The sequence below is a fragment of the Pan troglodytes genome, chromosome 2 (assembly GCF_028858775.2).
Source record: "Pan troglodytes isolate AG18354 chromosome 2, NHGRI_mPanTro3-v2.0_pri, whole genome shotgun sequence".
Taxonomy (NCBI): Eukaryota; Metazoa; Chordata; class Mammalia; order Primates; family Hominidae; genus Pan; species Pan troglodytes.
Genome location: NC_086015.1, coordinates 55,840,089 through 55,911,605, shown reverse-complemented (window position 1 = coordinate 55,911,605; position 71,517 = coordinate 55,840,089). Strand labels below are relative to the sequence as shown.

At 42.0% G+C, this 71,517-nt stretch overlaps 2 protein-coding genes and 2 long non-coding RNA genes across 5 annotated transcripts; 1 reads left to right on the top strand and 3 right to left on the bottom strand.

Moving 5' to 3' along the window:
• Window positions 1-7,867: 7,867 nt before the first annotated feature.
• Window positions 7,868-9,710, bottom strand: IQCF2 (IQ motif containing F2). 2 transcript variants are annotated; one of them, XM_526205.6, is made up of 3 exons: window positions 9,625-9,710; window positions 9,359-9,451; window positions 7,868-8,304 (listed from the first exon to the last, which is right to left on the bottom strand). In XM_526205.6, the coding sequence occupies exons 1-3, from the start codon at window positions 9,640-9,642 to the stop codon at window positions 7,921-7,923; spliced, it is 495 nt and encodes a 164-aa protein (XP_526205.2). In that variant the 5' UTR covers window positions 9,643-9,710; the 3' UTR covers window positions 7,868-7,920. The 2 variants fall into 2 exon arrangements, 1 of the variants encoding a protein (XP_526205.2); XR_678957.3 differs by lacking the exon at window positions 7,868-8,304 and having other exon boundaries at window positions 9,358-9,451; window positions 9,584-9,710.
• A 28,481-nt stretch (window positions 9,711-38,191) lies between these two features.
• On the bottom strand, window positions 38,192-41,355 carry IQCF3 (IQ motif containing F3). The gene is made up of 6 exons (XM_016941202.4): window positions 41,025-41,355; window positions 40,241-40,890; window positions 39,742-39,774; window positions 39,555-39,625; window positions 39,336-39,383; window positions 38,192-38,645 (listed from the first exon to the last, which is right to left on the bottom strand). Exons 4-6 carry the CDS (start codon window positions 39,570-39,572, stop codon window positions 38,247-38,249), a joined length of 465 nt encoding a protein of 154 aa, XP_016796691.3. The 5' UTR covers window positions 39,573-39,625; window positions 39,742-39,774; window positions 40,241-40,890; window positions 41,025-41,355; the 3' UTR covers window positions 38,192-38,246.
• An 8,037-nt stretch (window positions 41,356-49,392) lies between these two features.
• LOC100612705 (uncharacterized) lies at window positions 49,393-51,476 on the bottom strand. The gene is made up of 4 exons (XR_678958.3): window positions 51,298-51,476; window positions 50,947-51,048; window positions 50,547-50,809; window positions 49,393-49,824 (listed from the first exon to the last, which is right to left on the bottom strand). It is a non-coding gene; the product is annotated as an uncharacterized LOC100612705 (long non-coding RNA).
• On the top strand, window positions 51,390-59,825 carry LOC134809445 (uncharacterized). The gene is made up of 3 exons (XR_010155233.1): window positions 51,390-51,624; window positions 53,090-53,277; window positions 59,152-59,825. It is a non-coding gene; the product is annotated as an uncharacterized LOC134809445 (long non-coding RNA).
• Window positions 59,826-71,517: the final 11,692 nt, after the last annotated feature.

Sequence of the window (71,517 nt, the reverse complement as noted above, 5' to 3'; positions counted from 1 at the left end):
TAGATTGCAAAAATTTTGTCCCATTCTGTAGATTGCCTGTTCACTCTGATGGTAGTTTCTTTTGCCATGCAGAAGCTCTTTAGTTTAATTAGATCCCATTTTACTATTTTGGCTTTTGTTGCCATTGCTTTTGGTGTTTTAGTCATGAAGTCCTTGCCCATGCCTATGTCCTAAATGGTATTGCCTAGGTTTTCTTCTAGGGTTTTTATGGTTTTAGGTCTAACATTTAAATCTTTAATCCATCTTGAGTTAATGTTTGTATAAGGTGTAAGGAAGGGATCCAGTTTCAGCTTTCAATATATGGCTAGCCAGTTTTCCCAGCACCATTTATTAAATAGGGAATCCTTTCCCCATTTCTTGTTTTTGTGAGGTTTGTCAAAGATCAGATGGTTGTAGATGTGTGGTGTGATTTATGAGGCCTCTGTTCTGTTCCATTGGTCTGTGTATCTGTTTTGGTACCAGTAGCATGCTCTTTTGGTTACTGTAGTCTTGTAGTACAGTTTGAAATCAGGTAGTGCGATGCCTCCAGCTTTGTTTTTTTTTTGCTTAGGATTGTCTTGGCTATGTGGGCTCTTTTTTGGTTCCATATGAACTTTAAGTAGTTTTTTTCCAATTCTGTGAAGAAAGCAAATTAATACTTTAAGAAAACCTTGTTATTGTAACATTGGGAACCATATTCTTTAGTTTTGTGTTAGTATACTTTTAAAAGCTTGATGAGGATGGTATTGAATCTATAAATTACCTTGAACAGTATGGTCATTTTCACAATATTGATTCTTCCTATCCATGAGTATGGAATGTTCTTCCATTTGTTTGTGTCCTCTTTTATTTCATTGAGCAGTGGTTTGTAGTTCTCCTTGAAGAGGTCCTTCACATCTCTTGGTAATTGCTTTTCTTTACAGGAAGCCCATTTAGATAGGCTGGAATTCAACCTGATAAAAGGGTACTTGAATTTATTCAGACATAGGAAGAGGGTGTTCAGGGTTATGAGTTTACACTGTTATAGGGGAATATAAACAAGGGAAACTACTACCTTGAGCAGGAAAATACATGGCTCTTAGTAACAGTATGAGAAGTGTCCTGGTTACATAGAAAAATTCAGACACATGAAGAAAAGACAAGAGTAGAGAATGAAGCTATACTCAAGGAAAACACTGCTTTTCTAGACCTTCAAGATAAACATTTCAGCATCAGGCCATAACAATAGAGTTAGAACAGGAGGAAAAATAGAGTTAGAACTGGAGTTGGTAAAAAGATTGAAGAAGAGAGTTATCACCCCATCCAAGCAAAAAGATATACCTTTTCAGGGGGAGGAGACTGAAAGGCAATGGTGTATGACCTGTAAAACATGTACATTGAAGAACAGCAAAAGTTGAACTTCTGAGATATAAATTTGAGAAGCTTCAAAAAGGAAAATTTTACCTCAAGAAACGAAATTACCATTTTGTATGAAAAAATGGTATACAGCATTTCCAACCTGAAAGCAGGGAATTTAAATACATATCAGGAAGAAATAGAAACTGTAGTTTAGGAGATGACTGTTAAAGACACATTTCAGTATTAAAAATGAAAATATCACACCAGGTCCAGTGCCTTATGCCGATAATCTCAGCATTTTGAGAGGCTGAGGTGGGAGGACTGCTTGAGCCCAAGAGTTTGGGACCAGCCTGGGCAACATTTGTAGAGCCCATCTCTACAAAAAATACAAAAATTAACTGGGTGTGGGGGTATGTGCCTGTAGTCCCAGCTACTTGGGAGGCTGAGATAGGAGGATCACTTGAGTCCAGGAGTTTGAGGCTGCAGTGAGACAAAGTCACATCTCTGCAATACAGCCTGGGGTCTTTCTTGCAATTTTACTAAGAGCAAATTAATACTTTAAGAAAACCTTGTTATTGTAACATTGGGAACCATATTTTTTAGTTTTGTGTTAGTACACTTTTAATATTGAAGCTTAATCTTTAGAAGGACTTAAATAATTCCCTTCTAATTATAGCCAACTTAATTACATACAAAATTCCTTTAATAAACTCTTTCATTAACCTTTTTATGACTTACTGAGACCATTGATGACATACTTGAACTGTCTGCTCTGTGCTATATGTCCTCTTTTCTTTTCTTTTCTTTTTTTGGAGTCTTGTTCTGTTGCCCAGGCTGAAGTGTAGTGTAGTGGCATGTAACCTCTGCCTCCTGGGTTCAAGCGATTATCCTGCCTCAGCCTCCTGAGTAGCTGGGATTACAAGTGCCCACCATGCCCAGCTAATTTTTTGTATTTTTAGTAGAGATGGGGTTTTGCCATGCTGGCCAGGTTGGTATCAAATTCCTGACCTCAAGTGATCTGCCTACCTTGGCTTCCCAAAGTGCTGAGATTACAGGCATGAGCCACCATGCCCAGCCTATACTTCCTCTTTCTTAAATGTTCGGTGATTTTACTTTAGGACAAAAACGTGTCACACAAGATTTTTTTTTTTTTTTTTTTTTTTGAGATGGAGTCTTGCTCTGTCACCCAGGCTGGAGTGCAGTGGTGAGATCTTGGCTCACTGCAAGCTCCGCCTCCCGGGTTCACGCCATTCTCCTGCCTCAGCCTCCCAAGTAGCTGGGACTACAGGCACCCACCACCACGCCTGGATAATTTTTGTATTTTTAGTAGAGACGGGGTTTCACTGTGTTAGCCAGGATGGTCTCTATCTCCTGACCTCATGATCCGCCCGCCTCAGTCTCCCAAAGTGCTGGGATTACAGGCATGAGCCACCGCACCAGGCCACATAAGATTTTTATACAAAAATATTATCTTTTCTTTTTAACCTTCATTACCAAAAATACATCTTCATATCCATAACTTTCTTTACTGCTTCCTTTCTATCTTGTTTCATATTTTCAAATAATCTTTAAATAGCTTCAAAATTAGGTGATTTAGTTTAAAATAAAGAACATATTTTAATGTTTTTCTTATATATTTTTTCTGATCAAAAGCACATCTTACTTTTTTTTCCCATTTTTAAAAAGTCAATGGTTTTTTATTTATTTCTTTCTTTTTTTTTTATTATACTTTAAGTTTTAGGGTACATGAAGCACATCTTACTTTTTTGGCACATTTTACATGCCAATTATATATCAATTAGAATTTTTAACTCTTAGTAAACTTAAATTGTAGTGAAAACCTTGGAAACAAGAAACCTTGAATTGTCTGTCACATATCAGTATTTTATAAATGAGAACCATTTTATAATTTTTGGAAACATGTTTCCCCATAGTTTAAAAATGTATATTAAGAGTCTAAAATATATTTAGGCTTTCTATAGAATTTAAGAAGCCAAGAACAAACTCATATTTATGTTCAGCAATTTGTTTTAGTATTTTTTAGTCTTATTTGGAAATAACCCAAACCTTTAGTGGGTATCTATTATTTAATTTAACATAACTTTAAGACATCAAATTACATAAAAAGTTCATTTATATGCATTTATCTAGCTTATATTTGCATTACTTATTTATTTTTAGTGCTTACCTGTATTACTTACAAGAAATGGAATATTAGACAAACTAGTCATTATTTCACATTATTTTCTTGTTAACCATTTTTATAGCCTGTGAATATCAAGTGTTCACCTAAGTAGGAATCTTAAAGTTAAATATATGGCTATTTTGCTGGTAATTCAGAAGATACAGCTATTTTCACTAAACCAACAATATTAAATTGATTTTATTTATAAAAAATTACACAAACAAAGAAAATTCTGTTTTAGGCTGGGTTTATGGTTCTGTAACTTTTGTGTCAAACTCTGACACCTTAAACATCTTTTAGAGACAAATATAAAACTGACCAGTAAATCCAGGCAAAAATGTATACTGACAATTTTGAACACATTTTACAATTTTACAAACAATTTTAAAATTAGTTTATTTATTAAATATTTACTTAAGTCACAGGAACTAAAAATCATGTGGGTTAATTCCTATATATTTTATATACAGTCCCGTTTGCCTAATTCAATCTAAATAAAACAAATTTAAGGGATTTCTGAATGACTATGTCAGATTTTACCATGTTGACAAAACATATAATACATATATACTTACATAAACACATCCAAACACACACACACACACACACACAGAGACAGAGAGAGAGAGAGAGAGAAGGAGACAGAGAGAGAGATCTACAGCTTTCATTTTAGAATTTTTTTCATGAGACAATAACACAAGCTCACTAGTTTATAAAAGACAGTTGGATCTAAATTACATTTTGGAGAAAATAGGAACCTACTCATATGGCTTAACTTTGTTTTCCCTATAGGTATTCTAATGAAGCCTGTGAACTAAAATTTTGGGGAAAGCAGTTTCCATGGCAGATTGATTTTTAAAAGCTTCTTTCACCCCTACCTTCTTTTTGTCCTTTTTAAATTTCAAAGTTTAGGGTTAAATTTTCCATGTTTACATTTTAGCTAAGACTGGCTGAATTGTATAAGGAAAACAAAATCTCCAAGTAGTCTTAAACTAGTAACAAATCTATCTTTTGTTTGCTGGTCTGGTTTCCTGATTAGCATATGCAGGAGGGGAAAGATTTTAGCAATTTTTTTCCAGCTTTTTCTCTTTGGCCTCTGTGTGGCCGAAAAAGTAAAATTTTTATGCTGGACAGAGATGCCTTATAGCATGGCTGTGAACTCAAGATTTTGACCTGTTTGATGTGAGAGCCTAACTTTTATAAACATTTATCTAGTATATTTTCCTTGAGATTACTAAATTTTCAATTAAGCATTCCATTACCATATGCAATTATTAGTCAGGCAAACCTAAATTTATAGTTTTGTTTTTTTTTTTAAAGATGGAGTCTTACTCTGTTGCCCAGGCTGGAGTGCAGTAGTGTGATCTTGGCTCACTGCAACCTCCACCTCCTGGGTTCAAGTGATTCTCCTGTTTTAGCCTCTCCAGTAGCTGGGATTACAGGCGCCTGCTACCACTCCCGGCTAATTTTTGTATTTTTAGTAGAGACAGGGTTTCGCCACTTTGGCCAGGCTGGTCACAAACTCCTGACCTCAGGTGATCTGCCCACCTTGGCCTCTCAAAGTGCTGGGATTGCAGGCATGAGCCACCACGGCCGGCCCTAAATTTATAGTTCTACAAGGTGTCTAAGTTTTGGTTACTATGAAACGGTTATAATTTGTAAAGTCATTAATTTGAAAGCCTTTTAACGCTTAAAAAAACTTGGCCAGAACGCCATAAGGAGTAGGTTTTATCTCAACACTAGTAGAAAAGTCAGCAGGTTCAAAGTAGGCAGAAAAAAATGGACAGAGAACTTAGAAGACTCTATATGTTAACTTTACAATTGCAGGTTTTTAGAATATTGATCATTTCAGTTCTGAATTTTTGCTGATTTAATTTTGCTCATCAGGTGCCAGGTGTGGTGGCTCCTGCCTGTAATTCTAGCACTTTGGGAGGCTGTGGCAGGAGGATCACTTGAGGCCAGGAGTTCGAGAGCAGCCTGGCCAACATGGTGAAACCCCATTTCTACAAAAATACAAAAATTAGTCAGGTGCAGTGGCACGTGCCTGTAGTCCCAGCTACTTGGGAGGCTGAGGGGGGAGGATCACTTGAGCCCAAGAGGTGGAGGTTGCAGTCAGCTGAGATGGTGCCGCAGCACTCCAGCCTGGGTGACAGAGCAAAACTGTCTCAAAAATAAAAAGTAAAAATAAAAATAAATAATTTTGCTCATCAATTTTAAAATGTTCACAAGAGTGGGCTGTAATATGCGGCCAGCTGGAGTCCCAGAAAACCTGGTATGCCTTAATGTTTGAGAATTCCACTCTGTTTCTTATTAATCTCTCAAGAGCAAAGAAAATTCTATAAATCCTGTTAGGGAACTTCAGGAGTTTAGGCTGGTGCTTTAGATGGTGGGGACTGCCCTAGTGGCTTTTAATTAGCCATCCTGCACCCACCATCCAGAATGTTTGTTTTTGCTTTCAGAAGATTTTCAGAAACTAAAGAGTCAAGCCAAATCAAAAGAAACCAGTATAAGAGTGTTTGCAAAAATTGTAACCTATGCATGCTGATCAAAATATTAAATGAGTTCCACAAACCAGAAAAGACATGCCTCACAGGCTGACTGTAAATTCTGTAGAAACTAAGAGTGCTCAATTCAGAAAGACACACATCTTTATACAAGAAAGAACTTGCCAGAAAAGGCAAAAAGTCTTTTTATCATTCAAGGAGAGATGTATGGTCTTTATTAAGGTTGCGTGATCCAAACCAGATCCCAAATAATATCAAATAATACCAAAAAGAGAGAGGCTCAGCCTGAGAGAAGACTCACCAGGGAAGAACAGGCAAGCCTTGGAAGCAGAGAGCTCAAAGGGCTCTAGTGGGTCCTGCACACCAGTTCTAAGAATTGCCAATCCCTTCCAATAGTGTTCTTTTTCAGGTTTCATTTCTGACACCATTTATTCCAACCGAAATAACAAACATTTGGAGAGGAGGTGGTGTAAATTATTCAACTCGGAAAATATAAATGCAAACATACTAAATAAATTCATTGAGAAATTAGTCCAGTTGATATATGTGGTCATGAATATAAATGAAGACCATGCCTCATGGTTGTTGGTTTTGTCCCAGCCATGTTCCCTTATTCTGTAGGCATGGAACAGGGAGACGGTTGCCTTCATCTCATACATGTTTGCAGAAAGAAAGTGGGCCAAGGGAGTGAGGTAGTGCAGGGGAGAGATGATAATTAACCACGGAATCTGCACTAGGTAAAGAAACATGCAAGAGCATGTCAGGGGTGGTGGCTGTAAAAAAATGATAGCGTCAATAAACTGGAAGACCTTATCATATCTGAAGAAATATTGGGGTTATTGAGAAGGTGAACTGAAAGAAGAAAGTAATCAAAGAATGGAAAATTAGAAAAAGCAATTTGAGCAATAGTACAATTATTGGTGATGATGAGGTCTAGAGCATCATTGTCCAATGATTATTTAAATTTAAATTAAAGAAAATAAAAAATTCAACTCCTCAGTTGCACTAGGCACATTTCAGGTGCACCACAACTATATGTGGCTAGTGGCTACTATATTGGACAGCATAGAGAGAGATTTCCATCATCACAGAAGTTCCATAGAATAGCATTGTTTTGGTATGACTGTGGGAATGAATAGCTGAGGAGAAGAGCAGAAAAGGTTTATTTGAGGTTAGAATGGAGGAGATTGTAGGGTCATCTTGACCAATGATAAAATCACCAATAATTGAGATAAGAGTAGGGGTGGGGGTAATATCAGAGGGAGCCCTGTTTGTCACCTGGCCCTTGGGGAGACGAGTTCTAGTGAGGAAATTGTAGAGAAAAGATGAACTTCTGTAAACTTCTGTTTTCCACTAGTCCTTAAGGTCACCACCTAATCATTAGCATGCCTAGCCCCAGCCCCACCTACCAGTAAGGCCAGCCTCTTATCCTTCACCTGGGGCTGCACTGCATTGCTCCCAGGAGAATCAGCCAAATATTGCCTTTCCATCTAGGTGCTTGCCAAAGAGGAAACTGAGGCATCCCAAACCCCAGCCGACCTTGATTCTAGGTTGACAGAGCAGAGCCCAATAGTCCATCCATATGTGCAGAGGTGCCCAGAATCTTCAGGAAGATGGAGCCCAACTGCCTCCCAGATCCCCCGGTGAGAAGAAAATAAGGCTGGGGTTGGGAACTGGGATTTCTGGCTCTGTCATATATCAGAGCAGACTGGGGCTTCCTATGGCCATTGTCAGTCCAAAACAGGGTCCTTGGACACAGGGGGCAAACCTCACTGAAATTCTTTCTCAGGGAGAAGAGGAAGCAGCAAGGTCCAACTCTCAAGAATCCCATTAGCTGGGGGAGCCCATGAGACACACCAGACCAGGTTAGACCTTTAATAGGGACAGTAGACACAGTGCCCTTCTTGCCAGCCCTTAGGAGTTGACGATCTCAATGTGGAACTGCAGGTGAGTGGCTGTGACCACACAGTGGCCCTGGAGGAGAGCGCAGGTCTGGCAGTTGTGGCATTGCCAGTGGCCCTGGATGATGTAGATGGCATTGAGCACCTGGCAGTATCGCCAGCGGACACGCCACATACGGACCAAAGACTGGAGCTTGATCACTGCCCTCTCTCTGGTTGCGTAGGCGATCAGAGCTGCCTGCCGTTTCTTCTCCAGCACCCTCGACAGCGTCATCCGCCACCAGCACTGAATTATCCAGGCCCTGAGGGCTGCATGCAGCAGTGTCCTGCGCACCAGGGTGCCCCGCCACCAGGCCTGGATCTTTACAGCTGCTTTTGTTCTTATTCTAAGTTTTTCCTAGGCAGAGACAAGAGCGATCGATCAGTCAGAAAACTTCCTGCCACCAACTTCTAGGATCTTCCTGGAAGGAGCCTGGATTTTCTCTCTCAACACACAGCCCTTCCTCAGAGTTCAGGGAAGTTAGCAGGACACTGACTAGGAGCCATCAGACCTGGTGGTGACCTTCCTCTGCCACTGTGGGCACATCACTTCAATCTTAGAGTCACAGAGTTCTTCTGCAGACTATTTCTGCAGTGCATGGATCAAGGGAAAAACCATTAGTAACTAGAAGGGTGCAATAGGGATGTGTGGGACCTTGTTAGTCACACTCACCTCTTTGGTGCTCACTGGGTTTGGAAAGGCCTCGTAACCTTCTGTCTGGTAATTATCTGCTAATTCCAGCCCCAAACCACCACTGGCTGATTTCTGTCTGCTATGACCATATTTTGATACTATGGTAGGTTTTCAATACCCTGACCACATATTCTACTCCAAGTCTTTCCATATTTTGAACAGTCTACTCTCTAATTCCAAGTTCTCACATTCTCACCTCTCAGCCTCATGCTCATGCATTTCTTGATGGCTTTCATTCTTTTTTTTTTTTTTTTTTTTTTTTTTTTGAGAAGGAGTCTCGCTCTGTTGCCCAGGCTGGAGTGCAGTGGCGTGATCTTGGCTCACTGCAAGCTCCGCTTCTCGGGTTCACCCATTCTCCTGCCTCAGCCTCCTGAGTAGCATAGCTGGGACTACAGGCACTCACCACCACACCCGGCTAATTTTTTGTATTTTTAGTAGAGATGGGGTTTCACCGTGTTAGCCAGGATGGTCTCAATCTCCTGACCTCGTGATCTGCCTGTCTCGGCCTCCCAAGGCTTTCATTCTTTCCAATCACTGTCAATGTCTCAGTCAGGCCCAGATCCAGACAGCCCAGACTGAGAAGAGAATGGAGGAAAAATGAGCCAACATTGAGTTGACTCCTAATTAGACCCTGGATCGATAAGAGGCAAAGTCCTACACCTTATGATGTAGTTATAAATGTTCTGGATTTCTCTTAAGTACATGGAATTCTTCTCACCTTGATTTTCTGCTGTTTCTTCTTCTGCAATGTCTTCCATTCAATGCTTTCTTCAACATCCTCAATTATAACCAAAATTAAATTGCCTTTGGTCTGTCATCAGAATTAAATGGGAAATACATAAATGAGTTAAGACTGTTTCTCTCTATGGCTCTATACAAAGACAATTACTACTTTAACATCCTCTCTTTTCTCAAGTCCTGTAAAGCCCAGGGAGATACCCACCCATTCCTGGTCCACCTAATAGATCTGGCCATGTCTCTTACACAAAATCGAACCCTCATGGCCTGTCCTTAGATGGTTCATTAGCCCTGATTTCTCTGCTTCCCAAGGTCTGGCATGAGTAACATGAGTGAGGAGAGAGCTCTGAATTCACAATTGCATTATGACATAGGGATTGGGACATCTGCCACAGAGATGTGTCTCTGTCAGAAACAAACTCCAGGGGAACTTGTACTGTAGCAGGATGAGCTGCAGACAAAACCCCTCAGACACTGGGTTAAAGAAGGAAGAGGCTTTATTCGCCCGGGAGCATTGGCCGACTTGCATCTCAAGAACCGAGCTCCCTGAAGAAAGAGTTCCTGGCCCTTTTAAGGGCTTTCAACTCTAAGGGGTCCATGTGAAACCTAGCCCTTTTTAGGGCTTTCAACTCTAAGGGGTCCATGTGAAAGTGTTGTGATAGATTGAGAGCACATGTGGTTAGAGTCGGGGGTGGGGAGGGTTAAACTTTCAATCTCAGGTCTGGTCAGTGGCACCAGTTGGTCTTGCCACTGACTTCATTCCTGTTATTCTTCAGCTTTTACTTCCTCATTCTCTTCAGAGACAGGAGACAGTAAGAGAAATGGCCTCTCTCCTCAGTACCATGTGTCTACTTGCCTCCTGTCAGAGATGTGTCAGAGCTGAGGGTGGAAAAATAGAGCACTTGAGTGCCATTCCATAGCAGGGCTCTCCTCATGTGAAGTCCATCCACAGTCCCTTCTCATTATCATCAGCATGGCAAAGCAGGGAGGACCATGACGGTGCATCCCCATATCACTCTCCAGTGTCTGGTGAGATTTAGCACTTCCTCTCTTCCCTTGACTCGGTGCCTCACAAAGCCTTAGGAAACTAGAAAAAGATACACCAGATGAATCCGGAAAGCAGTCAAATAAAGATCAAAACTTAAATTAATGCATAGAAAACAAAGATGGGTAGTGGAAAATACATTTAAAAGGCAGTATTCTGACAAGACCAGTTTTAAAGATACACAGTTTACCAACCTGGGTAATCAAGAGAATGAAGTGGAATGAAAAAGGTGAAATAGCCACAGGGAAATTTAAATAAATACAAGGAAATATTGATGGTGACAAATTTGAACACTAAGAGAAAATGATTTTCTTTCTTTCTTTTTCTTTTTTGGAGATAGGGTGTCACTCTGTTGTCCAGGCTGGAGTGCAGTGGTGCAACTTTGGCTCACTGCAGGCTTGACCTTCCTGGACTCAGGTGATCCTCCCACCTCAGCCTCCTGAGTAGCTGGGACTACAGGCACACATCACCATGCCTGGCTATTTATTTTTTTCTTTTTTTTGTTCTTTTATTTTTTTAAGTATGTATTTATTAAGATATGGGGTCTCACTATGTTGATTGGGCTGGTCTCAAACTCCTGGGCTCAAGAGATTCTCCCACCTCAGCTTCCCAAAGTGCTGGGATTACAGGTGTGAACCACCATACCTGGCCGATTTAAAATTCTAAGAGTTTTATAGCTTTAGCTCTTACATTTAGATCTTTGATCCATTTTAAGTTTTGTGTATGGAGTGAGGCTAGGTTCAAATTCATTCTTTTACATGTGGATGTCGAGTTGTTCTGGCATAATTTGTCAAAAAGACAATTGTTTTCCCATTGAATGGACTTGGCACCCTTGTCAAAACTAAATTGACCATAGATATATGGGTTTCTTTCAGACTCTCTCTTCTATTTCACTGACCTATATGTCTGTCTTTGTGCCAGTACCAAACCAGTTTGATTACTGTAGCTTCGTAGTAAGTTTTGAAATCAGGAAGTGTGAGCCCTCCCACTTTGTTTTTCTTTTTCAAGATTGCTTTGGCTATTCTGAATCCCTTGACTTTCCATATGAATTTTAGAACCAGCTTGTCAATTTCTGCAAAAGAAGTCAGCTGAATTCTGATAGGGATTATGCTAAATCTGTAGATCAATTTGGGGAATATTGTCATTTTAGCAATATTAAGTCTTCTAACCTACAGACACAGATGTCTTTATTTAGGTCTTCTTAAACTTCTTTCAACAATGTTTTGGAGTTTTCAGTGTACAGATCTTGCTCTTTTTGTGTAAAATTTATTCCTAAGTATTGTACTTTTTTGATGCTGTTGTAAATGAAATTGTTTTCTTAATTTCATTTTTGGCTTTTTCATTGCTGATATACAAATACAACCATTATTTGTTATTGATCTTACATCCTGCAACCTTGAATCATGTAATCTGCAAATAGTGAGTTTTACTTCTTCTCTCCTAATCTGTATGTCTTTATTAATTTTCTCAATTAAGTGTTCTGGCTGGAATCTCCAGTACAATGTTGAATACAAGTGGTGAGTAGACATTTTTGTCTTGCTCCTGTTCTTAGGGAGGAAGCTTTCAGTACTTCACCAGTAAGTATGATGTTGTGTCCAGAATTGGTTCCTTCTGGTTGGTTCTTGGTCTCACTCACTTCAAGAATGAAGCTGCAGACCCTCGCGGCGAGTGTTACAGTTCCCAAAGATGGTGTGTCTGGAGTTTGTTCCTTCAGATGTTCAGATGTGTCCAGAGTTTCTTCCTTCCAGTGGGTTCGTGGTCTCACTTGACTTCAGGAGTGAAGCCGCAGACCTTCGCAGTGAGTGTTGCAGCTCTTAAAGGTGGCGTGTCCAGAGTTGTTTGTTCCTCCCAGTGGGTTTGTGGTCTTGCTGACTTCAGGAGTGAAGCTGCAGACCTTTGCAGTGAGTGTTACAGCTCATAAAGGTAGCGTGGACCCAAAGAGTGAGCAGCAGCAAGATTTATTGTAAAGAGCAAAAGAACAAAGCTTCCACAGCATGGAAGGGGACCCGAGCAGGTTGCCGCTGCTGGCTTGGGTGGCCAGCTTTTATTCCCTTATTTGGCCCTGCCCATGTCTTGCTGATTAGTCCTTTTTACAGAGCACTGATTGGTCCATTTTACAGAGTGCTGATTGGTCCCTTTTTACAGAGTGCTGATTGATGTGTTTACAAACTTTAGCTAGACACAGAGCACTGATTGGTGCGTTTTTACAGAGTACTGATTGGTGCATTTACAAACCTTTAGGTAGACACAGAGTGCTGATTGGTGCGTTTTTACAGAGTGCTGATTGGTGCGTTTACAAACCTTTAGCTAGACACAGAGTGCTGATTGGTGTGTTTACAATCCTTTAGCTAGACAGAAAAGTTCTCCGAGTCCCCGCCTGACCCAGAAGCCCAGCCGGCTTCACTTCTCAATCCCCCCTCTAAACAGGACAACCCAACTGCTGTTGGGAATTGGGCAATGACCATTCTAGCAGCTTCCTGCTGGATAGGGGTGAAGAAGGGGCCCTGCAGTTTTAATGTCCTCCAGAGGGGAACTCTTTAGGCCAGTGAAAGGGCCAGCAAGTTGGTCCAGGGGTCCTTGGTAGAAGTTGTTAGTTGAGCTCATTTGGGGTTCCATTTGTAAGACCGTCTGTAGCTCGATGGCCTCGATCCTAGAGGAAACAAATTTGACAAAGAGGTTAAAAATACAGGGCCCAAAGGCGAGTAATAGCAAGATGGCTGCCATGGGACCTAGAAAGGGAAGAGGTCATGTTGCCCAACTCTAGAGGTTGGTATAAGAGTTTGAAAGGCATTGTCTGATTTCAGAAGCCTTTTCCTGTAAATGCCGGGTGGCATCTTGTACTCTCCCTGACTGGTTAGTGTAAAAACAACACTCTTCTCCTAAGAAGGTGGAGAGTCCTTCTTTCTCAGCAGTGAGGAGGTCTAGGCCTTGGCAGTTTGGAGAGTCACTGCTGCCAAAGAGTCTATTTGGGATTTTAGAGTAAGGATAGATTTCATTATTTCTTACAAACTGTCTGAGAAATCCTTTGAGAATGTGTGGTAGTAGGATTATGAAATAGATAAACTGGCTCTTCCGGTTCCTGTAGCAGTAGCCATTCCTAACCTTATAAGTAGGGGTATTAGTTGTATGGCTCTGTGCTGATGGACTTGAGCTTTGAGGGGTACTGATAGGGTCTTATTTCCACAAGATTAGAAGTTAGGATAATATATGTTTACACTGTTAACTTTTAGCAAACTTTACTTTTGTTGAAAACCTTGTAAGTTTGGGATTTCAATTATTCTTTGCTATTAATAAGACTTTGTTCAGTCCATATTAACTTAGAATTGGTATAGATGGCTCCTTCCTGATTCTGTAAGTTCTTTGAGGTTTGGCTGAGTGCAAAGAGCTCACACATTTGAGCAGACCAATTATTAGGCAATTTTCCTAACTCTGCTTCTACAAGAGTTTCCTTATCATTTACTGAATACCCATTGTGTCTTTTTTCCTTAATTGCCTGGGAGGAACCATCTATCGTCCTGTCCTGAAGGGAGTTCCTCCTAGATCTGGTCTGACCTTTGTATGGTAATTAATTAAGATTTAGATCCCCTGTTAGGAAACCTGCTGGGTTAAGGATTTTTGATAGGAAGCCTACGTGTTGTCAGTGGCCTCAGTGCTTTCGGGCTATACCTTTGTTTACACTGACAACAAGGTGGTATTGGAGTGTTATAGGGTTACAGAGAAGACCTTCAATGATCAATTATAGGTTTTAAATTTACCCTGGCTTCTAAAGGAATAGGGTACACTGTTTTTTCTTTACTACTTCTATCTCTCTTTCTCTTTGACTTCTTCTTTGTCTCTCTCTTCCTGACTCCGTCTTTGTCTGTCTCTTCCTCTCTCTCTTTGACTTTCTGTGTCTCTCTCTCTCTCCCTGACTCCCTCTTTGTCTCTCTCTTCCTCTCTCTCTCTCTCTGACTTTCTGTCTCTTTCTCTCTTTCCTTTCTGCTGGTCTTTCCCTGCCTCTGCCAGCCACTTATGCTGCTGTTCTCCCCTCTCCTTCCCCTTTTGATGGCTTTGGCAGTGTAAGACTGTCACCTCCTTGGGTTTTTGCACTGCATGCAATAATTCCATGGTTTCCTTGTGGTATTTAATGGGGGTTCCCCCAGAGGTTAGGAACCCCCTTTCTTTCCATATTGCAGCATGGGCATGTAGGATTAGATAAGCATACTTGCTATCTGTATACACATTTATTCTTTTTCCCCTTCCCAGTTCTAAGTCTTGGGTAAGTGCCACTAGTTCTCCTAACTGGGTGCTGGTCCCTGGGGGAGGAGGCTTACTTTCAAGTATGGTTACATCACTAACTATGGTATAACCTGCCCTTCATATCCCATTCTTCATAAATAAACTTCCATTGGTATATAGGTTAAGGTCAGGATTAGCTAAGGGGACTTCTAAGAGATCATCTTGGGCGGCATAAGTCTGGACTATAATTTGTTGGCAGTCATGCTTGATTGGTTTCCCCATTCTCTGGGGAAAAAGTGGCAGAGTTGAGGGCCATGCATGTGCGTATTTGAAGCACCGGTCCCTCAAGGAGTAGCGCCTGGTATCTAAGCAGGCGGCTGTCTGATAGCCATAAACTTCCTTTGGCATCTAGTAAACCATTTACATCATAAGTAGTCCAGACAGTGAGATCCTTTCCTTGTATTATTTTGATAGCCTCTGACACTAAGATTCCCACCATCACAACTACCTGTAAACAGTGAGGCCAGCCTTTTGCTACTACATCAATTTCCTTACTTAGGTATGCCACTGATGTGGGTTGTCCCAAGAATCTGAGTAAGGACTCCAAGAGCTATTCCTGCTCTCCCTGTGATGTATAAAGAGAAGTTTTTTCCTGTGGGAAGGCTTAAGGCTGGAGCTTGAGTTTGTTCCTTCCAATGCCCAGACTTCAGGGTTGATTCCCTCATCAAGCAGGGGACAACAAATGGGTAACTTGCTCCCCATATTCATGTAAATAATAGCTCCAAGTTTGGCTAATATATCCCTCCTTAATAAGGGTGTGGGACTTTCAGGCATAATAAGAAAGGCATGTGAAAAGAGCAAAGTCTCCCAATTACAACTGAGAAGGTGGGAGAAATACCTGCTTACAGGCTGTTCAAGGATTCTTCGGATGGTAATGGATCTTGAGGACAGTTGTCCAGGACAGGAGATTAACACTGAGAAGGCTGCACCAGTGTCCAGGAGGAAGTCAATTTCATGGCCATCAATGGTTAAACATACCTGGGGCTCCATGAGGGTGATGACATGAGCTGGCGCTTGCCCCAGGTACCCTCAGTCCTGTTATTGGATCATCTGGTTGGGGGCTTCCAGTCCAGAGAACCTTTGTCTTCTGAGGCAGTGTGCCTTCCAGTGATTGCCTCGGCATAGTGGACGTGGGCGAGGGGCAGCTTGTTTCTCATTGGACAATCTTTTTTAAGGTGTCCTTGAAAACCACACTGATAACAAGCCCTACTGGGTGATTGGCCTGCTCCATTTTCTGTCCTCTCTGAACCACCAAGGTTTGTTTGTCTGAGGGCCATGACTAAGGCTGTGGCCTGTCTCTGATCTCGCTTTTCCTTTTGGGCCTGTTCCTCTTGGTCCCTATTATAGAACACCGAGGTTGCCAGGTTTAATAATGCCTCCAGATTTTGTTCAGGGCCCAGGGCTCCCTTCTGGAGCTTTCTCCTGATATCGGCAGCTGATTAGGTAATAAACTTATCTTTTAGAATCAACTGACCATCGAGTGAGTCGGGTGACAGGGGAGTATATTTTCTTAAGGCCTCCTGTAGCCGCTTAAGAAAGGCAGGATTTTCTTCCTTTCCCTGAGTTATGGTAGACATCATTGAATAATTCATGGGCTTTTTCCTAATTCTCCTTAGTCCTTCCAGAATACAGGTCAACAGATGTTTACAACTCCAGTCCCCATGATCTGAGTTGAGGTCCCAGTGGGGATCCATACTGGGGACAGCTTGCTGACCGGTAGGGAATTTGTTCCTTTCTTCAGCTGTCATTCTGTGATTTACTTGACTAAGATACCAGGTATCTCCAAACTCTCAGGCTGCAGCTAATGCTGCATTCTTTTAATTAAAGGTCAGGGTTTGATCTAACAATAGCATGACATCTCTGCAAGTGAGATCGAACTTTTGTCCTAGACCCTGTAGGACATCTATGTACCTATCAGGATCATCTGAAAACTTCCCCAGGTCTACCTTGATCTGCTTTAAATCAGAGAGGGAGAAGGGGACATGTACCCAGGTTGGGCCAAATTCCCCTCCCCCTCCAGCTTGAAGGGGACATAACTGATAGCCCAGGGGTTTTTGTGGTCCTTTGGAGATTTCTTTGCTTGTTTCCTTCTGGGTGGGGGAGATTAGAGGAGGCTTATCATTAATAGGAAGGGGAGCTATAGGGAGGCTAGGATATGGGGGTAAGCTGAGGGGTCCTCTTGTGGGATGTAAATTGCAAACGTTGCGTAGTTGTGTATTCTCTTCAATTAAAAGAGAGCTTGGACATAAGGTATTTCACTCCATTTGCCTTCCCTCTTACAGAAAATGTCAAGCTGCAGGATAGTATTGTAATTTATACTTCCCTTGGGTGGCCACTTTTCCCCATAAGAGAGAGCATACTGGGGCCAAGCTGTAGTGCAGAAAAAAAATGAGCCGCCTCTTTTTCAGGGTTTGTGGGTCAAATTGGCCCCAATGGCTTAGGATGCATTTCAAGGGTGAGACTGTTGATGCCTGAGTGTTTCCCATCTGAAAGGCAAAACCACCCGTGGTTTTGGTTTGTTTGTTTCTCCCCCTGCCCAAGAACCTGCAACAGTCCCTGGACCCTGCTGATCAGAATAGTTGCACTGACTGATGCAGCAGCAGAAATACCTCTTGCCCAAGAGCCCGCAACGGTTCCTGGACCCTGCTGATTGGAAGAGTTGCACTCACTGATGCAGCAGCAGAAACACTAGTTTTCCTCCCAAAACGCAAGGAGGACCGAGGAATATAGGATTTAGTGGCGCTTACTGACACATTCTCAAAAACCTGCACCCTTGCCTGTCTTCCTAGACCACAAAGAGGACTGAGAAAAAATGGATTTAGTGGCTCTTACTGACACATTATCGAAAACCTGTTAGAGTCCTAAGTGTTCTCCTGTTAGTATTGGGACTTTACCCACGTCCTATAAAGATGTTATGCCCCCAAAATGAAGTGGAGGGCCATACCCTGAGGGAGGTGAGGGATCTCCAGAGTTGGAAGAGTGATGCATTTTTGTCCTCACTTATATGAATAGGAAGGATATAATTTCTGAAGCTCCCCATATCCTAGCTTCTGGAATAGCTTTTGTTAGGCCTGCTAGTCTGAGGAGGGATCCTAAAATTCCAGATAAGATAGTCCCCTGCCCCAACGGAGCTTTGGGCAAAAATTATGTCTTTCTGATTGGTGAGCCTGGGTGCCTAAAGAAGGTAACAGAGTCCTGGAGTTTATACTAGAAATCATTCTTACAGGAGAAACTAGAAAAGCACCAGAGACAGGGAGTGGTTTTTAGAAGTGGGACTAGCTTCAGAGAAGAGAGGCGAGAGGAAGTTTATCTGACAAGCATTAGGACCCAGGAGGCAAGGGTCAGCATAGATAGGATAGATGGGCAAGTCTCGCTTGGGCAACATGAGTTTAAGAGTTCTGCTTATGGCCGCAGAGTCAGCCAACTCATTGTCGGGACCCCGGAGCTGAATGGCTTTCCTGTCTGTTGACCCTCAGCTCAGCCCAGAAGTACAGGAAAAGTGGAAGCTGGTTCCAGGCAAACAACGCTCCAAATTGCGAAGAGTCGGGGGTTGTTAGAGAGCCCATTCCCAGAAAGCCTGACACCCGTGTCTTTAGTTTGGCGGCCATGCTAGTCACTTTTAGCTGGCCGACAGGTGCCCGGTATTTAGCCCCCAAATTCTAAGGAACAATAGGACAGAATAACAAGCGAAACGGGTCTGATGGTACTCACCATTTGGTGATAGATGATAGCCCCACGTTGGGCGCCAAAATGTGTCCAGAATTGGTTCCTCCCGGTGGGTTCTTGGTCTTGCTGACTTCAAGAATGAAGCTGCGGACCCTTGCGATGAGTGTTACAGTTCTTAAAGATGGTGTTTCCAGAGTTTGTTGCTTCAGATGTTCAGACGTGTCCGGAGTTTCTTCCTTCCAGTGGGTTCATGGTCTTGCTTGACTTCAGGAGTGAAGCCACAGACCTTCACAGTGAGTGTTACAGCTCTTAAAGGTGGCTGGAGTTGTTTGTTCCTCCTGGTGGGTTCATGGTCTCACTGACTTTAGGAGTGAAGCTGCAGACCTTTGCAGTGAGTGTTACAGCTCATAAAGGTAGTGTGGACCCAAAGAGTGAGCAGCAGCAAGAGTTATTATGAAAAGCAAAAGAAAAAAGCTTCCACAGTGTGAAAGGGGACCCAAGCGGGTTGCTGCTGCTGGCTCACATGGCCAGCTTTTATTCCCTTATTTGGCCCCACCAATGTCCTGCTGATTGGTCAATTTTACAGAGCACTGATTGGTCCATTTTACAGAGTGCTGATTGGTCCGTTTTTACGGAGTGCTGATTGACGTGTTTACAAACCTTTAGCTAGGCACAGAGCGCTGATTGGTGCATTTGTACACAGTGCTGATTGGTGCGTTTACAAAGCTTTAGCTAGACACAGAACGCTGATTGGTGCGTTTTTACAGAGTGCTGATTGGTGCATTTACAAATCTTTAGCCAGACACAGAGTGCTAATTGGTGTGTTTACAATCCTTTAGCTAGACAGAAAAGTTCTCCAAGTCCCCACCTGACCCAGAAGCCCAGCCAGCTTCACCTGTCAATGTTAGCTGTGAATTTTTCGCTGGTGCCCCTTATCAGGTTGAGGAAGTTCCTTTCTATTCCTAGTCTGTCCAGTTCTTTTTTTTGTTTTTGTTTTTTGACAATAAAAGGGTGTTAGATTTTGTCTAAAGTTTTTTTTCTAATATATCAATTGAGATGATTAATGGGATTTTTTCCTTTATTTTATTAATACGGTGGCACAATAATTGTTTTTTGTTTGTTGAACCAATCTTGCATCCCTTGGATGAATCTCACCTGGGTATGGCATAATAATTCTATTTATAAGCTGCTGTATTTGGTTTATTAGTATTTTGTTGAGAATTTCTGCACCTTTATTCATAAGAAATATCGATCTGTAATTTCCTTTTCTTGTGACGTCCTTGTTTAAGTTTGGTATCAGGGTAATTCTAACCTCATAGAATGAGTGGGAGTGTTCCCTCCTCTTGTGTTTTTTGGAAGAGTATGTGAAGAATTGGTGTTAATTGTTATTTAAACTTTGGTAGAAGTTACCAATGAAGCAATCTGGTTTTGGGTTTTTCCTTGTGGGAAGTGGCTTTATTGCTAATTTAATCTCTTTACTTCTTTGATATAGATTTATTAATATTTTTCTATTGCTCTTGAGTCAGTTTTAGCAGTTTGTGTCTTTCTAGGAATTTGTTCTTTTCATCTATGATATCTATTGTTGGCATAGAATTGTCCATTTCATTCACCATAATATTCTTTTGTAATTCTTTTTATTTCTGTAAGGTTGGTAGTAATGCTCCCCCTTTCTTTCCTGATTTCAGTAATTTGTGTCTTTCCCTCTTTTTCCTTGCTCAGCTTAGCTAAAGTTTTGTCAATTTTGTTTTCTTTTCAAAGAACCAACTTTTCATTTCATTGACCTTCTTTTTTGATCTTAAAATTATCCTTTATTTATTTATGCCTTAACCTTTATTATTTTCTTTCTTTTGTTTGTGTTGGGTTTAGTGTGTCCTTTTTCCAGTTTCCTAAGGTAGAAAGTTAGGTTATTGATTTGTACATTTTCTTTTCTAAAAATGTAGGTGTTTATGGCTACAAATTTCCCTCTGGGCACTTCTTTTGCTGCATTCCATAAATTTTGGTATGTTGAGTTTTTGTCTTCATTCATCTCAAAATGTTTTCTAAATTTCTTTTATCCATTAGTCATTTAGCAATGTTTTGTTTAATTTCCAAATTTTCTTCCATTATTTATTTCTAATTTCATCTTATTATTGTCAGATAACATATCTTATATTACTTCAATTTTTAAAGAATGTATTGAGATTTGTTCTAACATATGTTCTATCTTGGGGAATGTTCCATGTGCACTTGAGAAGAATGCATATTCTGCTCTTGTTGGATGGCGTATTCTGTAGAGGTCTATTAGGTGTAGTCGGTTTTTATTGTGTTTTTTCAAGTCTTCTATTTCCTTGCTGATCTTCTGTCTAGCTGTTCTATCTTTTGCTAAAATGCAATATTAAAGCCTCCAACTATGACTGTTGAATTATTTCTTTCTCTTTTTAATTCTGTCAGTTTTTGCTTCATATATTTTGGTGCTCCACTGTTAGATGCATATGTATTTATCTTCTTGATGAACTTACGCTTTTATCACTATATAATGTCCTTATTTGTCACTAGTAATAATTTTTGTCTCAAAATCTATTTTGTTTGATATTAGTATAGTTACTTCATCTTTGTTTTGGTTGCTGTTTGCAAAGCATATCTTTTTCCATTCCTTTATTTTCAACCTATTTGTGTCTTTGAATCTAAAACCAGTCTCTTATACTTAATTATAGTTGGATCATGTATTTTATCCATTTTGCCAATCTCTGCTTTTACTTTTAATTTAATATAATTACCAATGAGAAAGAACTTCTTCCAGTTTGCTGTCTGTTTCTATAGGTCGTGTGTGTGTGTGTTTCCTGTTCTTCCATCACTGCCTTCCTTTGTGTTAAGTAGATATCTGCTAGTGTACCATTTTAATTGCCTTATTGTTTCTTTTACTATGTGTTTAAAAATTATTTCCTTTAAGTTGCTCTGTCTGGTATTATTCCACAGATGTCTTAAATTTTGACATGGTCAAATACATCTATTTCCCTTTACAATTCAGTTTTTGTAATTTTCTAAACAAGTGCTTTCCCATCTAGGATGATGTTTTTCTATTAGATTCTGCTCCCAGAAGGAACTACCAGTTAGCAAACCTAGATGGGCTTCACATGGACTAAACCCCACCCCTGTACCTTACTGCTTTCTGTAATTTTTGCTTTCTCTGACTCTACTGAGTCCCTGCTTAGCCCCCTCCCTCATTCTCCCTTTAAAATGCCCAGTTAGCTGTTTACAAATAGAAGTTGAGTTCAACTCTTGTTGGAGTCTGTTCTTTTTTGCAATAGTTATTACTGATTAAGATCTGTCTTTATCACTTTAACTAGTGTCCAGCTTAGTTTTTCTTTGATAATATCACTGCCCAGATCCTAAACTGATCCAAGGGTGGCACACATGCAGGATAGATTAGAAATGCATGCCAAAAGCTTTGAAAAAAAATTAACATTGGAACTACAGCCAACAAAAAAAATGGGCTGTATCTCATTGGATTGACTGCCTGCTAAAACAAACAAACCAACAAATGAAAAGGTTATAACATGACCCAGTATCTTACAACATAGTATTCAAAATGTTCAGAATACAACACAAAATTACTCAACCTACTAAGAATAAGAAAAACATGAACAGCTATCAATGGAGAGGGCAATCAAAAGATGTCAACCCCAAGATGACCCACATGTTAAAATTATCACACAGACTCAACAGCAGTTATTACAGATATATTTCAAGAAGAAAGACTGAATAATATTGAAACAAATGGAAATATAGGGTTCTTGGCAAAGAAATAGAAGCATTTTTTTAAATACAATTTTAGAACTGAAAAATTCAGTAATTAAATAAAAAAGTCAATAGAGTGGCTCAATAGCATAATAGAGATGACAAAGGAAAGAGTGAACTTGACAATAAAGCAACAGAAATTCTGAAATCTGAACACAGAGAAAGACAAATAGAAGCAAAAGAAACATAGCCTTGGAGACTTATGGTACAATACGCAAAGATGTAATATTTATGTCATTGGAGTACCATAAAACAGTGGAACAACATTTTTAAAGTGCCAAGTAAAAACAACTGTCAACCCAGAATTTTATATCTATTGAAAATACTCATCAAGAAGGAAAAATAAAGACATTCTCAGTGAAGGAAAAATCACAAGAATTCATCTCCTGTAGACCTTCTTTAAAAGAAATGCTAAAACAAGTTACTCAGGCAGAAGGGAAATGATGACAAAGGGGAATCTGGAACGTTAAAATGAAGGAGAGCATCCAAAATGGGAAATATCTTGGCAAATATAATAAATTACTTTCATCTTAAGTTCTTTAAAATATGTATGACTGCTGAAATACAAAATTATAACATTGTTAGACAGGGCTGAGACAGCCAGGTGGGAAGGGCTCCCTGGTAAAACCTCCAACCAACCTGCACACTGGGAGGAGTGCGCACTGAGGTGGAGCCCACAGCAAGGAGGAGCCTAGCTCTTCCTCTTCCTGTGTGGAACCTGAGATTCAAACTGTGAGGTGGGAAGCACACCAGCGGGGACTCTGGCTTTGTGGAGGGTTCCTGTTTCCCTTTGTCCCTTTTCACCCAATAAAACCCTGCCTTACTCACCCGTCAAATCATCTGCAAGTCTAAATTTTTGTGGCTGTGTGACAAGGACCCCATTTTTAGCTGAACTAAGGAAAAGTCCTGCAACATTTTTGGCATGCAACATGGGGGCTGGAGAAGTGGTGAGTGAAATGGGGACTCAATCCTCTCGCTGTCATTTCTACGCCTCTTCATCCACAGACTTCTGAGCTCATGGGAAACCATGCCTCCACCCCTGTTGCTCCCAGGGGTTGGTAAGATCGGCCTTGGTCTCCATGACCTTTTCCTCCCTTTTTCAGGACAGACCAGCAAGCAGCGGCTCCCTTCCACCCTTCCCTCCCTGCCGGGGCTGGGACACAGGGCCCAAGGTGCCCCAGGCAGCTAGCTGGCATATTCTGCCACGTGCCCATGGAGTCTCTCCATCCCTGGACCAGGGAAGCCAGCTCTGACCCACAACAATTAAACTTGTCTCCCTGGTGGACTTGCATAAGAATAAGAGGTTCTTCTGCTGGCATTTTAAAACATTTTTTCTTTCCTTTTCTCCACCCCACCAGCAGTTAACTTTTAAGCAAGTTTTTTTTTTCCCCCCTTTTAGAAGACATTTTACTAGGCCAGCCCCTGGAACTATCACTGTTTATATTCTCTGTAAAACTTTAATTGTGAAAAATGATTTGCGGGGCTGGTCTTAAGCTATAGCCGATCTGGTGTGTTTTGCATGTCTATATGGCTCATAGCAAACTTCCCTGCAAGCCTCCATCTTGTTTTACATCCTGAGGGCATGGCTTGTAACTCTGGGGGCAAGGCTTTGTTTAGCAATCCTGCCTTAAGGAAAAAGTTCCTTTCTGGCCCTGTTTCTTAAAGGGCCCCACCCAGCGACTGGGTTTTCTCCAGCCTGTCGTTGTGTGTGTGTGTGTGTATGTGTGTGTGTGTGTGTGTGTTTGTGTGTGATGTCTGTAAAAAGAGCTATAATTCATTTGGCCTAAAGAAAAACAAACGCTTGGATCCAATATTTTTTTAAAGAGAAGATAAAATATGTAGTACCTTTCAGTTCATGTGACTAATCTTTGAGAAATAAAAACAGCCTTAAAGATTACTGGTAAAATGCAGATGTCATTAAAATGTAAATAGGTGAACTAGATTATGCAGGTTAGATGGAAGGTTTACTAAATGTTTTAAGGTGATAAACTGCTTTTTGGGTTTTGAAAACTATTTGATTTACTGGCTTCACAATTGATAAGGCCTGGGGACATATGGAACTAACCACACCGTTAATTAAGAAGGCAAACCTTGTCTGCACCTAGCACAAAATTAAAACAATGTACCAGGTTTTACATTAAAGTTAAAAATTGCTAGGAGTTACCATTGTAACATGTAATTGAAACTACTGGAAATAGATTTACATGCAAGATGTGTAAGAACAATAAAATGTGTTTTTCAGCAAAAGGTTATAAGAAGGCATGGTAATGGAAATTTTTGCCTAGGATTAAAGAATTGTTTTAAATTAGTTAAGATAAAGCTGAAGGTTCAAACAAGTGGTGGAAGGATTGTGGAAATTAATCTTGCAAAGGAGTTCTCTGTGTGAACGTATTGACTAAGTTCAAAAGGTATTATATGGTTTTTCTGTAAGTGAAGCATTGAAATAAAAGCACAACAAGGTATTCTTAAGGCACTAATCTGCTCTTCAGCAAAGTTTGTAAAGGATTATAGAAGGTTTTTGCTTCTTTAAAATTTTGGAGTCATCATTTTGGCAAAATAAATAGTTTATGGTAATCTGGAATTCTATTTCATAATATCAAGTTTTTATTTATTTAACTCCAGCCTGTTGCCAGGCTGGAGTGCAGGGGCACAATCTTTGCTCACTGTAACCTCTACCTCCTGGGTTCAAGTGATTCCCCTGCCTCAGCCTCCTGAATAGCTGGGACTACAGGCGTGTGCCACCACGCCCAGCTAATTTTTGTATTTTTAGTAGAGATGGGGTTTCACCATGTTGGCCAGGATGGTTTTGATCTCTTGACCTTGTGATCCGCCTGCCTTGCCTCCCAAAGTGCTGAGATTACAGGTGTGAGCCACCAGGCCTGACCAATATCAAGTGTTTTAAACTTTGAACATATTTAACAGCCTTCCCAAAATCAAACTTCAGTTTCAAAATTGTCTTTCCTGATGCCTGGCTTTTTGGATGGTTCAGAGAGCCCCTGAAACATCCAGAAAAGAGGTAAACAGTATTATTTGACATGTTTAGGTACATGGGATTGCCAAAATGATGTTCAGTCTTCTTCAGGTTGCATTTTGGTGAATGCTAATATATGTTCCAACATTATATGGGATTTCTAAAATTCTTGTGTCTGAGTATATGCTATCAATCATAATTAAGGTTGTTAAGTTATTGTAAACCACGGAGAAAACCAAACTTCTTTGTCAATTGTGTTTCTAACTGTAACTACCCAGGACATTTTGTTATTCACAGACAATTGTCTTGTTTTAATCCTTTTCAAAAGATGGTTTATAATAAGCTATAGGACTCTGACAGGTGCTCTCAAATACAGATTTCTGATAACTCTGGAGATTGTGACATAGGGATAAAGAAAAAGTACAGGACTTAGGAAGAGCTGAAATGTTCACAAATATCAAGCAAAACAAGAATTGACTAAATGGACTGAACTCAGAAAGCTGAAGCAATCTTTTTGACATTTGATTGGAATATTGCTGATCTTTGTTTTGTTTCTCAGAGCCAAGGAAACGTATTTTGAACTATTTACAGCCTTTAATAATTAAGCAAGGTATACTCCTGTAATCAAAATTTGGAGCATCTTTGTTTCTCTCTGCCCGGTTCCCCTAGAATTTGGAAAGTGTCTGTGAGTATTCTTAACTTATGGCAATATAGTTGTTTGCATCAGTCCAATAAGAATACATTTTTCTTTTGCAATAGGACACAATTGGAAAAAATGGTTATTTTACCAAAGATTTGACTGGAAAGGTATGCTTCCCTTTAAGGAGTTAAGCTTGATTTGTAGAGCCAATAGAAGCCCAGTGGGGAAACCGGCTTCATACCCTCATCTACACAGTCCCTGTACAGGGTTCCTGACCTGTGGTCAGTAAAGAATGTCACTTTCTGGCTGGGCACAGTTGCTCACACCTGTAATCCCAGCACTTTGGGAGGCTGAGGCGGTTGGATCATGAGGTCAAGAGATTGAGACCATCCTGGCCAACAGGGTGAAACCCCAACTCTACTAAAAATATAAAAATTAGCTAGGCATGGTGGCATGCACCTGTAATCCCAGCTACTCTGGAGGCTGAGGCAGCAGAATCGCTTGAACCCGGGAGGTGAAGGTTGCAGTGAGGTGAGATCGCACCACTGCACTCCCAGACTGGTGACAGAACAAGACTCCGTCTCAAAAAAAAAGAATGTCACTTTCTAACAGGTCCCAGAGCTCCAAGCTTATCTTGGGACTTTAAGAGGAGAGGATCAGCCAACTTGCAGGTATTTGAGGATAGAAACCCATGGCTGGGCTCGGCTTTAAAAGGTTTTATCTGAGATTCCTTGTGGAACAGACTTCTATCAAAGCCAATCCAAAAGGCCTATGTAGAAATAGTTATTCTTGCTGCACTTTATGCAAATAATCAGGCTACATATAAAACTAAAGTCTATTTTGCAAACCACTCAGTCCTATGATCATTTGTTTCTTAACAAACATGAGGACTGGAGAAAGAGAAATTATGTTCCAAAACTTATCATACATTTGTCTTTAAATTCTAAAGTTACTAAATGTTTTTAAGTTTTCGCCTGCATTGTAGACTAATCCTGCTTTTTCCTGTGAACCAACCAGCAATCTCTGGCTGCAGTTCAGAAAGAAGAAGGGGATGGGTAATGTAAAAATCTAGATCAATATTGTAGTTTTGAGCAATTATCCTGCAAATCCTGCCAGGTGATGGGAATAAATAGGATGCCCATCACTCAGAGGTTTCCTTTTTGGGAAAGTAAGACCAAGGGAGCTAACCAAAGCCAAGCTCCATGCACCCAAATCCTAGAAAACATAGCTATAGTCTCCAGTTATCTGGGCATGTCACAAGACATCCTTTTCTCTCCCTTGTTGGAGGAGGACTCAGTTCCACAGTTGCACCTTAGCATTTGGCTTATGATAAGGGGTCTATGCAACCCTCCTGAGACATATTTTTGTCCCAAACTCAATCCCAAGCTTCCGTTCAAAGCCGTAGGAAAAAATACTGGATCTGAGGAATCCAGAGGCAGATGATAATGGAAAACAAGTTAAAAGGCACAGCGGAGATGAACATGGCTCATTCCTGCCTATTAAGCCAAGTTTTCAGTTTCGTGGATGGCCTGGTGCCTCTTCCATGATGGATACTCCCTGGCAGGTATTAACATGTCTTACAAAGATCTTTACACTTTGTTCACATTCCCATAGGCTCATTCACAGGCCTCTACTACAGAGCTCATTGTCCTAATCTTCCAGTCTTTTACCTTCGAGGTCCCTGACCGATGGACCAAACCATTTACCACTGTCTATGAATCTGAATATATTTTAACTTCAGTTCCCCACAAACTGATGATAAGGTCCACTGCCCTAAGCTCTCTTCTTTAGGAGGACTTCTCCTCACTCCCATCTTTTAAGACCAGGCTTGAGTGAGACCATACTACACTGTCAGGCCAATTTTGCCTTGTACCCACATATTGAGTCAACCTATCTAGGAACAAACATCAATATGTTCCTCTCCCAATATCTGATCATAAGAGAATCCCCATGCACACTCAGGTGTAAACTAAGGGAGAGGCACTGACGGAATGGTGGTAGATGACATGGAGCTCTGGGCTACCTGCTAACGCAGCTTTCTTGTTTCCCCCAGCTCTGTTCATGCTCAGTCAGGAACATCCCACTTCCATCTTATGATGGATTGATGCTGGGCTCACTCACCCTGTGGATATGACAAAAACTAAATTATGATGGGCATTTCTGGTTGATTGATCACGTGGAGTTCCATGGTTGGGCACATCATCTCTATCATAGCCCAGTGTCACACTGGGAGCTATTTGACAAAAGGTGTACAATTTATTGTAGGTGGCATAGAATTGCTCCAGAATCCTAGGAACCTGTGCTATGATTCAAGCAATAAAATTTGCTATAAACTTTACATGGCATCTTTTCCCACCACCATTAGAAGTATATTCTAAGACCTACCAGATCATGTGGCCCAAGTGGCAGAGCTACTTATACCATGACCCAGACCTGCTGCAGAACATTTCCTGCTGAGTCTTATTCAAAACTGACGGCCATTTATGCCACCTGAAATATGGTGAGGTTACAGCTGTATTCCCAGAAGTGAAACATACTGCTCCTAGAAGCCAGAGTCATACTAGATGTTCTGTTTCGGTCTTCACGATGGGAGGTGTGAAGTATAATAATCTGTCCTTTATTTTGGAAGGATGCCCCGGTATGTCTCCGACCACTTGCTTTTTTACTAACGTAGTGAAAGTCTCAATGCTCATAGAGTTTATCTGTCTTCTCTGGAGTGCACATGCCTTACCAAGTCCTGCAATGTAGTTGCCACTTCCTGCTCATCTAGTCTGCTTAGCACAATGTCAACAATAGAGTAGACCAGTGTGATGTTCTGTGGAATATTATATTATAATATATTGTAATAGTGGGCAGAAGAATTAACATTGCTCTAGGGCAAGATAGTAAAAGGCATACGGTTGGCCGTTACAAATAAAATTGAACTTTCTGATAGGGCTGGGAAGGAAGGCACTTGCCAGATCAATGGCTAAATAACATATGTACTGAGGCAATGTTAAACTGCTCTAGACAATATACATCATCTGGTACAGTAGAAATAATTGGGGCTGCTAGTTTATTGAATCTGGTCCACTGTCATCCTACAGGATCTACCTAGTTTTGGCTGGGGCCAGTTTGGTGAAATGAAATTTAATGGGGACCACCACTTCATCTCAGTAATCTCAATCGTTCCTCCTGGAATGTAATTTTAGTTTTGATTTACTTTCTTAGCCAGAAGAGCAGATAGTTTCAGAGGCTTCCACTTGGCCTTTCTCACTAGGATACCTCTTACCTCATATGCCATGGAACCAAAGCAGGTGTTGTGTCTACTAGCAAGTATGTTCATCCCAAATGGACATTGGGATCTTGGGAACTAGCCACTGGGTGAGTTCATGGACCCAATGGTTTCTCATGAGCTCTCCATTTATTACCTGGTTTTCATATGACCCTACTCTAACATGGGGGCCATTGATGATGCCTTTGATACCCAGATATCAATGTCAACTCAGACTCACTGCCCTTTTTCCTTTCCCTAGGATATGGTCACATAGTATATACAGAAAAACGGGGTCAATTATTACCATACACACTTGTTACTGTGTTGCAGAGTCCTTCCTTCTGAGGTCCCAGGCTCTCTTTTCATAAGCATAATGTTTAAACTGGTTCAGATACAGAAACCAGATAAATGCTTGTGACTCTTTATTGGGATGGTGAACTTCAGCCTCCTGACAATCTATCTTTGATTTCTTCTGGTTGTATATATTAAGCATACTCTTGTTGGCTGCCTATCTGCTTTGCACCTAGATTTACCACATCTGTCTCCAGATCTCTCTGTGGGTCAAGACCTGTGACTGCTACCCCACCTTTGCCATTCTTCACATTAATTGTACCCATCTGGTTTATGATAGATGCATGCTCCTGCCTGTATCAATTTAGGATCCTATTATCTGCATTGCTTTCACTGACCCCAGTTGTATAGGAGCATCTCTTACCAGTAGCCCTTGCCTACCAAGGAGATACCACATTGAGTTTTCTCTCCTTTTTCTTTCTTCCAGAATTCCTGAGGATAGGGAAACAGATTGTTGTGGTTTTGTTTTTTGTTTTTTTGTTTAGACAGAATCTCTCTCTGTTGCCCAGGCTGGAGTGCAGTAGTGTGATCTTGGCTCAGTGCAACCTCTGCCTCCCGGGTTCAATTGATTCTTGTGTCTCAGTGCCCTGAGTAGCTGAGATTACAGGTGAGTGCCACCACTCTTGGCTAATTTTTGTATTTTTAGTAGAGATGGAGTTTCACCATGTTAGCCAGGCTGGCCTCAAAATCCTGGCCTCAAATGATCCGTCTGCCTCAGGCTCCTAAAGTGCTGGGATTGCAGGCGTGAGCCACCGTGCCTGGCCTACATTAAGCTTTTTAAAATTGATGCTGGTGCTATTCTCACTAATACATTTTTTATTGATTCAGAAAACAAAATGTCCTTTGGGTTTTCCACAGGATATCGTCAATTGGTGGGTTTTCTGGCTTTATATATTTACTGTAGCATGCCCACTGCTCCTTTAAGCCTTTTGATATCTTCTTTCACTATCTTTCATGGGAAGTTCTGAAATTTCTACTTCACTTGCTGTGTGTCATAGCTTTGTCCAAGATTCTAAGGGTTCTATTGGTTGTGTTTCAGCATTATCGCTCAGGGTTAATTACATGAGACCGTTCCCCCTGGAGGGGACAGCAATATGTTCTTTATTAGAATTTGTACATATTGCTGGAATGGGTTGGTCTTGGCTAACTTCAGTATCTTGGCCAAAACTACTACCCAGGAGCACAGAGGGTCTGATTTACTGATATAGGATACATATAACAACCTTGGATCAAGGGACCCACATTCTGGGAAAAGAAACGTGACCAATGGACACATGAGCACATTGGATCGAAGTGGTCCTACCATGTAATTAAAACGTTTCTGACCTAACAGAATGTAGGAAAGCATAGCTAAGGCACTAGCTTGGGAATGACACTCTGGGTGTTGAGATATTGTACTTAATGATGAGGTATATACTTTGTTTCTTTGTTTTTGTTTTTGAGACAGGATCTTGCTCTGTTACCCAGTGACAATGGCTGCAGTGGCATAATCACATTTCACTGCAGCCTCCACTTCCCAGGCTCAAGTGATCCTCCCAGCTCAGCAAGCCAAACAGCTGGGACCAGAGCCATGCATCACCATGTCTTGCTAATTTTTTTTTTTTTTTTTTTTTTTGGAGATGGAGTTTCACTCTTGTTGCCCAGGCTGGAGTGCAATGGCATGATCTTGGCTCACCGCAACCTCTGCCTCCTGGGTTCAAGTGATTCTCCTGCCTCAGCCTCCCTAGTAGCTGGGATTACAGGCGTGTGCCACCACGCCCAGCTAATTTTGTATTTTTAGTGGAGGTGAGGTTTCTCCATGTTTGTCAGGCTGGTCTTGAACTCCTGACCTCAGGTGATCCACCCATCTTGGCCTCCCAAAGTGCTGGGATTACAGGCATGAGCCACTGCACCTGGCCTCCTGGCTAATTTTTTAATTTTTTTTTGCAGAGACGGGGTCTCCCTATGTTGCCCAGGCTGGTCTTGAACTCCTAAGCTCAAGTGATCCTCCAGCCTTGGCCCCCTAAAGCACTGGGATTTCAAATGTAAGCCCTCTTGTCTGGCCTGAGGTATATGCTTTGAATTAATAAACTTTATATGGTCTATGTATTTGTATTATAGCTAGAATATAAGGATCTGGGAAATAAAGGGTAGAAGTAGGAGCAGCCCATTTTACCTGTATTCCGTGACCCACGTGGGAAGTTGTACTTTCCATTTCCAACTTTATGCTCTGTGTTATTAAAAGCCCTAATTCATGCATGGAGGATGCTTCTATTAAGGGACAGAACAAGGGTCCCACTAAATCTGAAGCTGTGGCTACACAAATTCTCACTGTAATAGGAGTTTCTATATTGGCCAGGGTAATTGACTCTGAGTATCCCAAGATAGAAATGTTAGTAGTTAATGGAAGTAGGAAGGAATATATCTGGAATGCAGATTTGCTGAAAAGCTTCTTGATAGTTCATGCTCAGTGATGAGACAAGCATCTACAGCATATATGGCCTGACATGATAAGGAGAAAGGAAGGTTTGGATTACTCCACTAGGTAAGCAACCTAGACAAGACAAATGGCTGGCTTAGAGTGAGAAGAATCTAGAAAGGAAGTTAGAGGAGGTTGATGATTAATATGAATTACAGCCTGTAGATTAAGAGAAGTGGGGATAATAGCTTGCTGTAGTAATTACCTTGTAGTAAACTTTTTATGTATTGTGACTGGCCACTACCTTGAGGATTCAGTGACAAAACAGAGTGGACTTGCCATGGGGCAGGTATGGATCTGAGCGGCAGAAGCTGTTGGTGTACTGCTCGTGTCTACTCAACACTCATCTCTAGACACAGAACTGCTTACTGAGGATGTCTGACACTTTCTGCCTGAGGGCCCTTTCCTCGTCGTAAGCGAATAAGGAATTCATTCATGGAGCAAAATGAAATTGCAGAGAAGTTCATGTTCCCTGAAGCAGCTCTCAAGCAATGATTGATGGAGAGTTGGTGGATAAATATTCTCATTTACCCTTATGTGGAATAACTCAAGTGTGGTGTACATTGTCCCAGAATTACCAGAAAGTTGAGCCCCATGGCTCACATGAGTAACTTGCTATAGAAAGTACTTTTTGTAGGCTTTTTTCCCCTCTCTATTTTCTTCCTCACTGCCTCACTTTTCTGTTTCTTTCTCAGTCCTACAGTGTTTGCTGTGATCACCTCTCAACCAAACTACTCACACTTGAATCCTTATTTCAGAATCTGCTTCTAGTGCAACCCAAAGTACAAGTGTAAAGAAAATAATTAATTATGCTAATGGCATAGAAATGGAGATGTTTCAGCATTGGAGAAAGAGAAATATAAAATAACAATAAAAATCTGTAATCTTAAATTTGATTTGGAAATTTTAATATAGACTCATTTTTTTTTTCTTTTAAAAGATATTTTCTAACTCTGTTTCCTGAAATGACCAACTTAATAGCAACAAAAACTGACACTAGGCTGGGCGTGGTGGCTCACCCTTGTAATCCCAGCACTTTAGGAGGCCAAGGCAGGCGGATCACAAGGTCAGGAGTTTGAGACCAGTCTGGCCAACATGGTGAAACCCCATCTCTACTAAAAACACAAAAAATTAGCTGGGCATGGTGGCAGGCACCTGTAATCCCAGTTACTTGGGAGACTGAGGCAGGAGAATCGCTTGAACCTGGGAGGCAGAGGTTGCAGTGAGCCAAGATCACGCCATTGCATTCCAGCCTGGGTGACAGGGCAAGACTCCGTCAAAACAAAACAAAACAAAACAAACAAACAAATAAACCCCCAAAAACTCCTGACACCCAAGTTGTGGTTTGTAAACACCATTTCCCACTAAAAGCAATCAGAGGTCTTTGGAGAAGTGGCTGATTTCAGGTCTAGTGAAGAAAATGTATGCAATGAACCTGAGTATCTTATACTAGAAAGAAAGAAAGAATGTTATCAAAGACTACTCTGACTATTTTAAAAGGAGACAGAAGCCAACTTGGAGGGGCTGCCATGGGCCTAAAATGGGAGAGTTTAAGATTCAAAAGTATAATATCAGTGGAATAAAACAAATCAACTATGTTAAAATCCATAATTTTGTAATAATATTTAAAAGCAAAAAAAAATCACTAGTTATTTTAAAATTTTTTATTAATTTTTTTTGTGAAGCACCTGTCTGCTATTTAATCATTAGTCACTTCTGAATGCCAGATAAACAATGGAAAACAAAGGGAAAGAATCAAGGTTTTGATCTTGTCTTTTCTACACAAACTATATTTCAGGACAATAAAATTGTTGATGAATTGATAAATTGTTCTATTTAGAGTAATACCAACTAACAAATGAAGAAAAAAGCGGAAGAAACAAAATACCATTTGAATCTGGACAGGGCCAGGTTTTATGTGGCATATTTTAAAGGTGATTGATTGGTGATGAGTTTACAATTGTTGAAGCTAGCTGATGGATACATGTGGGTTCATTATTCTCTTTACATGTATTTCTAAAAGGGGGATATTTTCCATTTTTTAAAAAGCCCTTTATCCTCAGGTTGCAGTATGTGTAAAAGAAAAAAAACCCTTTAAAAAGAATATCGTGGCTGCAGCTTCAATTAATGAAATAATAGCTTGATGATATTAACCCTCCCATAGATAGCAATATAAAATCTGGATAAAATATTTTGATAAAAAAGAACTATTTGAAGGTACTGGAGAGTGGCCCAAAGGAGGCAGAAACTGGAGGAAAGTTGAGGTCTGAAACATACAAACTGCACAGGTTGAGTTAAGAATATTTGTATCTTTTTTTTCTTCAGGACACTCCAAATCCTCATGGTGAAGGGTGGCAAAAAGCCAGTCTTTTTGCTTTAGGGTTCAGAAGACAGAAGTCAGCTATGGCAGAGTGGCTGACAAATGAGGGAAAGGGAGTAGAAAGTGAAATCCATGAAAGAAGGGAGCTTCAGAAAGGGCAAGCCCAGAATCTGCTTGTAGGCTCTTCCCAACCACTTGGCTGACCATTGAACAATAAACATGGGGGAGAGACTCCAGAGGACCCAGAAGAGAGACAAGCTGGTAGCTCAAAGAACTTGGCAGAGATTTCAACTGTTGGCCACTGCATGTGAGGCAAAATTTGGAGTTAGATTCCAAAAAATTTAAAACCTGGTAGAAAATATATCAACATTCCTTAGAGAAATATAGCTGAATCAGGGGTCTTAATAAAATGTTATTTATAATGTTCACCACACAAATAAAAGACTATCAGATGTATGAAAACCCAGGAAAGTATGACCCATGGTGAAGAAAAAAAGTAGCCAAAAGAAGCAAATCCCAAGATAACAAATATTTAGAATAAGCAGATAAGGTCTTTAAAGCAGCCATTATAAGTGTGCTCGGGGACTTCAGATGGGGAATCGCACTGGTAGAATTAAAATGATAAAAAACAAATAATTGTAGAATTAAGAAGCACAATAACCAAAATAAAAATCTCACTGGATAGGTTTATGAACAGATGGAAGACAATAGAAAAATGAGTCAGTGAGCCTAAAGATAGATCAATACAAATGATCCAACTTGAATAACATGTAGAGAATTACCTAAAAAATTAGTGAACAAAGGCTTAGTGCTTTTTGGAACAATATTAAGTGATCTAACATATATGTAATTAAACTCCAAGAAGAAAGGTAGAGAAAAAGCAAAGTAGAAAAAATTTTGAAGAAATAATGGCTAGAAATCCCTCAAATTTAGTAAAAAAAAAAACAAAGGAAAACAAACAACCAACCAACAACAAAAAACTCCAGTTAGATTACAGTTGCAAGAAGTTCCATGAAATACAAATTTATCTGTCAATTAAAAAGAATGGGCCAGTTATGGTGGCTCATGCCTGTAATCCTAACACTTTGTGAGGCTGAGATGAGAGGATCACTTGAGCCAGGAGTTTGAGACCAGCCTGGGTGAGACCCCATCTCTACAAAAAAATTTTTACAAATTAGCTGGGCATAATGGCAAGCACCTGTGGTCCCAGTTCCTTGGGAGGCTGAGGTGGGAGGATTGCTTGAGCCCAGGAGGTTGAGGATGCAGTGAGCTGTGATCATGCCATTGCTCTCTAGCCTGGGTGACAGAGCAAGATCCTGCCTCAATTAAAAAAAAAAGAAAGAAAGAAAGAAAAGAAAAGAAAAAAGAAAAAGAATGTCCACAAACCCCAAATAAGAGAAATACAAAGAAATCTACATTCAGGCACATAATATTAAAACTGCCAAAAATCAGAGAAAAAGAGAAAATCTTAAAAACAGCTAGAAAAAGAACATATACATATAGGGACACCACAATACGAAGTTGGCTGACTTTTAATGAGAAACAATGGAACCAGAAGACAATTGAACAGCAACTCTAAAATGCTGGGGGCTGGGAGGAGCCCTTATGACCCAGAATTCCATATCCAGTTTAACTGTCTTTCAAAAATGAAAGCAAAATAAAGACATTTCCAGACAAAGACAGAGATAATTCATCGCTAGTTGATCTGTCTTACAAGAAATCTAAAGCAAGTCCTTCAGCCTGAAAGAAAATGACACCAGAAGATGATTCAAATCTGCAGAAAGAAATGAAGTACATTGTAAATAGTAAATATTTCAGTAACTATAAAATACTGATAAATATGTATTTTTCTTTTCTCCTTTTCATTTCTTGAGATGACATAAGACTGTATAAAGCAATAATTAAAACACTATTTTGGGGTTTATAACATATATAAGGGTAATATATATGACAATAATAGCACAAAAATGGGGAGAGAAAATGAAACTATATTGGAGCAAATTCACTATATTTAACCAGGATTAAATTAATGTGGACCTGAACTAACTAACTAATTGGAATAAGTTAAAATGAACATTGCAACACCTTGAGCAATCACTAAGAAAACAACTTAAAAATAGTTTAAAAATTAACAGGTATTTAAATGGCATGCTAATATTATTTAACACAAAAAAGATGGTTAAAGAAGAAAGAAACAAAATGGGCATAAGACTTATATGAAACAAATAATAAAATGACAGGTGTAAATACAATCACATCAATAATTACATTTAATATTAATGGTCTAAAAAGATACTGTCAGACTAAATCAAAAGGTAAGATCCAACTATATTCTCTTTGCCTTTAAAAACCTGATTGAAACAAAGCCCAAATGGAGCTCATATCCAAGGTTACCTGCATCTGAGTCTTCCCGGCAGCTGTCTTAACTTTGTCTCAAGTAAACTCTTTAAATTATATTTTGTGCCTCAGCCTCTTCCTTTTAGGTCAACACTTTTTATAGCTGAAGAGTAGTCTGTGATATGCATGTACCACAGGTTGTCTAACCATTCACCCATTTGGGTTGGTCCACTTTTTTGGCTATTCTAAAGATATAGAGAAAAAAACTTAGTTTATCCTACATCCAACTCTACTCAACACAGTACTTCACCTCTGGTCACCAAGAAGTGTGCGGGGATTTCTCCCCATGAAGCAATTCTCTGGCAGATTCTTCAATGGACACCAGCTTGGTGTCCCCTACCTCAATTCAGTTCTGACAATATCTACGTAGAGATAGTGTCAGATCCCATAGCTTGGGGGCTCAGTCCCACAAGACTGCCTCATGCTTCAGATGCTAATCACAAGCACAATTTGTTGTCCTAGAGGATAGAAGGCAACAACAACAACAACAAATCAGAGACCAGGGTGGTTGAAATGAATGTTATTGCTGTAGTCACTGATGAATGATGACAAGGGCTGGGGCAATGCTACCCAGAGTGTGGTCTGTGGACCAGACCCAGCGTATGAGCTGTTTGTTACCAATGATATAAGTACAGAGATTGAGGATAAGCATGGAGAAACTATTATAACAAATTGAAATACCAATATTATGTGTTCTAATAAATAAAAATAAGGCTTTTGTTCTCTATGACTTTTCCATATATTTTTCTCATAATTCATTTTAAATGTTTTACATATGAACTGGTCTGTGATGAATTGGACATTTTTAAGAAGTGGTCCTTCCCCATGGACAGCTTGGGAGACAATGGTCTAAGGTGGGTGACTGAGATCAGAGGGAAGTAAAAATCACTGGAGGTGAAAAACAGGGGGTTTGGGAGCATCACAGTCCATGCCGAAATCCCTGGTTATGGTGCCACACACAGGGAGGAGGTGAGGGCAGTAGGAGCCCTGTTTGTGTTCAGGGCCCTGGGGAAGCAGGTGCTGAGGAGGCAGGAGGGAGTCAGAGCTCAGGTGCCTTAAGATCGTGGTATCAGCTGCTTCCAAAAGGGGTATTCCTGTCCATCAACCTCCAAGTTAGCATGAGGCTTACAAACCTTGCACGCAGTTGCCACTAAGGACAGCCTCCTGTGCTTTCCCTGGACAACACTGCTCCAAGGAGAGTGCTCCAAGGGCCTGACAGCCTGACTTCTGTCAGGGACTTGGCAAATAGAAACTCAACCTGTGCAAGCCCCAGTTGGCTCCTGATGGTTGAATGAAAGAGCATGGCCTCAGACACAACTGTCTTCCAAGAGAGTGCCCAGATTCTTCAGGAAAGTGAAGCCCATACCCTTCTGATTCCAAGCTCAGGAGACAGGAATGATGCCAGGGCTGTGGAGTGAGACATCTGGCTCTGCACACGAGGACAGCCTTGGGCTGCAATTTCTAATTTGCATGTAAAGGCAGCAGCATATGGCCACTGTCAGTCCTCACAGGGGCCATAGTCCCTGCTGGGGCAGGGAGAGGGGAACGAGGAAGTACTTACGCTGAAGTCTTTCCCCATGTAGAGAAGCAGAGAAAGAGTGGGGCATGAATCCCAGGGGTCCCTGTGGTGAGGGGAATCACTGAGACTCACACAACCTGGTCAGACATTTATTAGGGCAGTGCAGCCTGTTCTCCATGCCCCAGGCCTTTCAGATTGATAGGATTTCAATGTGGAACTCTGGCTGCTTTGAAGGGATTGCATATTGGACCTGTAAAAAGCCATCAGTCTGGAAGGCAAGGCTGCTCTCTGGGACCTGGAACAAGCAGAGAGCATTGCACATTTGGCGGTAACATTGCCGGCACTGCCACATGCGGATGCAGGACTGGAGCTTGACCGTCGCCTGCTCCTGGATGACGTAGACCCTCAACAGGGCCTGCCGCCGCTGACGGATCCGTCTCTGCACCAACGTCCTCCACCAGCACTGAATCATCCAGGCCCTGAGGGCAGCAACCAGCAGGGTCCTGCGCACCAGGACCCCACGCCACCAGGCCTGGATCTGCCCAGCTGCCTTCACCCTTTTTCTGTGATGCAGTTGTGCAAGAAGCAACTGGCCAAGCAAAGCAGAGGACTCCCAGTGAATTTATCACCATCAAGCACAGGTGGTTCTCTAAAGAATCAGCCCTCTCCCTGCTGGTTTTGAGGACCCAGGAGACCTGGGTGGGGTTTGTCCTCTACTTCTGTCCTGTCCATGGCTCTGGACACCCTCACAGTCCCAGTGCCCTCATCTATGAAATCGGGATATGTTTGATCTGTGGACTTCTTGGGTTTATGGGACTAGGGGAGACACTTTCTGGTCCAGAAGACCCAACTGGAAGACCAGGGTGTGAGGAACTGAAGGATTCTTATAAGAATCCATGAACCTCTGCATTTATGGCCTGTGTCTTGGTCCAAACTCCAGCCATGATGCTGCCTCCTAATGTCTTGCGTGGTGCTGCAGCCCTTTGGGGTCTCCCTTCATCTCACTTTTGTGGACTTCCACTACCATGTCTCAGTCCCTCCTCATTCTCCTGGGCCTTTCCACTTCCTGTGCTGAGCCCCACCTATCAGGTGGCTGTGCGCACGAAACTTCCTCCCCTTTTACTGTCTATCTCCATACCTTACTCAGTTCACCAAGGAGAGGGAGGGCTTGAGGGGATAAGAGGGCAATGCTGAGCCAGAGATGGATCTCCATTCTAAGAACTCTGGGGTCAAAGAGTCAATGATCTGCAATTCTCTCACCCTCCTGGGCCCCACCTACCTTCTGCCGTCTCTGTCTTTCTACTGCATCTTCATCTGGACCACCTTTCTGCAATCGGAATATGGGTGTGGGGGAGCATGGGTGAGGACCAGCCTGACTGCAAAGTCCCCACAGGCCCAGTTCCCCATTCTTTGCCTGGGTCCTAAGAAGTGGCCTGGTGCTTTCCTGGGCCATGGGACAACTCCCACCCCTGGGGGAGTTTGTGTGCCTGAGTCTTACACAGCATTTACTGCCCATGGTTTGGAGCAGTGGTTCAGGTGATCATCTCCCTCTGGTTGCTGTTTCCTGACCTTGGCAGGGGCAGGAAAGATGGAGAAAGAGATGGCCATGATGTCACAAAGGCAACTATGACCAGGGGCCACAGTGCCTTTTCCAGGCTCAAAGTTGATGGATAAAGAGAAAATACCTGGCTCTCCTGTTGACTTCCTTGGGCAACTCTCTGTTGAGGAAAAATTGTGCAAATATCATTTCTCAGATTGTCATCTGCCTGTTAACTTTTTTCATGGTTGCCTTTCCTTCCACAGTTATCTTTAATTTTTGATATGTTCAAATCCATTGCCCCTTTACAATTCTGCTTTTGTAGTTTTCTAATAAAGTGCTTTTCCATCCAGGATCATAGATTTTTCTATTAGATTCTGGTCTACCTTTTACATTAAGGTGTTTTAACATTTAATGTAGATGTTTTTATAAGACATTTACAATTAGAAATGACAAAGGGGATGTTACCACGGACCCCACAGAAATAAAAATAACCATCAGAGACTATGCACACAAACTAGAAAACCTAGAAGAGATGGATAAATCCCTGGACACATACACCCTCCCAAGACTGAAGCAGGAAGAAATTGATTCCCTGAACAGACTAATAATGAGCTCTGAAATTGAATTAGTAGTAAATAGCTTACCAACAAAATAAAGCGCAGGACAAGAAGGATCCACAGCTGAATTCTATCAGATGAACAAAGAAGAGCTGGTCCCATTCCTACTGAAATTATTCCAAAAAATTGAGGAGGAAAGGCCCCTCCCCAGCTCATTCTATGAGGCCAGCATCATCCTGATACCAAAACCTGGCAACAACAAAACTTTAGGTCAATATCCTTGACAAACATTTATGCAAAAATCCTTAACAAAGTACTTGCAAACTGAATCCAGCAGTTCATCAAAAAGCTAATCCACCACGATCAAGTAGGCGTCATCCCTGGAATGCAAGGTTGGTTCAACATATGCAAATCAATAAAATGTGATTAATCACATAAACAGAATTACAGATGAAAACCACATGATTATCTTAATAGATTCAGGAAAAGCTTTTGATGAAATTCACATCTCTTCATGTTAAAAACTCTCAATAAACTAGGTACTGAAGGGACATACCTCAAAATAATAAGAGCCATATATGACAAACCCACAGCCAACATCATACTGAACAGACAAAAGCTGAAAGCATTCCCCTTGAAAACTGGCACAAGACAAGGATGGCCTCTCTCACCACTCCTATTCAACATGGTATTGGAAGTCATCTTGTAGCTTCAGAACATCAAGGAAAAAGAAGATCCTAAAAGTTTCCAGAAAGAAAAAAAAAATAGGTCACATCCCACAAACAAAGGAATCAGAGTGATAAAAGACATTATATTAGTCGGTTCTTGCACTGCTATAAAGAAATACCTTTAAAAAAAGAAAAAAAAATACCTGAGACTGGGTAATTTATAAAGAAAAGAGGTTTAATTGTCTCACGGTTCTGCAGGCTGTCCAGGACTCATAGTGGCTTAGTAAACCAACACAGGAACAGGAAACCAAGTACCACATATTCTCACTTAGAAGCAGGAGCTAAATAATGAGAATTATTATGGACACAAAGGGAAACAACAGACACTGGGGACCATTTGAGGGTGGAGGGTGGGAGGAGGGAGAGGAGCAGAAAAGTAACTATTGAGTACTAGGTTTAGTACCTGGGTGATGAAATAATCTGTACAACAAACCCCTATGACACGAGTTTATCTATATAACAAACCTACACATATACCCCTGAACCTAAAATAAAAGTTAAAAACCAAAACCAAAACTAAAAACCACCAACAAAAAAGAACTTCATGTACCTTGTTTAAAAAAACTTACAATGATAAATTAATTATAAAAATTATGAATAATTATAATCTAGCATTTATAAAAATTATAAACATAATTATAAATTAATTATAAAAATTGTAATTAATAAAAAAGGACAGTATGCATTTCTTGTCTTATTCTCTCCCAAAAGAATCTCCCATCACTGAGACAACTATTTTTAACTCTTCTGTATATTTCTCCTATGATTTACCTCTATAACATGCTATATTGAAAATTATTTTCTCTTTTAGATATTACCTCTTGACTTCTTTTCATGAAGTGAAGATTTACCTGTTCCCATCCTTCTGCTCTCCTCTCTATATGATTATAGCATCACAGTTTTTGGTTCAATAAGCATTCAGGGCTTCCATCATTGTGATTATATCCTGTCCATGGCTTAGCAACATGGCATATTGCTATGACATAGCCTTTCATGCATTTCCTGTCTGTTTTTCCTGGAGCTCTTGATTGCCATGGTTTGTACTAATTTATCCCAAACTTTCCACCAAAACTTGGATAATCTGTCAACTCTGCTTTTTTCATGGACCGCTGCACCACTGTGTAATCTGGGTAGCTGCTCTTCAAGCCTGCTGCCTGGTCATTCTTCTGGGGTACCCTCACCCCAGCATCCTAGGAATTTCCTTCCCTTCTTCCCTGTGAGGACTCTCCTACTTACTGGATCCCACGTGTTGCAGGCACAGTTTTACTGGGGATGCAGAACCACTCTGGATGCTATGGGATAAGGAATTCATAATAGGAATTAGAACATATGTGATTGTGCAAGCATCTGGGGAAAAGAGGGTATTACATTCTAGATAGAAAATTACTTTTTGTTCCTTTCCATTTTTTTTTTCCTCTTCTTTTGCTTTTTTGAGAGAGGATCTCTCTCTGTCACCCAGGCTGGAGTGTAAGAGCACAAGCACAGCTCACTGGAGCCTCGACCTCCCAGGCTTAGTGAACTCAACCAATTTTCCCACCTTGGCCTCTGGAGTAGCTGGGACTACAGGCACATGGCACTGTACCTGGCTAATTTTTTGCAGAGATGGAGTTTCACCATGTTGCCCAGGCTCGAAAATTATTTTTCTCTCAGAATTCGTTCTACTTTCTGTTAGAGGTTTGGATCTGGGTCCTTGCCCAAATCTCATGTTGAATTGTAATTCCCAGTGTTGGAGGTGGGGCCTGGTGGGAGGTGACTGGATCATGGGGGTGGTTTCTCAAGGTATAACACCATCACCTTTAGTGTTGTCATGGCAGTAGTGAGTGAGTGAGTGAGTTATTGTGAGATCTGGTCGTTTAAGTGTGGCATCTCTCCCTCTCTCTTCCTCCTGCTCATGTAAGACGTGCCTGCTTCCCCTTCACCATCGGCAATGTTTGTAAGTTTCCCAATGCCTCCTCAGAAGCCCCTATGCTTCCTGGACAGCCTGCAGAACTGTGAGACAATTAAACCTCTTTTCTTTATAAATTACCCAGTCTCAGTTATTTCTTTTTTTTTTTAAAGGTACTTCTTTATAGCAGTGCAAGAACCGACAAATACAATGTCTTTTATCACTCTGGAATGTGACCTATTTTTTTTTCTTTCTGGAAGCTTTTAGGATCTCCTTTTTCCCTGATGTTCTGAAACTACAAGATGATATACCTAGAGATGTGTTTTGGTTTTTCTAACCATTCATTGTGTTGGGCACTGGTTTAGCCTTTTAATTTAAAAATTCATGTCATTTACTGGGAAACTTTGTTGTATTTGCTTTTTTTTATTTTGATAATTTCTACCCCTCAATTTTTTTAGCTTTCTATGTTTAGAAATCCTATTAATCAAATCATAGATTGATCCTCGAAGTTTCTAATATTTTCTACACTATATTCCATCTTTTTGTGTCAGTTTCTCCCTGTAAGGTGATGGAATATGTCTTCCTGGTGTTGAGTTTGACTATATGACCTGTTTTGGCCAATAGAATAGTGTAGAATGACAGTATGCAAGTTCTGGGCTGGGCTTTAAGAGGCTTGTCCATTTATGTTTGCCATCTTAAACTTTTTGATCTACTTTCTGGTAGATTTTCTATATCTTTTAAAGAGTCATTCCCATCCTCTGAATATTCTTTTTTTATAGCACACTATGCTTGTTTTATTGATTTGTTATTATCTCTTATGGGTCTAAGAATACTAATGATAGCTGTTAGTGGTGTGTGTGTGTGTGTGTGTGTGTGTGTGTGTGTGTGTTTGAGATGGAGTCTTGCTCTGTCACCCAGGCTGGAGTGCAGTGGTGTGATCTCGGCTCACTGCAACTTCCTCCTCCTGGGCTCAAGTGATCCTCCTGCCTCAGCCTCCCGAGTAGCTGGGATTACAGGCACCCGCCACCACACCCAGCTAATTTGTTGTATTTTTAGTTGAGATGGGTTTTCGCCATGTTGGCCAGGCTGGTCTTGAACTCCTGACCTTTAGTGATTTGCCTACCTCGGCCTCCCAAAGTGCTGGGATTATAGGCAAGAGCCACTGTGCCTGGCTTGTGTGTGGTTTTTAACCTTTTCTCTTGTCTCTAATATTTCTTTTAAGCCCTTCTCTTCTGTTTTTGTTTTTGTCTCAGTTTTCTCAGATAGAAATCCCAGAACCTTGGGTAAGAGAGTAGGATAATGAAACCTGTCTGCAAGCCTTTGGGGAGCTGATTTGGCAGAGAGGGCTGGAGGCTTCTCTATTTAGCCTGTACACTTTCACATACTCCCTTGGTTTTTGGTATGGTGCTTCACCACTGTCGCCAGCTATGCCTGCATTCCCTGCATTCAGATGCTCTCTGGTTCAACTTATCTAGTAAATAAACCTGTCTTCTGCCAAGGTGGGGAGAGAACTCTTGCCTGGCTCTGTGCGTCAAGGAGGAGGATGGGGTGAACACAACAATTTCATAAATAAATGTTTATTTCCTACTTAGATTCTTAGTAGCCAGTACCTCAATTTCACACTAATCATTTTGTAACACATTTTAGTGTCTGTGAACACTTTTCTATTCTGTTTTCAAAATTGATTTAATGAACTGTGGAAATTAATTCTGCAATTTTTTTTTTGCATTAGTTTGTCAAGTTCCCATAAGTCATGATGAGATTTTGATTAGAATTGACCTTAATTTTATTTTATTGGAATGTGAGTTTACTAGATTAAGTTGGAGACAAGTGACAATTTTACAATGCTAAGAAATTCTATCAATAAATATACTATATCTCTCCTTTGTTCAGGTCTTCTTTTATGTTCTTCTGAGCTGTGGGCAAAGTGGCACGTGCAATGTCAAGGATAAGGAGTACGCCTTGTTTTTGCTCTTTCTTCCTTGTTGCTGGCTGGATTGTGAATGTAATTACTGAGTTTGAAGCAACCATTTTTGAATCAATAATGACCTTGGAAATGGAAGCAATACATAGCAGAGTAACACATTAGAGGGGCCAGGATTCCTCACCCTGTGGAGTGCCATATCAGGTCTGGATCACCTGTACTAGACTTACATGGGAAAGAGAAAAAATCTTCTCATTTATTGAAACCACTGTTTCTTTGGTTGTGCTGTCACTCACAGCCACCTTCATCCTGATATATCTAGGCTCCGCCCCAGTGGTTCTCAGGGTGGGCGGCCCCAGAGCAGCAGCCACAGCATCACCTGGAATCTTGTTAGAAACACATATCCTGCGATCCTGATACACTGAATCAGAAGTGCTAGGTAAGGCCCAGTAATCTGGGCTGTGACCTATAGGTCAAAGCCGTGACCAATCCACGTTTGATTTACCCTCTGGCCATTCTGATTCTAGGTGTAAGCTGATTTATCCACAGCAGATTCCCTTTCACTGTAGTTTTCTGCATTACAGGAATGTTCTGTTCTTCTGCGTGTATTAATTGAGAGACAATTCCACGTTTACTGTCAAGAACTCCCTAGGCACACCTTCTGTCAAGTTTCTGATTCAAAAACCAGTGTTTGAAAACCACTTCCTGAAACGTTGCTCACATAATACTAAACCTCTTTGTTTATTAATCCTATGAAATGTCTTACTCTTTAGATATCTGGCCTGGCAAACTGACTGGAGTGAAAATGGGGATGTCTTGACTCACAGAATTAAAATTTCCCATAGGACAGCTAGGCAAGCTTCAGGCATGGCTACGCTTAGTTCCTCCCTTTCCATCCCTTGACTGTACTTTCCTCGGTTGGCTTCATTCTCAGCAAGCTTTTTCTGTGTGGTGTCCCCAGCAGCTCGGCTTACATAATCCCTATAGTTAGCAAACCCAGTAGTTCCAAGATAGCACAAAAGCTGAGGCTTATTGACCTGGTTTGGGTCTCATGCTCAGCCCTGAACCAATCATATGCATTAAGTGACCATATGCATCAAGTGTTCTGATATTCCTCTCAGCACTTGCACATCCTGGATTGATAAGCCTGAGTGAGTCATGCCTCCATCATGCAGGAGCAACTACGTTGGTACCTTCTCTAAGGCTTCTCCATCCCATGGTTGTGGGGCTATTGGAGACAAAGGGTAATCATGATTTAGAAAAGCAAATTGATTGTCTGAGAACTGGCTGCTGAAATAATAATCTTTACCGGCCATTTACAGATCCAGAAAATGCAGTGAGTCCAAGAGGTGGAAGGAGACATGACATTATCAGAGAGTAGACAGAGGGAAGCAGAAGCCAATGGGGAAAGATACTGAGGAGTGGAAGAGACAGAGTGAAAGACAACATTATGAGAGGTAGGCAGAGACAGAGACAGAGACAGGCAAAACCCCACAGAGAAAGAGAGCAGCATGCACCCATGAAGTGGAGGGGCAACAGTAGACCTTGCCCCACCATGCTGTGCACACAGACACACTCACTCACACACTTGGGAACACTGCCAGAGAGAAACGATAACACAGAGAGACTGAGGCTGAGAACAACATGCCTATTGGGTATGAGGGATCTAGGGTGGTTGGCTGACAGAATCATTCAGGGATGGTGGGATAGTTGTTTCTAGGCAGTAGGATTTCAACTGTGCTGAAGCCACAGATCTAAGATCTGGATGGAATTGTGAATCGTGTATTCATTCATCAGATAAATGTTTATTAAAGCAACAAAAAGACAATCACCAACTAATTAAAATTATTGCAAGGGACTTGAATATACATTTGTCCAAAGATGGTATTCAAATGGAGACCATGCACCTAAGTCAGCATCATTAGTTATTAGGGAAATGCAAATCAAGCCCACAATTAAATATCACATCACACCAACTAGAATGGTTATAATTTTTTTAAAAAGAGAAAATAGTGAGTGTTGGCAAGGATGTACAAAAATCAGAACCCTTGTACATTGCTGGAGGGAATGTAAAATGATGTAGCTGCTTGATATTCACAACAGGTTTATTCACAAGAGTCAAAGGTGCAAACATCCAAATGTCCATCAATGATGAATGGATAAGCAAAGTGTGGCATATCCATACAATGGAATATTACTCAGGATAAAAAGTAATAATATATGCTACAACATGGACGAACCTTGGAAACATTATGTTCAGTGAAAGAAGCCAGACACAAAATATTGTATAATTCCATTTATGTGGAAAATCTAGAGTAGGTAAATTCATGAAGACAGATGCAGACTGGGGGTTGCCAGGGGCTGGGGATAATGGAAAATGGTAGTTTAATGAATATGGGTGTATTAGTCCTTTTTCACGCTGCTGATAAACACATACTTGAGATTGGGCAATTTATAAAAGAAGGAGGTTTGTTGGACTTACAGTTCCACATGGCTGGGGAGGCCTCACAATCATAGCAGAAGGTAAGGAGGAGCAAGTCACACCTTACATGGATGGCAGCAGGCAAAGAGAGAGCTTGTGCAGAGAAACTCCCGTTTTTAAAACCATCAGATCCATGAGACCCATTTACTGTCACGAGAACAGCATGGAAAAGACCCACCCCCATGATTCAATCATCTCCCACCAGGTTCCTCCCACAACACGTGGGAATTATGGGAGCTACAAGATGAGATTTGGGTGGGGACACAGGGTCAAACCATATCAATGGGATTTTCTTTTACTGTGATCAAAATGTCTGAGAACTTTATAGAAATGGTGGTTGCTTAACATTGTGAATCTGCTAAATACCATCGAATTGTTAATTTTAGTTTAGTGGTTAATCTTACATGGTTAATCTAAAAATGATTAGTCTTATGTTACATGAAGATCACTTCAAACTTACAGACCACACACACACACACACACTTCTTGTTTTTTTTTTTTTTTTTTTTTTTTGAGACAGGGTCTCACTCTGTCCCCCAGACTGGAGTGCAGTGGTGTGATCTTGGGTCAATGCAACCTCCACCTCCCAGGTTCAAGTGATTCTCCTGCCTCAGGCTCCTGAGTAGCTGGGATTACAGGCACGTGCCACCACGCCTGGCTAATTTTTGCATTTTTAGTAGAGACGGGGTTTCTCCATGTTGGTCAGGCTGGTCTCGAACTCCTGACCTCGTGATCCACCCATCTCGGCCTCCCAAAGTGCTGGGATTACAGGCGTGAGCCACCGCGCCTGGCCCCACTTCCTGTTTTTTTAATGAGTCAGGTGTGGCCACAAGCAGAGACAAAAAGAAACTCAAGAAAACTAAGTTTATTACACTCACAGGACCTGGTTCTTACAGTGGGCAGCATGCCATGCAGGGTGACAAGGGAAGCTCCAGGCTTTGTTCAGGTGGCAGAGGAAGAAGCAAGGGGAGATCTGAAGTCATGGTCTTAATTGAGTTTCTGAGGGAAAGGCAAGGCAGGGCAGGGTAAAGCATTTAGGGTTGGCTGGTTGGCATAATGTGGCGAGTTCTAAGCTGTAGAGGTGGTCCCTAGTGTTCTGGTACCTGCCCAGGAATAATTAAGGGAGAGGAATATTGCCTCCTGGGGTGTAAGAGCCAGATGCAGGAGGTCTGCTCTGGATTGGGTAGTTTGGATATCTAAATATATACAGATTGAGTACTCCTAATCTAAATATTCAAACCCCAAAATGCTACTAAATAGGAAGTTTTTTTGTGTGCCAAAATGAAGCTCAAAGACAATGCTGTTGGAGAATTTTGGATTTTGATTTTCAGATGAGGGATGCTGAATATGTAAGTAAAAAGTAAATATTCCAACATCCCCCAAAATCTGAACTCTGAAGCTATTCTGCTCCTAAGCATTTCAGATAAGGATACTGAACCTGTACATATGTGTAGATACATAGAGAGAGAACCACTATGTTCCAAGCCCCATTCTAGGTCCTGGGAACCCAGCACTGACCCCAGAATCCTGCTCTCCTGGAGGCCACCCTCTAGAAGGAAAAAGAAAATAGACAATCAGGTAAGACAAGCTCAAGTAGTGATGAGGACTTTGAAAACAGGAAGGCAGACTGAGGAGCTGGAGAGGGCGCCTTTGCACAGAGACAAACCTGCATGGAGCGGGATCTCCATCCAGAAGCCGACGGCCCTAGGAGAGCAGGCAGCAGGGCAAAGTTCTCAGATGGAACACGCTTGGGATAGTTGCTAAATAGCAGAGCAGCCAGGGAGGACATAAAGAGGATGAGATGGCCAGGACCAGACTATGCAGGGTTATGTAGACCCAGGGAGAGCTTTTGAACTTGCTCTAAGTGTTAAGGGAAGACGCTGGAGGATTAAGAGCAAGGATGGCACAGGCCTCCATACTGCATGGCCACAGGGGGCGCCATTACACATACCACAGCGGGAACCAGTCTTCCTGGAGCTGGCCTTCTTGGTGGCTCTGCAACCCCAACTCGCTCACCTATGGCCGACATTGCTATCTCTCACAAGCCCTGCTCCTCCAGCATGGGGCTGTCACATCCTTCTCCCCACAGGACCCCAGACAAGCCGGCTGACTCCTCAGAGCTGACCTGTGAGATGCCAGGTACCTGTCCTCATTTCCCTGACCCTTTGCTGAGGCAAAGATCTCTCGGAGTTTGCTTAATAGAGAACTAGGGACACATAGTTGGAGCACCTTGTCACTTCTTTATTGGGAAGGGGATGCAGTCTGTAATTCGGCAAATCTGTGATCCCAGGAAGATGTCAAGCTCAAGGCTCAGCTGGCTTGTTGTGAGCTCGTAGCTGCCATGGAAAAAGCCACGGGTATGGCAACTTCTCCAGCACCAATAGACCTGGATGATGCGGATAGCGTTGAGCAAACGACAGTAACGCCAGCGGACACGCCACATGCGGACCCAGGACTGCAGCCCGACTGCTGCCCATAGCTGCCATGCACAGAGCTCCAGTGCTGCCCGCTGCCTCTTCGCCTGCAGCCTTGCCAGCACCTGCCTCCACCAGCACTGAATGATCAAAGCTCTGAGGGTCACGTGCAGTAGTGTGCATTGCCCCACCATCAGGACTGGATCTTTTTTGCTGCCAGTACCTTGTCAGTGGGGGGCTTCATTTGGAAAAGGAGGAGAGGTTGCAAGAAAAGAAAGAAAAGTCAGGACATTTTCCTCACAAACATCAGCCCCAGTGGGTGAGAGGAAGTGGCCGGGTACTCTACAATGGCCCTTTCCTGTAAAGTTCAGGAGCACTGGGCAGGGCAACACCTAACCCAGGAGACCAGGTTGTACCACCTCTGCCACCCACAGGCCAATGGACATGGCCACCTCACCTTCACCTCTGAATCTCAATGTTCCCATCTGCAAAATGGGGGTACACCTGCCCTAGCTACCTTGCCCAGGTTTTTGCAAACCTTGTTGGCCAGTCTAGAGTAAGGACACTGTGATGTAGGGCCAAAGTGTTAACACATTTCACCTAGGCCTGACCATCTCCTGAGACCCATGACCCATCCCTTCAGACCTCTCCCACCTGCCAGAGAAGTGTGTCCTTTGCTGGCCGTGCCCTCTTATTTCTAACTCCAAGTGAAATCCACAACCTGCTCTTTCCTGCTGTCACGTCATAGTAGTCAAAGTTTCCCTGCTCCACACAGTTTGGAGTCTTTTTCACCTACTTCTTACTTTCACTTCTTTTAACACACTTTTTCTTGTTAAAACTTCTTTTAACTTCAGCTTACCTACACATAAGTGGACTGATGTGCACACTCCCCCACATCCCACCCAATTCAAGACATGGGTTTCCCTTTATGGCCATGCATTCCCCAAACAGAGCCCTCACCATGCCATGCTCCAATGTTGCATGTCTGCTTTCCACTTTTCAGGGTTTCTCTTTCCTACATCCAAGTCTCCATGCCTCAGTCACCCACCTTTCCCAGACTCGTAAGGAAATGGGAGAAGAAGATAGCCCAGGATGAGTCAATCTCTATTTATTGCAGCTTTGAATACAACAACTACGTCCTTGTTGGCCTGGGATATTCTTGGTTTATGGTGGTTGTTCCTGAGTAAGGATTAATAGCAACACCTTTCACTCACAAACGTTTCCTAGTTTGGACAAGAAATTGCATAATTAACCAATTCTATGAGCCACAGAGAAGACAACCACCACTACTGGGTGGCACAGGTCAGAGATGTTGCAGGTGTGGGGTCTCTTCCAACCTTGAGGGCCTGCTCTGACTTACCTTTGGCTTTGGAGGAGGAGGCATTTTCTCCCGCTCCATTTGTTTCAACAGTGTGGTTTCATCAACATCTTCCATTATGCTTTGGCGAATATGGCCATCCTTCTGTAATCAGATTTTAAAGAGGTGAGGTGTGGATAGGTAGTTATTTGTAGAACTCAAGGCACTCTCCCTCACTGTGACTGAATCCCCTGTGTCTGTCTTGCCTGCAGGATACCCAGTTTTCAGCCAAGTTCACCACATCCTTAACCTCTTGGCTTTCCCAGAGACCCAGACACCCGGCTTGCATCCTGATTAACTGTGGGAATTCACCTCCCCCTGCCTGCATCTTTGAATTGACTGGTTGTCTCTTACAAAACATTGAATGCCCATGACTTGCAGGTAGTTGGTTCAATCCCTTCAAGTCTGCAATCCCCTTTAGTGCCCATGATTAGAGGCTAGAGGTCTCCATTATACTCAGGTGTGTACTTCTCTAGCCACCACTGTGGCAGGAAGTGTGAAGGAAGAGAGAGTGTGATGATGTCATAAGGGCACCTATGACTCTGGCATCAGAATGGCTTCCAACAGCTGAGTCTTTTCCAGTGAATATGTGGAACTCTTGTCCATTCTTTTTTGCAGACATGGCCACAATTTGACTACAAAAGCAAGCCACTGGAAATACTGGCTAATTAGCACAAAGAGGTATATAGTTAATGCTTTCAATCTAGTTGATAAAAACAAAAATTGAGACAACCTAAACCTCCATCAAATACAAAATTCAGTCACATGGATTTCAGTTCAATGAAACAATTGAGCCATATAAGGATGAGAAAGAATGAATTAGCAGCAAAATTCTCAAACAGATGCTTCAGAAAAGGAGATTTAGGAATAGCTAAGAAGCACATGAAAAGATGCCCAATATCAATAGTCATGAGGGAAATAAAAATGAGAACCAAAATGAGATACCCCTAGACACCCTAAGAGAATGGCTAACATGAGAAATCTGACAGTACTAAATCCTGGCAGGGATTCAGAATGGGTAGATCTCTTATACACTGCTGATAAAAAGGTGTGAAACAGCAGAACCACTTTGGAAAATGGTTTGGCACTTCCTAATGAAGTTCAACATGCACCCGCCCTGTAACTCAGTAGTTTCAGTCCTAAAATTTGCAAATGCAAAATGAAAACACATTTTACAAAGACATGTGCATGGATATTCATAGCAGCTTTATTCAAATAGGTCAGAACAGGAAACAACCCAAATGTCCACCAACAGGTGACTAGACAAAAATTCGTGACATATTAGTATAATGGAGTAATAGTAACAAAAATGAATATATTCATACACAGAATAACATAGATGACTCTCAGAAACTTGATGCTAAGTGAAAGAAGCTAGACTACCTACAGGTTCTTTTTTTTTTTTTTTTTTTGAGACGGAGTCTCGCTCAGTCACCCAGGCAGGAGTGCAATGGCGCTATCTCGGCTCCCTGCAAGCTCCGCCTACCGGGTTCACACCATTCTCTTGCCTCAGCTGCCCGAGTAGCTGGGACTACAGGTGCCTGCCACCACGCCCGGCTAATTTTTTGTATTTTTTAGTAGAGACGGGGTTTCACCATGTTAGCCATGTTGGCCTCGATCTCCTGACCTCGTGATCCGCCCGCCTCGGCCTCCCAAAGTGCTGGGATTACAAGTGTGAGCCACCGCGCCCGGCCTACAGGTTCTTCCATTTATATAAAATTCTAAAACAGGTAAAACTAACAGGTAAAATGAACCACAATAGAAAATGAATCAGATGAATTCCTAGATATAGGAGTTTTGCCTGCAAACAGCAAATGGAAACAAAGAGGAATGTGCTATATCTTGGTTTTGGTGGTGGTTACCAAGGAATATGGAATTGTGAAAATTCATCAAACCAAGCACTTAATGAAACCACAGAAAAGAATTTTGTTCTCTCTGTACTGACATGGAGTACAAGTGAAACAAATTGAGGTGATGGACAAATACTTATGAGCATATCATAAAAGTACTGTGAAAACAAGGGAATTAGGAAGACATACACAACCAAAATTTATCAATGATTATCTTTGATGAGGCTAGTAGAATTGGAGGGACAGGGCACACTCCCTCACTGTGGCTGAACTCCCTGTGTCTGTCCTGTCTGCAGGGCACCCAGTTATCAGCCTCCTGGGAGAGCAGGACACACACTGAGGATACCTTTGAGGCGCCAGCTAGGGTACAAATGTCTTTGACTGCTCTCCTGTCGCAGTCAGAAGATGAGTCAGCACAGCCACTGCAGAAGCCGGCACCATCTCTGCCTGATACCGACCACTGAAAAGCCACCTGGTGCCGCAGGTCAATGCTCAGCAGAAGGTCCTCTGGCCACGGCCTGAGGGGTCAGCATCAGACCCTGGTCCCCCTCACAGTTTCTGCCCAGGGGTCACTAGAGTACATTTGAAATGTTTAGGATGAGTACTGGGGAGGCTGCAGTGGAGCCCTGGGGGGAATGTAGGGAAGAGGAGGAGGGCATTTAAGGCTGGGGGTGGATATCAGGGTGAAGATAGTAGGATGAGGGGCATGGAAAAGACAGGTGCTAGGTGGAGGGCAGGGTAAGTGGTGAGAAGAACTTTTGGGACCGGGAAGGTGCAGAAAGCATTTTTTGATGAAGCAATTGGAGAATATCCACAGGACAAGATTTGCATCTCTGAGAGTCTTTCTTTGGATCATGACCCAGTGATTTTTTTTTTTTACTGTATTGTTTGTTTTGAATTTCTTCAAACAGAAACTTAAAATGTATATTGATCAGCTTTTCTAGTTACCTTCAGCAAAAGGACCATTCCAGCTCCTCAGCACATCATTACTAGAAGCAGGAGTCCCTCCATGCTGTATCCTTACCCACTCCTTTATTTTCAAATTCCCATCTCCTTCTGTGCACAAAATACATGTGTTTCTCTTTTGATCCAGCAAGAAAGTCTCTGTATTTTGATAGACACTACTACACATTCACAGTTATTTTCATTTCTAATATGCTTTGACTTATTGCCATATTGTTTCGTAATTTCCAGCGGTCGATTTTTTTTTCATTTTCACTTTTGTTGTCTTTTGTTGAATTGGTAGGGAATTGTTTGGATTTTTATTCTTTTTTCACTATAGAAGTTGAGGCAGACTGCACTTGCCTAGCCAGTATCCATTTTCCTCATTTTCCTAACTAATGGACCCATGAATATTTGGAGTAGCAATATCTCCAGCCTGGTAGCTCCTCCAGGGATTTGCCATGCAGAATTCCAGGCACAACCACCTTACAAAGCAAGACATGCAAGAGTAGGCATGGCTCCCACCAGTGATGGCAGAAAGTTGTTCTCTCACTGCTTTGGGAGGAGGAGGAGGGGGCTACTCCTAAAGCTTCTGAAGAAAAGAGCCCCTTGGAGGAGTGAGGCGCAGGCCAAAGGCAATAGGTCCTGAGCAGAATCTTTGCAACCTGCCTTTGCCAGTGGCGTTGGGCACCAGGCTGAACCCTGGACCTGAAAATATACTATGGCTGCTCTGCAGATCCCCACTCCCACACCTTCCAACACACAGAAGGGGCTTGGGGCTGAGGAAAGCGTCACCCAGCTGCAAGGCATGAAGACCCCTGCACACCTCTCCACTGGCCCTCCCATCACTCATGCAGGGCCCACCATGGAAAGACCCTGCGGAGGGTTGCAGACCTCAGACTTATGGGATGGAGGTTCACACAAACATCTGAGGGACACAGGCTGAGAGTGAGGGGCCTTGGGCATGGATGACATAGCAGAGACAGTGAGAGACCACGTGAGAGATGGTTGCGCCATAGGTGCCCAGAGACAGAGGGAGACTCAGCAAAGCAGTGGCCAAGCAGCACCCACCTAAGGCAGGCCCAGCAGAGGGTGAGACAGCCTGGGGGGGGGGCCAGAGAGGGGACATGGGGGTGGAGGAGGAGCACAGCTGCTTCTGAGGACATGATAGGATTTAGAGGCTGTGTGCCCAATGACCTCCAGTGGCAGAGGGACAGCCCTTTCCCCTGCCTACCCCTAGTCCTCTGTTTGTTTACCTGCCCCCATGCCACCCCCACCACCATCCCCCCACAGCCCCCGAGTCTCTCTCCCCTCCCCGATCCCATGCCTGGTTCTCCCAGGAAGTGCCCAGCAGAGGGGAGGGAAGCCTTGTTGTTTAGCCCCAGGGTGGGCAGGCGGCAGGCACAGCTGCTGCCCTCAGCTCCTGCTCTGGCTTCCCCAGGGGCTGGCTCTGGCTGGCTGCTCCCTGACTCCCTTCCCCACCATAAGGCACAGCGTCCGTCCTGCTGTTGCCCAGCTGAAGTGCCCTGTCCTCCTGGCTCCCTGCCAAGCACTCTGCCGGCCCTGAGGGCCCTGCCAAGCACAGGCCTGTGGAATCCTGGCCTTCCCAGCTGGCCCTGGCTGCAGCCAGACTCTCTGATGTCCTGCTCTGAATGGAGATGCCTGGACAGGGGCTGTGAAAAATAAAGCCCAGTTTCTACACTCCCTGGTGAAAGGGGTTGAAATAGCCCTCCTACCTCTGTTGGCAGCCCAGTCAGCCTGAGCACTAGGGCCTCTTTTAGAGAAAAGTTTCACCAGATCTGCCGTCAGGGGCAGCAGCCAAGGGTCAGCTTGTGCCAGGCCTTATTCTATGCAACAGATCTCCCACAAGTGGCCATCAGCTTAGCAAATCTGGGGTTAGCTAGGTTTTCCTACAGCCAGGCCTATGTCATGGCATTCTCTATTTCAAGTTCCATCTGGCTTGCTGTGATTTTGCAGACTGGGCAGGTGTGATAGGAAGTGAGGAAGGGCCTGTCAATATTGTCTGGGGTTCTGAATCCAACTACAAAAAATGGGCCTTCTGGTATGCTGACAAATGGGCCTCTGAAAGGCATGCACATGAAATCCCTGGAATCTGTGACTACTATGTGTGACAAAAGATGTGATTAACTTAAGGGTCTTGTGAGGAAGGGTTTATCCTGGATTACCTGTATGGGAGCTAAATACAGTCATAGGTACCCCTAAAAGAGAATGGCAGAGGAACTTTTAAGAGAGACACACTTTAGACAAGGCGATGTGAAGAGGAAGGCAGGGACAGGAAGGATGTGACCTCAAGCCAAGGAATGCTGGGAACTACCAGAAGCTGGAAGTGGCAAGGAAGGAAATCTCCCCTAGAGCTTCTGGAAGGAGCTAGGCCCTCCTGACACCTGGATTTCAGCCTCTAGCCTCCAGAACCATAAGAGAATGTATTTCTTTTCTTTTAAGCCACCAGGTATGTGGTAATTGTTACAGCAGCCACATAAACTAATAGACCTCTTATTTTTTTATTTTTATTTTTTGAGATGGAGTTTTGCTCTTGTTGCCCAGGCTGGAGTGCACTGGCACAATCTTGGCTCACTGCAACCTCCACCTCCTGGGTTCAAGCAATTCTCCAGCCTCAGCCTCCAGAGTAGCTGGGATTACAGGCACCTGCCACCACGCCCAGCTAATTTCTGTGTTTTTAGTAGAGACGGGGTTTCTCCATGTTGGCCAGGCTGGTCTCAGACTCCTGACCTCAGGTGATCCATGTGCATTGGCCTCCCAAAGTGCTGGGATTACAGGCGTGAGCCACCGTGCCCGGCCTAGACCTCTTAACTTTTAAGTAAACCAATAAATTCCCTTTTTTGGTTTCCAAGTCTATTTTCTGTCATTTGCAACCAAAAGAGTCTTAATTTAGAAAATAGCTTAAAAGAAGGGAGACAGGCAAAAGAAAAGAATGGATTGTTATATAGGGATCGGTGGATGAGAAAAGGACACTTTAAGGGTAGAGGAAAGGAGGACGGTGAGTGTCTGCCAGTGTGATGATGTGGACACTGTTGTGGGAAGGGAAAGACTGATGGAGGTAGCAATGGAAATTTTATCCAGGCCACAGTCGTGACAATAATAATCGACAGAGCTGCTGTGGTCAGAATGTTTGTGTCCTTTCAAAATTCATATGCTGAAACCTAATCTCTAATGTAATAGTATTAAGAGGTGGGGCTTTGGGAGGCTGTATCCTCATGAATGGGATTTGTATCCTTATAATAGCACCTTGAGAGAGCCATTTTGCCCTTCTTTCATGCGAGGACACACATTTACCCCTGTGAGGACACAGCAACATAGTACCGTCCATAAAACAGAGCAAGCCTTCACCTTCATCTGCGAACACATTGCTCTTGGACTTCCCAGTGTCCAGAACTGTGAGAAATAAATTGCTACATCCCGTGCCTGGATCTCCCAGAAAGTGGCCAGGGACACAGGCTGAGAGTGAGGGACTATATGCTGTGCTATAAAATTACCCAGTCTAGGGTATTTTTATAGCACAGCATGAATAGCCTAAGACAAGAGCCATTATAATAATAAATTAGGGAGTAGGAACATCTTATTTTCAACTGTGTGTGTGAGTGTGTGCATGCGTGAGGTGTGGGGGAGTCAGAGAGAGACAGAGAAACAGAGACAGAGAGAGATTAAGCTAATCTGAGATGTGACCTAGGAATTGTCCACCTAAGGTTGCCTGAAAACCTAAATGATGGGGCATCAGCTTTTTGAGAGGAAAGAAGAACACAAATGATGATAAGTCAAATGCCAATAACTTATAGAGCAAAAATAGAACCTACTCATTTATGCAAAGACATAGAGATCCTGGCTGTACACTAAGAGGAGACAAGGTAACACAGAGTTGGAGGCAGAGGGTTAGAAAAGGTAGAATTTGCCCAAGCAAGGAAGGAGAAAGTAAAAGGAGAAGAAATAAGTGGTTTCCTCTCAAATCCATGACGTGCTGAATGTGCAGACAAACCCTTTATCAGTGTGCGGAAGGGCAAGTGTCCAGCTATAGGGGATGTTCAGTCATGAGGGGGGATGTCCAGCCATGGGTGGGGATGTCTAGTCATTGGTGATTATGTTCAGTCAGGAAGGGGATGTCTAGCCATGATTGTGAATGTCCAGACATGGGAGGATGTATAGCCACAGGTGGAGATGTCTAGCCATTGGTACCATGTCCAGCCATGGAGGAATGTCAACACATTGGCAGAATGTCCATCCATGGAGGAGGCACTCCCGCCATGGTGAGGATGTCCAGCTATGGGTGGATGTGCTGTAATGGGAGGAGGTCCAGCCATTGGGGCAATACTCAGCCATGATTAGGTTGTCTGTCCATGAGTAAGAAAGTCTGTCAAGAGCTCAGCTGAGCTAAAGAGAGCTGAACTGAGAGGCATCAGAGGAGGTAATTAAGACAACAAGCCAAAATGAAAGTAACAGTGAAGTTGTTAGTTACCGGCTGCAATACAAGTAAGAGGCTAAACTAGAGCCAGTGCCCACTCTCCCATATCCCTTTTCCCTCATGGTATCGCATATCGGTTGAGGGTCAGGTGGATCAGCATAGATGCAGGGGTGGGCAGTTGCACCGCCAAAGGAGCCCTGAATAAAAGGCTTCTGCAGTTTTATGAACCCAGAGGCTGGGAAAAAGGAAAGAAAGAAGGGCTAGGAGTGGAAACATACTGAGTATGAAGTCAAAGCAGTGAAAAATATCTTTAAGCCTACCGCAACCCACCCACTTAAGGATATATTGGCAGAAGCACCTAGAGAAAGTCTCAGCTGAAGGTCCACAAGAATGAGGCCTCCAAATGAAGCTGCCTGGACTACAATGAGATATGAGTAAGAGCATAGCAGGCCAGAGGGGCCTTATTCCTTAACTGTAACTCCTTTCAGAGATTGCAATACATTGGTTGCACACCAAGTCTGATGCAGGGAGGGCAGCCTTCTTCCATGAGGCCTGCCAAATAATGCTTTTGTTGTTGCCTGTGTTAGGCCAGAAAAGTCACAGGAGCTGGACTCTTCAAAGTCCATGCATGAGGAAGGATGTCCAGCTATGAATGGGAATGTCCAGCCTTGAATGGGGATATCCACCCAAGGGGGAGCATGACCAGTCATGCATGCATGTAGATTTCCACCATTACATCAGGATAACCAAACATGTGAATATGTCTAATTATGTGTAGAGATGTCTATTCAAGGAGATAAACAACCATGCTTGGGGATGATCCTCCCAGCAGAGGGAATGTCTACCATGTATGAAGATTTGTCCAATAATGTGAGAGAATGTCCATCCTTCAATAGAAATATCTAAACATTGTACCAAGGCTGGACACTTGGACTTTGGCTCTGACATATGTCCTCCTTGGCCTCTGTTTCTAATTTACAGAGTGTGTCAGTGGAATATGGTCATCGTCAGCATGGATTGGAAGTCCTTGGAATCTGAAGACTTGAGGAATTTGTGAGACACAAAAACACAGGCCAGATCTTTACCAAAAAAGGGAGCCAGTTTTCCTCACAGGGACTCTTCACACCAAGATTTCAATGTGGAACCCAGCTGGTTGGAAGTGATTTCATATTGTTCCTGGAAAAGGCTGTGGGTCTGGAAGATGTACTATCAACAGTGGGCCTGGATCATTCACCACAGCACTTGGCAGAGGTGTGGGTGGATATACCACATGCAAAGCAAAACTGCAGCCTGACCACCTGGTTTATATAGAATCCCTGCCTCCACCTCTAAGCTGCCAGCCATTTCTGTTCCAGCAGCCTTGCCAGTCTTGGCCTCAACCAGACTAAATGATCAAAGTTATGAGCACAGCATACAACAGTGTATCATACCCAAGCAAAATCTTCATGGTTGCTTTGTTCTGCTGTGTGTTCTTTAGTTTTAGGAAGCATAGGTACTTAGAGAAATAAAACTACCCACATTTCACCCCCAGTGTCTGCCAAGAAGGGGTACTGGCTCACTCTTAACAATCAACCCTCCTTGGGTAGTTCCAGAGAAACGGGCAGGTGCCAATATAAATCTGGAAGTTTTGAGTTTATGTCCTGCTTCTCACACATGATGACCTACATTCTCATCTGAGAGAGAGACACATCTGTCCTATTCTCCTCAGAGGTGCGGCATCTAGGAGAAAGCATATGATGAACGGGAGTGTACCATGTTCATATGAAGAACTCTGTTCATAATACCAAGACCTTTTATATTTCTTGGACTTTATTTTTTTTCCTTGATCTTTTATTCCCTTTTCATTATTTTCTGTCCTTATCTCTGTTATTTTTCTCCTTCTACTTTTACTGGGTTTAAATTGCTTTTTAAATTTTAAGATGGATAATTAGCTCATTGGTTTTCTACCTTTCCTAATGCATACATTTGAAATAATGTTTCCCTCTAAGCAAGTTTTAGCTGCATCCTACAGTTTTGAATATGTAGTATTTTGTTATCATTCAGTTTAAAATATCTTCAGTTTAAAGTATCTTCTAATTACTATTTTGATGTCTTCTTTGACTTCTGAGTTGTAAAGAAGTATGTTGCTTAATTTCTAAAAATTTGGAAATTTTCTAGTTGTTTTTATTATTATTGATTTCTGGCTTAATTCAACCATGCTCATAGAACATAATCTCTATGATTTACATTCTTTGACACTTGTTGAGGCTTTCTTCAAGGCTCAGCATATGGTCAATTTTGGTAAACATTCAATATGTACTTGAAAATAATGATTCAAGCACAGCAGTTGGGTGCAGTATTCTATATATGCTGATCAAGTCAATGTTGTTAATTGTGTTGTTTAAATATTCCATATCCTTACTTACTAATTACTTTTCTTCTTATGCTATCAGACATTGAAAGGCCCACTACATTGTAAGTGTGCATATTTCTCATTGTGATTCTGTCGATTCTTGATTTATATATTTTATACCTGTATTATTAGGTGCACACAGATTTATAATTAGTATATCATCCTGTGGGTGAAAATTTATCACTATGAGGTGAGCATCTTTATTTCTAGATGCTTTTTGCATTAAAATATGCTTTGTATGATATCATTAATTAGACCAAGTTTCTTTGGTTAGTGTATTTGCCTGGTTTATAATTTTCCATCTTTTTACTTTCAATCTTTCTAAATCTTTGTATTTTAGATACACCTCTTATAAGCAGCATGCTCTTTTGTTTAAAATCCAGTCTGACAATCTTTATCTTCCAGTTAGAGCCCTTTGTCCATTTATGTTTAATGTAATTATTGGTGTATGTTTCAATCAACTGTCTTACTATTTGCTTCATCTGTTATATATTTTTTTCTTTTTCTCTCTCTCTGTCCTTTCTTTCCTTCTTTTGGCTTGATTTTTTTTTATTATTCCATTTCTCCCACTACTCTCAACTTCATTAACTTGGAAGTTAAACACTTTTTTTTTTTTTTTACTATTTACTTAGTGATTGCCTTAGACTAGCACTATCCAATAGAAATATAATGCATGTTGCAAATATAATAATATAATCTGTGAGCCATATATGTAACTTTAAATTTTCTAATATCCACAGTAAAAAAAAGAAAAGAAAAAAGAAACAGGTGAACTTAATTTTAACAATACATTCAATTTAATTTAATATATCAAAATATTATCATTTCAACATGTAATCCATATAACATTAGTAATGGTATCATTTTCCTTTCTTTTATTCTCCTTTTTTTCTTTTCTTGCCCTAAGTCTTTGAAATCTGGTGTATATTTTACATTTACAGTATACCTGAAGTAGGACTGGTCACATTTCTAAGTGCCAATAGCCACATGTGCCTAGGGGCTACCATAGTTAACAAAGCAGCCTTGTAATACGATATGTATCCTTAACTTATGAAAGTCTAATATAAATGTAGTACTTTTACCTTACCTCTTCTCAGACATTCAAGGAGCTCAGAACATTTTAATTTTATTTAATTCTCTTCCCAAATTATATAATTATTGCTTAATGTAGCATATTCATTTGAATTTTTCCAAATATTTACTATTTTCATTGATTCTGAATCTGTCTGCCATTGAGGCTTATTTTCTTTGCACCTGAAGAATACCCTTTCGTATTTCTTTAAGTGTGATTAATTTTCTCAACTTTTGTCAAAAAAGTTCTGTATTTCACCCTAATTATTGAAGAATGGTTTCAACAGGTAGGTCATTAGTTATTATTTATTGCTTTCAGTACTTGAACAATGTAATTTCACTGTCTTCTTGCTTCCATTGCTTCTGTTAAAAAGTCAGCTATGAGTCTAATTATTCTATATATTTTCTCCTAACCTATCTTCCAGTTCAGTAATTCTCTCTTTGTCTAATCTGCTGAAACTTACCCATTGAGTTTTTAATTGAGTTATTGTGTTTTTCTGTTCTAAAATTCCCATATGATACTTTCTGAAAGATCTCAATTTCCTGCTGAATTCTCATTTTGCCTTCTATTTTCTTTAACACATTAAGGCATAGTGTGCTTACAAATTTTAAAATGTGTGTAACTTCATGACCTGGATCCTCTGTAAGTCTGTTTTTGGTGTCAATTATTTCTCGTGTTTTGGGTGGGGTTTTATTTGTTCTGTGTTTAAGTTTGGGTTTTTTTTAATGGAGTGCTGGATGGTTGTATAAGAAAAATTTTCAAAATAAGTTGAGGTCTGAGATTATGCTACCTTCCTTCAGAGGCGATTTACATTTGCTTCTGGTAGGTGACTGGAGCATTAGCAATCCTGGATCACTTTAACCCAATTTCAGAGATTAAGATGTGAAACAGGGCTTCCACCATGGGAAATCCTGGCCTATTTTAAATCCACCTTTCTCCTGGTATGGTATAGCCCTCTTGGCTTCCACTGTTAAATATTGGGGATTTACTAGTGTGCCCCCATCCTTAGCAGGCCTGGTCTCCAACTTTGAAGCCTCCTTACACAGAAACTGTCAAAAATTCTGCCCAAAATTTCAGCTCCTTGGCTTTCTAGCTGCCTTCTCACCACTTCTCCCACTCCCTCTACCACTACCCAGGAAGATGAGGAACCAGATACCAATGTTTACTGATCAGGGTGACCCTTTTTATTTTTGGGAGGAATCCTGTGTGCCTCCACACAGGAGGCACAGCTCAGCATCCTCCGGACACTTAAATATCTGATAGTAATAATCTGGGTTTCTCTTTTTTATATGGAATACTTACTTACTTTCTGCTTCCCTTAAAATATTTCTTCAACTTTCTGGGTCTCAATTATAGTTGCCTATGCATTTTTGTAGAGTTGATTTTATAGAGAAGAGATAGATTTGCAAAAGATACGGTTCTTTCTCCTTTTGGCTTATAACGATGACATCCACAACCCTAGCTTCCTAATCAGTCTCAGAGTCTGTGAATTTCCAGGGTCCCTCTCATCCTGGGATAGTCATGGGATACTTCTGCCAACTGGGTGGATATGGCTATGTTTCCTATACAATGGCAAATGCCCAAAGCTTGTTTCTAGATGGTTCAGTCACCAGGCATGGGTAAAGGTGATGAAAAATCATGAGATCAAAAGTGATTACAGCCCAGGGTTAGGATGCTGGCCGCATAATTGAGTCTTCTTCAGGGAGAGGCTCTGTGGACAGGAATGCAACACTTGTCTGTTTCCCTCCTGTCAAAGATAGGATAGGGGTGTAAGTAAAAATACGTGAAACCTGAATCCCATCACTTACCAAGTTCTCCTCTGTGTGGTCCGTGCACAGTTCTTTCCTGATACAGTCTTTTATGAAAACAGAAAGGCTGGGCTTGGTAGCTCATGCTTATAATCCCAGCACTTTGGGAGCCCAAGGCGGGTGGATCATTTGAGCCCTGGTATTCAAGACCAGCCTGGGCAACATGGCAAAATCTCATCTCCACAAAAAATTTAAAAATTAGCCAGGGCATGGTGGCACACACCTGTAGTTCCAGCTACTCAGGAGGCTGAGGTGGGAGGATTGCTTGAGCCCAGGAGGCAGAGGTTGCAGTGAACCAAGATTGCACCACTGCACTCCAGCCTGGGCGACAGAGTGAGATGGTCTCAAAAAGAAAAGAAAAGAACAAAAAAGAAAGGACCAAGGCCACATTGCCTCTTGAGGGCCCTCTCTGTACCCTCTTCTCAGGCCCTGACTGGCCCTGGACATGCTTCCCTTGGCCCTGATCCTTTGTCCTTGGGTCTGTTTTCCTTTCTGTCCTTTTGTGGGCACTTGAGGATTTATCTCACATCAAATCTAGATGCTGCCTAGCTCTCCAGCTCTCCTCAATGCTTCCCAGGGAAGCACACTATTCCTCTTTATTTTCAAGGTTTCATACATGGGGAACAAAAAAAAAAGTGGGCATTGTAACGAAGTTTACAGCATTCATATAGTACTGATTCCCAAACCCTTGCTCCTTACTGCACATGAGACAGTATAGGAAACCCAGGTATTCACATGCTTGTTTTAATATGTCAGGGCTGATGCGTCTGTTTCCTTCTAGAGGAAGCCAGACACCTCAAGATTAGCTGTGACAGCCAGCACCAGGGGGAGGGACAAGTCCCACTAGGACTTCCTGGCAGACCAGGTTCTCCTGGACTTCACACACCCATCTATGTGTCCACCATGGCACTGTGTCATAGCTGTGGCAAGACATTCAAAAGGAGATTTTACTTTATTTCCCTTTATTACAAGAAGGATGGCTTTTCTTGGGCTAGCTCACATGATGGACGGCCAATACAAGATCAATACAAGGAAGAGGGCATTCTGGAGATGCAGGTTTAAAAAGTCATAAAATGGGCTGGGTGCAGTGGCTCGCACCTGTAATCCCGGCACTTTGGGAGGCCAAGGCAGGTGGATCTTTTGAGGTCAGGAGTATGAGACTAGCCTGGCCAACATGGTGAAACTAAAAATACAAAAATTAGCCAGCATGGTGGCACGCACCTATAATCCCAGCTACTTGGGAGGCTGAGGCAGGAGAATTGCTTGAACCGGGAGGCAGAGGCTGCAGTGAGCTGAGATTGAGAGATTGCACCACTGCACTTCAGCCTGGGCAACAGAGCAATACTCTGTCTCAAACAAACAAACAAACAAGTCATAAAATGGAGCATCTGAAAGACTTGAATGGAATGCAAGGTAGCTCTGGGACTCCTCAGGACTTTAGTGGCATTCACTCTGGGCTGGTCTCTCCAGTTTGGCTAACTTTTTAATGCTCTAATTGTTCTTGTTACTACCATTTTCTCATGATCTCCATTGTCTTTGTTTTCTCTGCCTTGTAACATTGATGGCTTCATAATTTTGGCTGGTCATGACCGCTATGACCCCTCATGCATCTATGCATATGATCCTCAGCTCTGCCACTCTCTGCCCAATTGTCTCCATTTACCACAATTCAAACGTGTGTGTGTGTATGTGGACGAGATTTTCCAAATATCCTATTATCATTTTTCTGTCTCCTTGATCCATGAGTGTCTGAAATAGGTATAAATGTAGAATTATCTACTTTGTAACTTTGTAATTCTTTTTTTTTTTTTTTTTTTTTTTTTGAGATGGAGTCTCACTCTGTTGCTCAGGCTGGAGTGCAGTGGTGCGATCTCAGCTCACTGCAAGCTCCACCTCCTAGGTTCACGCCATTCTCCTGCCTCAGCTTCCCGAGTAGCTGGGACTACAGGCACCCGCCACCATGCCCGGCTAATTTTTTTTGTATTTTTAGTAGAGATGAGGTTTCACCGTGTTAGCCAGGATGGTCTTGATCTCCTGACCTCGTGATCCACCCGCCTCAGCCTCCCTAAGTGCTGGCATTACAGGCATGAGCCACGGCGCCTGGCCCTTTACTTTGTAATTCTATCAGCCTTTTTATTTTCATATTTTGAAGTTATGTTGTGTACATAAAAATTCCCAAGTATTATAGCATCTTAGAGTTGTGCTCCTTTCATTGGTTTACAACTAGAATTGGCAAAGTTTTTCTATAAAGAGCCAGGTAGTAAATAGTTTAGGCTTTGACAATCATTCAATATCTGTCACAACTACTCAACCCTGCCATTGTAGCTCAAAAACAACCACAGACTGTATGTAAACAAAGGGGAGTGATTGTGTTCCAATAAGATGTTATTTCTAAAAACAGTGGTGGGTTCAGCTGGCCTGCAGGCCATAGTTCGCTGATTCCTTGATTCCTTTTAAGGTTTAAATTATATTTTGTTGTGGTAGTTTTCTTTGGTTGGAAATTTGCCGGATATATCTTTTTTCTATCCTTTTGTTTTCAAACTTTCTGTGTTACTTTGTTTTAGATATATCCCTTATGAACATTATATAGATCTATTAAATGTAATCTATCAAACTGCTTTTTAATTATCAAGTTTAACTCATTGAACTTATTGTGATTACTGATCTATTTGGACTTATTTTCATCCTTAGTCTGAAGATTCAGGTCTGTCCCACCACTGGGAGGGTAGGCTAGACTTCAAATTCAAGACACGACAGGCTTTAATCTAGCACTACGTTTCCTTAGCCCTGTAAAAGATACAGGTCAGGAAATCAGCTTCAATCTCCTCAGGAGTTCCAGCAACTACTTAGAATGCAGATTCTGATTCCTCCCTAACCCCACCCACAAGGGGCAAGGAGGGGTGTAAACATCTGCCAGGAACGAGGTCCGGGTGTGTGCAGTTCCTCTTGCCACAGGGAGCCACTGCCTCATTTTTCCACTGGTCTTTTTTATCATGCCAGTCACACACGCACACCATCAGCATTACAACTTACAGCTCTCCCAGTTCAGAGGCTTCACGGTAACCGTGACAGATAACTGACCCCCAGTACGTGGCCTTCTGTCAAGCACACACAAGGCACACAAGAGAAAACGAAGGCCAAGGTCTAACCGATCCAATCGAGCCACTTCAGACTGATTGTTTCAATTACTCACATAGACAGAAAAAGGAAGATTAGTCAAAAGTGCCAGCTCCCTGTGGTTCTTGTCTCACACAACAAAAGGAACAACACAAAAGGGATTCGATGACTACAAGGCAAGTCGTGGGATACCCTGTTGCTGTTGAGCCAAGGGGGTCTAGACTGCAGCTATGTGGTTTCATATTCTGTAGCTCTATTCTGAGGGGCACGAGGCAGAAAGCCCCATACCTCATCAGGACTGGAGAGGAGACAGAAAGCTGTCTCATGACAGCCTCCCAAGGGAGATAAGGGCCTCAGAGCATGCCTTACAAGCCTCCCATCCTCCTCTGTTCCAAGGGGGATCAAGAAGTGTTCTGCCAAGACTCAGATTAGCTATGGTTCAAGCCTTCGCCTTTGCAGGGGGTGTAGATATATGCAAGGATGCCATGGCAAAGTCATTCCCCTGCAACTCCATCCCTTGACATTCATGTGTCCTACTAAGAATTCTCAGGAGCCTGGGTCACCCCATCAGATACCCTAATTCATTATACAGATTAGGGCTTGAATAAGTGCGTTTTGTTTGTCATAGACAATGAGGTGTGTGACCATAACAATGACTCTTAATACTGTGATCAGGCTGACTTAGAGTACTGACTGCAGCCAGGCTTTCCATCTGGAGCCAGGCTAGCTAAATATGTCATGAAACCAGATGCAGCAAGAGGTGTTGGCACACACCCCCACCTCAACTGGCCAGCAGGAAGCCCAGGACAGCGCCATTGCCCATCACCACTTAAACTACAAAGTTTACAACAATTTGTAGACTGTTAAAAAAAAAAAAAAAGAATCTAACAATAACAAAATGAGGCTAAAGGGAATCATATCAATGTCCAAAAAGGTTAATCTTGTTTTGTCATCTCCAGTGGAGGCTGTTTCTTTCTGGCTCTTGGGAGGTTTCCAGAGTTTTTAGATTAAGATTCTTCAATGAGAGTGGTGGTCGCAGTTAAGTGGGGCCCGATGCCCTACAGACAGGAGCTGAGAGAGATAGATGGTCCCTTCCTCCACCTCTGACGTTCAGGGTCTAAAGCGCTGTCTCTTGTTTAGCTTAGTTCAGCCAGAATCCAGTTCAGCAGGTTCTCCCCTCTGTACCCCATACTATCCTAGAACATCTCCCACCTCCTGACAGGTGGGCTGCAGCAGAACCACCGTAGGCACTGTTACCTCATATTGATGATCTGACTCTTTCCAAGAAAATGGTCTCAGAGAAAACCTGAAAATCACCTTTAGAAGCAGGAAAGGATGCAGGAAAGGTCCAGGCCTGCTTTTGCCCTTGACTCACAAGGTCCTCCCTCACTGCTGGAAAATCTTCAACCGTTCTCTCTAGGAATTTCACATCTGTAGGCCACATCTTTCTGACTCCAGCCCCTGTCCCTCTCCCCCTCCCTTACTCTGCTCTGCCGTACCGGCCTCCTCCGTGTTCTTCAAACATGCTGGGCACGTTCCTGCTTCGGTGCCTTGATGACTGTCTCCCAGGTGGCTGCTCAACCTCCTCCCTCCCTCCTTCACCTCTCAGTGAAGTCTTCTCTCACCACAGATAAAATCAAGACCTCTTCTCTATGCCAGAATACTCTATCTCCCTTCCCTGTTTGATTTTTCTCTATAACAAGTATTACCATCTCAACATTCTCTATATCACTGCTCCTTAAGTTCAGGAATCTTGCCTGCCCTTTTCACTGTTGGGAGCCCAGCCCCTATAACAGTGTCTGGCACATAGTGGGTGCTCAATAAACAAGCATTGAGTGAATACATTTGGCCTAAGCCAGTTAAATAAACCTCACCCACACCCACAGCACAGACTACTCAGCCTTAGGCCACAGACAAATGCCTGCCCTTGGCCACAGAGCCTAGTCATGGATTTCAGGCCACACTAAGCTCAAAACTTTTGTTCAAAGATTTGTTCATTGATTCAAAAATTATTGAACCATGCTATGTGTCAGGTACTGTCACTGGTATTTATTAAATAAAAGAATAAAACAGGCAAAGCCCTCTCCACATAAAGGTCACATTCTGGTAAGAGAGACAAGCCAATATATGTGCTTTCCATGCACTGGGAGAGATGATCATTTGTGACTGTGCTGCACTGACAAAGCATGTATGGATCGCATTGTCTAGTTCTAACAATGCTAAGCCTTACCAGCACAGGCAAGGGGATTAAAAAGATTTCCACAAAAACCCCTAGGCTGAAATGCACAAACAAGAAACCCTGGTGCTGATATTTTTCTCTCCCCTAGAGGGAGCTCCTCATCAGTCAAATTAAGATGCTGTGGAAATGCTTTTAGAAAACAGATGTTTGAAATGTTTCCTTCTTTATGTGATTCTGTTGCCAAAAGGAATGTGACTCACTCATAACAACTCTCTCAGTCGAACACCTAAAACTTTGGAAATAGAATTTCCTCACCTACTTATTACTTACAAAATCATTGTATTGGTTTTGGACCCAGTTGTTAAAAATATAAAAATGCAACAACTTCTGACCGGTTTATAGAACAACTGATTATCATTAGGGAATATGAAATTTTTTTCACCAGACTTCAATAAAAACCTTTGCATAATTGGTGGGTGCAACTGGAAGTGAATGTCTTGAGTTGGAAGACAGAGCCAATCACGCCATCTTCCCTCTGCATTGCAGGTCTTTGTGAGGGTCTTTTCCAGTTTCAACAGCCATTACAACCAACATCCAGGAACCGAGTTTAAACTTCAGACCAACAGGTCACTGTAGGACAAAAAGTTAAATCCTCACTCTCCCATGCCTCCTCCCTCCCCAACAAAAAACATAAGAGGAAAAACTAAACACCAACTCTCTGTTGATGTTCTTTGACATCAACAGACAGTTCATAGAAAACAAAACAGCTGGGGAAAGAAAGACTCTGAACATATGCAAGGATGCTCAACTTACCCATAAAAAAATAAAGAAACAGATTGATAACAGGTCCTTTGTGTTGGCAAGGATAGAGAGAAACAGGCAGTATTATATGTTGTTGGTCAAAATGTAAACTGGCAAAATTTCTTTGGATAGCAATTTGACAATAGCCATCAAAACTGAAAATGCACAGACCCCTTGATCCAGCAATTCTACTGTAGGAATTTTTCTAACCAAAAAATTCCCAAAAGTTGGCACCCTCTTAATACTAAAATAAGATGAGAACAGTGCAAGAAGAGAAAACTATCAGCCAATCTGATTTATGAACACAGGTATAAATATTAACAAACTGAATCCAATGGTGATTTCAAATAATGCTTGAATGAGTAGGATTTATTCCACAAATGCAAATATGTTAGTCATTTATCTTAACTACAAACATAAACAGATTCATATTTACTTAAGCAAAATAGAAGTGTATTGAAACAATATTTAGTAGCTCACCAAATTATCAGAAAGCCCAGGGACCAGGCTCAGAAAACAGGCAGATCAAAGAGAAGTTATGCACCCAGAACCACAGAAAACATCATACCACAGAACCAGCCTGCTGAGGATTCCAGCACCAACACAGGGGTTGCTATCCTGGTTCTCTGGATCCCAAGCTGCAGACTGAAAATTCTCAGCACACAAATTTGATTGGCCAATCCTGGTCACATGCTGTCCCAGCAGCCAGGGGAGCTGAGAAAGTGAGAAACTGGTATTTTCAGCTCTATAATTAGAGGCAGGCTGTTTCCCACCCAGACAGATAAGAAGGAGAGTCCCCAGACATGGGGAAGGGAATCAGGTGTGTTTGGGCTCAGAAAACAACAACCCCAAAGTATAGCTCTTTGCCGTACTAAGCACCTTGAATGAAAGGCCTCCCAAGCTGCCTCAGAATCAAGGTCTTTGATCTTCCCTTGTTTCTCCCCCCAAGTGCGGGAAGGGGCTCTCTCTGAGTTCCTTTATCTGACTGAGGGAAGTTCTTTTAAAGAAACACAATTGCCTTCAATCCACTGTTTGAAATCAAATTAAAAAGGGATAGTTACTCACTGAAGAAGAAATTAAAGATCATCTGCATGAGCAGACTTTTCATCTGTTCTGAGGGCTGTCACCAAGAGGCTTTATCTGCATAGTAAGACAACCTTTGGCTGGGCGCGGTGGCTCACGCCTGTAATCCCAGCACTTTGGGAGGCCAAGGCAGGTGGATCATGAGGTCAGGAGTTCAAGATCAGCCTGACCAACATGGTGAAACCCCATCTCTACTAAAAATACAAAAATTAGCTAGGCATGGTGGCACGTGCCTGTAATCCCAGCTACTCAGGAAGCTGAGGCAGGAGAATCGCTTGAACCTGGGAGGTGGAGGTTGCAGTGAGCTGAGATAGCGCCACTGCACTTCAGCCTGGGCAACAGAGCGAGACTCTGTCTCAAAAACAAACAAACAAACAAACAAACAAACAAAAACAACCTTTGTTTGCAATGCAGTTTCACCCTTCACCTTCCTACAACTTATCACCACCCCTACTAGAGCCTAGAAGAACTTTGCCTTCAGCTATTGTTTGTGCTTCAGTCTCATTCATCCTTCTTAAAAATCATTTACTCTTCCTCTAGAATTGTCTACATCTTCCACTTTCCTCTCCCATATGAAGAAGGTATTTAAGCTTCAATTATCTGACTTTTCTTTGAGTTTCATGCTTGTATGATTCCCATGTGCTTACATGCTAATACATTTGTATGCCTTTTCTCTTGTCTGTCTATCGTCAGTCTATTTCAGCAGATTCAATTATCAAAACTTCAGAGGGAAAATTTAAAGTTCCCTGGAGGTGTCAGGTAGCCTAAAATCTGGCTAAAGCCCACCGCTGTGAGGAGGTTTCCGTGGGAAAAATATATCGATGTAATTTACCATATTAACAGATCAAAGAGGAAAACAGTGAAATCCTTCCTGCTTGAAGCTGCCTTTGCAAAA

What these genes read in the sequence shown, in the direction of transcription:
- IQCF2 (XM_526205.6), bottom strand. An exon ending in AGAAACAGCAGAAAATCAAG is followed by an intron (nt 8,305 to 9,358) that starts GTGAGAAGAATT and finishes GTCTCTGCCTAG; the next exon opens with GAAAAACTTAGAATAAGAAC.
- IQCF3 (XM_016941202.4), bottom strand. An exon ending in AAAGACAGAGACGGCAGAAG is followed by an intron (nt 38,646 to 39,335) that starts GTAGGTGGGGCC and finishes TTGCTTGGCCAG; the next exon opens with TTGCTTCTTGCACAACTGCA.